Source organism: Glycine max, chromosome 7 (assembly GCF_000004515.6).
Source record: "Glycine max cultivar Williams 82 chromosome 7, Glycine_max_v4.0, whole genome shotgun sequence".
NCBI lineage: Eukaryota > Viridiplantae > Streptophyta > Magnoliopsida > Fabales > Fabaceae > Glycine > Glycine max.
This window is the reverse complement of record NC_038243.2, coordinates 13,361,896-13,419,711: the sequence shown is the minus strand read 5'-3', so window position 1 is coordinate 13,419,711 and position 57,816 is coordinate 13,361,896. Positions and strand designations below refer to the sequence as shown.

Here is a 57,816-nt window from a genome sequence, read left to right as displayed (position 1 = left end):
TCAACGAGACAAAATTATTTTGAGAACAATTGAGGAGTCGTGTGTTTTGTACAATTCATAGATAGAGTCTGTGTGTTAAAATGTTTTCTGGGTTAGACCTGAATCAGGAGGGAAAGACCCTGACGGACTCTTCGAAGTGTAAGCCTTAGGGGTAAATACACTCGATTTGAATGTTCCTTAAAGCTTATGTTGATCCCATACGGTTGGAGCGTTCTTGCAAAATAGAGTGACCTTGACTGGTCTCCCTATGATTTTACCTAGTAAGAGTGACCTGACTTACCAGTGTGTAGTTTGTCTTGTCATGTACTCCTAGGCGCCCGATGAGGTTTTTCATTAACATGATACCACATTGCATATAAGATTGAGTCTTAGTGTATCTATTGCATAACACATGTGTAATGATATTTGTGACTTGTTATGTGATGATGTGTAATGAATTGTGTGAGCGTGAGATGTTGTGTTGTACTTGAGATGTGTTGTTTTTAACACATGATTAATGTGAAGGTGTGGAATGTAATTTTGTGATTAAATCCTTAGGACAATTGATGTTGTGAAATAAATGGTAAAATGATGTGAATTGTGTTAAGTTAAGCTTGTTAAGCTTGTTATACTTATATTCTCTCTGTGTGTGTTCATTTATATTTACTTGTTTATGAGTGTGATAACTCACTCTTTGTGTGTTGCTTGCTTTTTGAATCCTGTAATAATCTCAAATCTTGTGTTTGTGTGAGCAGATGATTAGGTGAATAACTTTAAAGAATCACACTGAGACATAATGCTCTGATAGAATGTAACATTGGGACATGAGTTTTTATTTCAATTAATGATTTTATTTTATTTTATTTTATTTCATTGCTCAACATGAGTTCTTTTGTTAATTTTGATGGCCTTGTTTTGAGTCAAATATGTTTTTAATAAGTTTTATTTGGTAATAATGAAGCGAATGTGATCCTTTTACCCAGTGAATTGGTGTACATGATTTAAATAAAGTTGGTTCAATTAAATTTCGTATTTTTATATATTTTTTATTTATATGTATGTCGGGATATAGGGTGTCACAAAAACTATATCTTCTACTCAAATCAAGTTATTATTTTATGTCATTAATATGTATAGAATGTTAGATTAATTAATTAATTAGTTTATTTTATAGAATAATGTTAGTGACAAAATAATCGTTAAAAAAACTTGACAATCACAAAAGCAAGAAAAATAAAACTGATAGAACCATTTTCTTATGTATCATTTCAATGGGGCAAATGTGTCTTGTCCTTATTTTTTTCAATCTTTGTCGTTTTTACATCGTGTTCAATGGTTACAATCCATTATAAGTTAAAAATATAAACCACTCATTATATTCTCAATGAAAAATGTAGTTGTCACCTGTCATGTTAGATTATATGATATATACGATCTACAAAATTGAGTATAAAATATAATTAGCTCATTATATTAGTCATGCTAGAATATGTAAAATAAAATAAAATACAATAAAAGGTGAAAACTCAAAATATCTAATTTCGTCTTAAATTTTGATCAGATAAATAATTCATTTTGTAACTCTTTACTTTTAATGTCTTCCTTAATTAAATAAATATATTAACTTTTAAAAAAAATTATTTGTTAGCTAGTATTTATATATTTACATGATATATATTTTTAATTTAATTTTTATATGTTTATTCATTTTCAATTTTGTTATATCATTGTTTGTCACTGTTATAATATTATTTGTTACAATTTCAACTTAATAAAATATAATAAATAAATTTATAGTGATTTCAAATATAAAATATAATATTTTTTATTTCTATATTTTATAATTATTTTTTATTCAATTTTCATCTTCATAAATAATTGTTATCACGATAAATAAATGTCATTTGTTATTACTATGCTAATAATTTAAATGTAGTACTCTTAGGAAACAAAATGACACTATGTAATTAAGTTTACAAATTAAAACAACACTAAATTGTTAAGTTGAGAGACCAAATAAAAAAATCAACTTTTTGATATGTGACAAACACTTAGATTGACATATGATAATCATCAATTGTCATCTTATTATCAAAAGTCACACTTTTTACAAATTTGAAAATAAAATTTTGATTTTCCATCTTTTAGAAACCTAACTATCAATATTTAACAAATTTAAGAATGAAAGTGAATATTTACTTATAAAATATTGATTTAATTTAACATTTTAAATTTGTATTCTTTCCAAATCTACCCATTTCTCATATGTATCCAATGATTTGATATATTGTTATTAGGCACAATTGGTTCTTGCTTGGTAGAGAAAAATTTAGGAAGGATGGTACCCCAATCTGAAGTAGGAAAAGTCTTTTGGCTCAAAAAATACTTACTAGATTTGTCTTAATCCTTTGAGATTTTGGATAAAATTAGTTCAATTTTATTTATTGACTTAATATTATTTTTTATCCATTATGTTCTAAATTAACTTTTAAAAATCTCATTTTAATCCTTGTATATCCTTGTGGTCATTTTTTCAATTTTGTGTTTTGCGTATGAAACATTATTTTCCCGTTAACATTTGAATTTTTTCAATTTGCCCCCGGCTAAAAATCGCCGCTTAAAAACTCACCTTCCCCGTTCATCTTCTTCTTCAACCACATCCAGATTTGAGTTTTCCAGATCTGCAATAAACTTAACTTACCATTATCAATGGATGAACAAACCAAGCAAGCAAAAATGAGTCAAGCCGGTGCAGAAGAAACACAAAGGGACAGGTCCAAATGTTGATTCCAAAGTAAAGTTATTAATAAGATAAAACAAAAGGAACAAGTTAGATAAAAAGGGAGAGAGCTTCACGAAGCTTCCCTCATTTTCTTCATATGCGAAACAAAATGGCACTCTGAGAGAGAAGAGAAACCACATCCGCACCAACGGTAGCAACAAAGCCGTCAAGAAACCGTGCAGGCTTTGACGATGACGGCACAACGAAGTGCGACGCAATTACAGCGGTTCTGGTTTTTGGGTTGGGCTACGGACTTGACGGTGAGATATGCTTACTACTTTATTTTTAAAGGTCTTCCCCAAGATTGTCGACATTGATTGTGCAGTGATGCTTCTACAACAGTTGGCATGGACAGTGATGACTTCCCTAACATCTTTGCTATTTTGACAAAACCCACTAAAATAATAAAGGGTGTCCAAAAACCTAACCCTAAGTCCCAAGTGTTTAATTATACCACTTTTAATGAGGTAAAAAAGAATATCTTTGCTCTTTTTTTTCCTATGGCTAGCTTTGTCCTTTTGGCCATACCATGTTTCAAATAGGGAGATAGTCTTGTTGTTTGAACTGACAAAGTAAAACCCGGTGTTGATTGGATGTTTTTCTAACCAATGATCACCAAGATATGCATATGTGCTAATTTGGAGGTCTTCTGTCTCATTCTTACTCAACCTTATAAATGAGTTTCTTAACCACATTACATCAGTGTCCTATGAAAAATATGTTGCATGTGAATTAGAGGGGACAAAAGTTGTAAAATTAAATTGGTGATATACTTTTATATTCAACTATTCAATTTTATCTCATACGCAGTTGAACTTTTTGTTTTTTTAGAGGAAGAGAAGTTGAAAATACAGTTTTTTTCGTAATTTGTTGGATCATATCAATAGATTATGCAAATTCATAATATGAAGTGATAAGAGCATGATATAAACTCGTATATTATCTAATTTGGGATATATATATATATATATATATATATATATATATATATATATATATATATATATATATATATATATATTTTGTAGTAATTTGTTAACGTATGTTTACTTGTTTGTTAGGAGAAATGCATTCACAAGTTACACATAAGTTTATTTTAAGAAAATAAAAAATTATAAACTTACTAAAGTATTCCTTCGAAAAATAAATGAGAATATATTTGCAAATTCTTGTAAAAATTAAGAATTTACATTCACTTACTTTTAGAAGTAATATATGAACCAATGACATCTTAAGTTATATGTAGTCATGATTTAATAAACATACTCCTTTTAATAAACTAAGTATTCTCTTTTTTTGGAACATTTATGAGAATGTTACGTGTCCTATAGGGGGACATGCTTTACCAACTTAATTGGTTGGTAATAAATCAAACCTCGCTTACCATATGAATCAGGTAATACCTAACGAAAAATAAATGAATATTGACAAGGGGTTTAGCCAATATAAATGCTAATAAAGGTCTTCCTTTACATTAAAGTAACTTTTTTTAAGCATAAGAATTTATAATAATTTGTATATTTTATTTAACCAAGCGAGATAGATTCTTTTGATATTAACGTTTGACTCATATCATTAATTTTTTTTCAATTAAATTCAAGACATTTTGTACTTCTTAGTAAAAAAAAAAAAATTGTTCTTAAAACGTTTAGCTTTTTATTTTGAGGAAATAAAACGTTTAGTTTGATCCTATGTTTAATAAAATGGAAAGAAAATGAGGAAGGGAGAATATATTTTAAATTTGATTTGAAGAAAATATAAAAAAGAAAGAAAAGTTAAATTTTTGTTTTTGAAAATTAACTTTCTTTTTCATTCTGTTTTCAACCAAATAAAGAAAAATGTATCCTTATTCATTTTCTAAAAAAGAGGAGTTTCAAATTGAGGGTTTTTTTTTTTGCTGTAAAAAAAATTGAGGTATTTTTTATTTAAAAATTTGACAATATTAGAGCCTGCTTAGAACTGACCCCTGTAACCTCTGGATTTAGGTCTTCCTTGTCAATTAAGTTAGTTGGGTATGCTAAAATGCCCACTCTCACATCCCCAACACCTTTCTTCCCAATGTTGGAAAGAATTTGGTTTTGATCTTCTATTGACCCTTTTGCTACTTCTCCAAACTCCACCAACAATGGGCATATACTATGAGATTCGGAATAATGTGAGCCCAAAATAAGCGGGCCATTATGCAATTTGATACACCTGAATTTAATTGTATTTTGATGTAAGCTTTCATGTCATATTCATGCACTTTGATATATTTTATTTGACTAAACTTATGATTTAATGTAAGTTTTCATGTGAAAAAAGGTAAATATCATTAACTTTTGGAGTTAATCAGAAGACCATGGTCGCGGTAATTTTGTACGCGTGTAGTAATTTTGCACATTCGTGGTCTGCCTACGTCACCTGTCACTTAAAGATTGTAAGGACCACCTACTAGATTTAAATCTTAAATGATAATACTCTTTAATTAAGAAAAGATATAAGGAGAACCTCCACTGAATATTATAAATAAGAAATGAGGTCTCTCTCTTTTGAGAAAAAAAATGTTCACTTTTATCTTTTTACAAATTTGAGATACCTTGAGGACTTTTGAGAGTTGAAGCGTGGACAACACCATTAGGACAAATTGTGATCATCACTCCTACCTATCGGTATGTTTATGTTTATCTCATATAGAATTGCTAGTTTTGCTTTGATCATGAGCGACTAGTCCCCTTAATTCGGGGATTATGATGTAACTGCCTAATGTACTCCTTGATTTATTCTAAAAGGAATTTCTCATTGTTTTATGTTAATTAATTCTCTTCGTTTTCTACTATTTATTTGGAACCAGTCATTCTAATACTTAATTAATTGCATAGTAGTGATCATCTGCATGTAATTGGTAGATCTAGGTAAGAATGTTTTTCCCCAAATTGCATGTTCAAACTATTTGTGTAATCTCCAATAGATTAGTTAATCTTTAATTAATCATCCCTATAATTGATTTTATCCTTTGACTTAATTAATCATCCTTAGAATTTAAGTAGGACTAGGATTGAGAAAAAAATGGTACAAATGAATCATAACCCCTGATCATTCTTATCATCACTCAACCTCTCTTTACATTCGTTTATTTACTTATAAAAATCAAAACCATAAAAATATTTAAATTTAATCATCTCTACTGTTAGTTGAATAAACTTGTCTATATTGTTAGTTGAATAAACTTGTCTATATTGGAAATATAATTGGTCCTTTGGATTTGATATATGAACTTTCAAGTCTATTGTTATTATTGTGTAAAATACTCTTGTCCTTATATGAGTCTAACATATTTTATGCATCATAGCCCTCACGTAGAACCTTCCCCAATCACTTTAGGCTTCTCTCTTTTCCTTACAGCACATATTTTATGCATCATAACCCACATATTTTATGCATCATATTCCAAGTGTTAATTCCTCATCCTCAATTGTCACACTCATGCTATCCGCTCTTGACAAAGTTTTTTCATGCCTCTCCTAGCTTTTTCTTTAGGCCTGATTGTCGTTGGATTTTCAGGATTTTGTTGCTTCTCAATGACTTCATCTCCTCCCTTGGTTTCCTAAACTAGCGAGTTTGAAAAGCTTATGTGCTTCCTTGTGTCATAGGACATTTCACTCCTGTAATAACCTTCCCCTGTCCTTCCACATTAACATTAAATGCATTTTGTCCTACTTGTCTTTTCCCTTTAGCACAAAAAAAAAACCTTATTGACCCTAGAACTGCTCCCATAGCTATTGTTGGTGCCGGTGTCGGTGAATCAACTCCAAGTGAGGTTTATGCATCCTTCTCCCTCTGTTGCCTTCTTCTCCACCCACCTCACCTTCTAGCCATTCCATTGCTTTTGAGCCACCCCCCTCTACAGTGTCGTCTGACAACTGCTTTGATGCTTCCTCATAATCCTTAAAACAACATCTTGCATCCCATGTCTATGGTTCTTCTTACACCATGGTTACCCCAAAAAGCCTCCCTTCAACACTGACTCTTTGAAATGAAACTACTTGTGTAAGTGTCGATGTCCTTGCATAATCCATATTCTCTAGCTTCTTTGTTTCTTTAGCCATCACGAGAAAAGTTTCCACAAGACTCACAAAAGTAGAAAATCCCTCCTTATTCCAGAAACACAATGGGGAACTAGAAATATGAGCCTACACTTGATTATTTTTTTATACGAATTGCACCTGCCAAGGTGAAAAGGAACCAAACCACTTGCTCAGCCAATATTTGTTGACGTTAATGATTTCCATCACTTCATCTTCCTTATTCCCAGAAATAAGAGTTAGGTTGTTACCCATATGTATGATTCTTGTAGAGGAAAAATCGTTCAAGAAAAAAAGCTTCCTGCACATTCATCGCTGATGATTCCTTTGTTAGGTATCCCACAACACAATGCTTCAGCCAACTTTCATTTGTTTTCCTAATCCTGATCTTCATCCTTCCAAGTTTCGCCTTTCCCAGTCTCTATTGATTTTTCTCCACCCACACCTGATTCTTAGTATTCGTCGCCTAGGCATGTGGGAGCTCTCTCTCCTCAAGGCAGTTAAGATGGATTTCCTATTAGAAATTGGTTCCTTATGAATATGTTTCACATGTTGTCTTGTTTTGTTGTTTCCCGTTTCTTGGTTTGTTCACGAACATCATTGTATCCCTAATGTAGATGTATTCAATTCATACTCCAGCACACTCTCATCCTCCACCTCGCTGAATCGAACAAAGCCAAATCTTCTCCCACTCTTGTTCCTTCTTGATGAGATGAAAGCATCAATAACTTTACCCCACCTCCTAAATATTCCCCACAAATAGGAGACAATGAAATCTCCAGGGAAATGCGTGAAATAGAATGCAAATGTTCTCCTCATTAAGTTTTTCATCTTCTTGCTTGTGGAACCCTCCAAGTAAGAGAGCTTACTACATTCTTTAAAGGGTTAAAGTAAAAAAAAATAAAAAAATCCCTAATTTATAACAACCAAAAGTTTATTTAAGCCTTAAGTATTAGTATACACATTATTTGGGGGTTGTTGCATAATTTAGGAAATAAAACTACTATCTTAATATTTTAATATTTAACTCCATCCTATAAAATTTTTAAGCCATTTATTTTTCTCTCTTTTGGGTTTAAAAAAATGATGATATTTGTTAATAATGTATCAACATATACCATTTTCTCAAAGATATACTACAATAGATCCTTGCTTCATTTCCAACCTATAAACCAAAATATAGGCTTGTCATAACCTTGTAAATTAGACGAGCAGCTATTACTTATAAAGGATGATCAAATTATGGTTATGAGATTATGAGTCATGTTTTAGCCATTAAAATCAAATTATATTTCAAATCCTTCGATGTCTAAAATATGATAGAGTAATTTTATTAGCAAAAATGTATAATTCTCACAACACATCAACATAAATATTTTTCTATTCATTTATTAATCTCTTCACAATAGTGCACAAAAAAAAAAAGCTCAAATGTTCACATTTCAAAATTAAAGCAAATGCCCGTCTAGACTACATAAAAAATGTGGGTCATATTGGATATCATCGTTCAACTAGATATGATGCTTAGTTGTTTGTTTTGATAGGTCTTCCCCAAGATTGCCAACACCAATTATGCTTAGTCCACTGGGGTTTTACTGTGGAGTTAGCCTCCAACCTCTTAAATTTCTTCCAATCACGGAGGGCCACCTTCATATCTGCCACCTTTGCAGTGATGCTCCTACAACAGTTGGCATGGATTGTGGCGACTGCCCTAAAATCCTTGCTATCTTGGCAAAATCCACTAAAATAAAGGGTGTCCAAAAACCTAACCCTAAGTCCCAAGTGTTCAATTATGCCACTTCTAATGAGGTGAAGAAGCACATCTTGCTCTTTTTTTCCTGTGGCATTGTCCTTTTGGCCATACCATGTTTCAAATAAAGAGATGGTCTTGTTGTTTGACCTAACAAAGTAAAATCCAGTGTTGATAAGATGTTTTTCTGACCAAGGATCACCAAGATACGTGTCTGTGCTAATTTGGAAGTCTTCTGTCTCATTCTTGCTCAATCTTGTAAATGGATTTCTTAGCCACATTACATCAGTGTCCTGTGAAACAAGATGTTGCATATGAATTAGAGATAATGAAAAGGTTTGAGAAGTGAAATTGATATAATTTTTCATTCAACTATTTTATATGATAAGTGGAAGTAAAATTTGTGCAAGAATACCTTTTTTTCACTATTAACATATATTTTGCGAGTTACAATCAAAAAGAATTTTAAGGATTTAGGACCTTTCTTATTTATTAAATAATACATACACATAAAGTAAAGACATAAATCTTATGAAATATAATTAGTGCTTAATGAGACTTACATCAATCATAATGTGTCTTATTTGATAAAAAAAATATTGTGTCTTTAGTATGAGTGTCACCAAACAATGTTTAGGTCAATGGAGAAGAAGGAGCATTCGACATCCAATAGGGAACGTCTCTTTATATGATGAAGTGAAGGAAACTAAAAGAAAGAAACTATGGTTCCCTATTGCAATTTTTTTATGAAGTACAGTTATCGTTTCTGAATTCAAAAAAAGACGTTTTTAATACCTAGACATTTTGCACATATTTGAATAATGGGATGATTATAAATTAAAAGGTCAACTTTGAATAAAAGCTAAACTGATGGTTAGTACCCAAAACTAAGCAATGTATACCATAGAACACGACAGTTTTTGTTTTTTCATATTTCACGTCATTGACAAATCATTTTATAAATTTAAAGCACATGTTTGTATGCAGAAACTATCTCATTTTCTGGCCACCATTTCTGAATTCTGCTTTACCCTTAAAAGAAAAACTACACCCATTACCCTTCTTGGCTGCTAACACTCTGTATGTTGTCTACTATATACGTTACCCACAAATGCTACGAAATAATTGAAATAAGAAACGTAGCATGACCTAGAGCTTCAACCTCAAGGCACACAACTTTCCAAGTGAAGTTTGACAAGTTAAGAATGCAATTTAGAACTATATTTTTTTATAAGTTTCCCATGTTAACTGTGGAAAATGTTTCAAAGCTTATATTTAAAAAAACAACAGTGCATGATTAAATTAGTTAATTAAATGAGTAAAATTGACTTTAAATAGTTTATTTTAAAATTAAATGATTTAAAATACTAATTTAAAAGCTGTCAATGACACAATGACAGCTTTTAAATTAGTATAATTAAACATGCCTAAAAATCGAGATTAGGTTATTTTATAAATTAGAAGAATTTCAGATATTATCTTACCACACAATGACACAAGTAACCTTGAATTTACTTTACAAATAATATAAAGAGAATGAAAAAGAGGGGGAAAAACAATTGAAATCCTCTTTAGTTTGCAAAAAAATCCAACAATTACAAAATTAAATGAACGTCAAATTATTTTAACTTTGTTTTCTATTTTCAAGATTTTGTTGTTTCAATTTATCATACAATTCTTTCAACAACAAAAAAGATAAGCTTTATCTTTTTTATTAAAATATTAAACAAATAAGAAGCACTTTATCAAATTAAACACTTTGTATATCTTAAACCCAACTCCATTGTACATTTGTATCTAGTTTTGAGAAATTGGCAAGCTGATAAACACTCTTAATCTATAAGAATTATAATAATTAAAAAAAATTAAATAATTTGTAATTAAAAAATTGAAAAAAAAAATCAGTAGTATCCTTATCTTTTCATTTAGCTAGATTTAATTTCATTATTTAACGATAATCCATTCTCCTAATTAATTGATTCTTATCTCTTTACCACTCTACCAGATCAGATATCCTAGCTGCATGTCTGTAAATCTGGATAATTAGCAAATAACAATCAGAGAAACTACGAACATATTGCTCAAAGCTGAAAGTCCGTTTCTCAATAGAGTACAATAAATTCCCTTTTCGGCACATTTGTGAGAATGTTACTTGCACCAAAACTTTATACGAAAAGGTGTGACGTGTATCGACTTATTTGGTAACAAACCAAATCTTGCTTAATGGATGAATTAGGTGAATAATTAATGCAAAAACAACCAAATATTGACATGGGGTTTAGCATATAAATGTTATTCAATTTCTAATGATCTTTCAAGGTACGTCACCCTTTAAATTTAAAAAGTTTAAGTATATTTTTTTTATCTTTGTAATTTAACATTTTTTTTCATTTTTGTTTTTGTATTTTTTTTAGTTTTTATTAAATGTGTTTTTCATTTTTATTGTCTTTAAAGCGCTTTATATATATTATTCATTGTTCAAAATATTTTTTTTATTATTTAAAATGTTATCTAAAATACTTTAAGGATAAAAAACAATAGAAAGACATTTTACACTTATTAAAACAAAAAAATTACAGAAATGAAAATTAAAAAAAATGTTAAATTACAAAAATGAAAAAAAAAATATTTAAACCAATTTAAAATAAAGTAGTAGTTTTTTTGGACGCATAATTAAGGTAGTAGTATTTGACTTAAATAAAACTAGAGAAATAAGAAAAAAGAATATTGAGAATGTGAGCTAGTTTTAGACCAACACAAATTCTATGCACCAATGAGAAAGACCAATCAATACAAAACAAGTCAAAGATGGGAACGAAGGGAATTACGTACCGTGAAAACGAAGTTGTAGCCACGTTTGAGAACTTCCAAGAGGAATCGAGTCCTTCTCCACATCATCTTGATGAAATCTTGAGACATGTATATTTTCTCACCTTCAAAATCAACACCATCCGTTTCTAATCTGAAGCAATTCAACCTCAAAAATTGGCATCGATCATAGGCCGTTCGATCAACCGTAACTATGAGGAGGTGATCAATGAGAGACCTTGTTCCCTCACCAAGCCAAAAACTACCAAGAAATATGTCAAGCATGGTGGTGTCACTCTCTACATCTTGCTCTACATAGGCCTTATTTACTATAGCAATTATCACCGTTTTATTTTCCATTGAGGTTTTGGCCAAAGCAGTGTCAAGGCCATCTCCATATGCTTCAACATTGGTAGTGGTCTACAATGTATATATGCACAAATTAAAGGAAAATTAAAACGATGAAAAATCATAGCTTAAATAAAAAAGAACCATTTATATACTTGATGCTAAATAAAACAAAAAACATCTATGGCATTAATGCAACATTACTATAGAATTGAAATTAAATTTCAGCCGGATTACAAAGAACAACATAATGACATAGATGATTTGTTTTGATACAAAAAAACATAGAATATGGGTGATTGAACTTACAAAATTTGATTGCTCGCATAGTGGTTCTTTCTGGGATAGCACTAATTCGTTGGAGAAAGAGGAGGACCAGTTGTACAGCAAAAGAACCCCAGCAAAGAGTAATGTTACAACTGTGAAACTCCCTAGTGCTTGTTTAGGGTTATCCATGATTCTCTATCTCTCTATGCCTTTTTGTGAGGACACAAAACCAAAATTGAGAGTCCTATAATTTATATATTGGTGTTTTCTTGGAAGGAGGTTAAAGGTGTATGGCTATGGTAGAATGATCATATTATACTAGTGAGGTAGAGAGAAGTATTATTATTATTGTTTTTTTTCCATGGTTTGAGAATGGTCATTGACTCAAATGAAGATAAAAGAAATATATCGTGTGCATTGTGGTTCAGTTACACAGTTTAAAAATGCGATTTCCGTGGTGATAGGGATATTCTTTGCTGTTTATCGAAAATGGATCAATGCTTATCTTTTTGTTAAATGAATTAATCTTTCAATTTTTTTTAGGTACTTAATTATTATTTTCCTAAGAACTTATTGTCAATTATATTCTACTAATATTATATTACTAATTTTAATTTTACCATTTATTTAAAATAAAAACATAATGTGCATAGACTCATAAATAGTGATATAAATATGAGAAAAATGTTATACAAAGTAAAAAGTTTTACAAAATCATGTAATAACAATTTAATATAGATGATAAATTTTTTAAATTTTAAAATAATTATCTTAAACTAATTTAAATAATAATTATATGATAATATAAAATTATTTTATATTTTCAATACGTAATTATTAAACTTTACATATGCATCTGTGTATACTTATAACACTTGACAAATAAAAATAATTTCATGCAAATATTATGATTAAAAAAAACCTTAAATTTCAACTAACATTATGTTTATATAACCAAGTTCTATAAAGTACTTAACTATATAAGATATTAATTATCAGATTTATATATGAAAAAACTAAATATGATTAGAAGGAAACATCTACTAAAAATTATTAGTCAAATTATTTATTGATAAACTATATGTTTAAATTAAAGTTAGAAGTACTAAAAAAACACTTTTACTTTCAAATCAACAAATTTTTTCTTCTCATTTTATGTATTGAAACTCGTAATTTAACATTAGAATTTGCAAAAATACTTTTAAAACTCCAAACCAAACATAACTAATAAAATTAGTTAATACTAAATACTTCGCATTTATAACATTTTAATTTAAAAAAAAGCTATATTTTGTGTGCAGTGCTTAAAATCTCGCATCAATTTACAACATGTCATGTAGGAAATTGTTTCTCATCTTGGTGTAGATGCATTTTCCCATCTCTAACTCTACCGTCTTCGACTGTGTGGTTATGACCTTTACAGTATGGAGCAGAACACCAGAGTCTCGCATCTTTGGATGAAGGTGGAGGATATCATCTAATGTCTCAACAATAAATTTTAACCCTAAATCCATATGTTGAGTGCCTTCCAAGTTAGCTTCCGTGTAATTGGACATGTGGCCTCATTAATCTAACATGGTGTGGCTTAAGTGTTACTCTCTTAACCATGTTAGTAGCAATAAACTAATGGAAGTTGACATTATAAGAACTAAAAGGGAACATTAACAAAATGTTATAGATCTAAATGTAAAAAAAAAAATGCCATTAAATCCATGGACTTGAAATATATTTAATTAGGTTATGATTGTTAAAACTATTTTATTAATTGAAGTAATTTTGTTTCCCCCCCCCCCCCCCAAATTTAAAGCTTTTTGTATTGTATTTTTTATGTTTTAGTTTATACTTCATATTATCAATATAATTATGATTCATCAATTAAAATAATATTTTGATTATATATGTATATACTTCAGCTGTATTTACAAGTAGTTTAAGTAACGGGAGAGAATTTAACTTTATTACATTATTCGTTACTTACAAAAAATATTATTAAGTTATATATTAGAAACATATTGATAGAACCTTATTTTGGTAAGACTTAAAAATATAACACATTGATATAATTTATGTATTATTCAATCATGTAATGTTATTTGGTTTATATAATTATATTAGACAATTTATTTAATTAAATTTAATAAAATATTATCTAATTAATTTTAAATTAATAAATTATAATTAAATATTATCTAATAAAATAATACTATCTCATTATATCTAATAAATTGATCTTATAACTATCATTTATTCAATATTAGAATAAGTATATATTTTATCAAGATTACAACAAGTACATCTAATAAAATTGTGATATATATATATATATATATATATATATATATATATATATATATATATATATATATTATTTTTTTATAATATACAAGTTAGAAAATAAAATATTATGTATTTGATGGAAAATTGAAAATATTCTTTTTTCTATTTTTTTAGTTCATAAAAATCATTTAAATATAATTAAGGTAATTAAAACAAATATATCTTCATATTTAAAATTTAAATAAATTAATTATTATCACGCATGTATGTCTTTTAATTAAGGTAATTACAAATATTTTAAATTTTTATTATAATAAAAGGAAATAAATATGGGAAACAAATCTTATATAATTTATGCAAATGTATTTATGTATAAAAATTAATTACAATAAATTTATTCACATTGATTTTTTTATTAGATATTACTGTTCTATTCTTAATAAAAAGATATATTTATTCTAATGTTGGATAAAAAATAATTACGAGATTAATTTATTAGATATAATTAAATCATATTATTTTATTAGATAAATTTAAAATTTATTAGATAATATTTAATTATAATCAATTAATTTAAAATTAATCAGATAATATTTTATTAAATTTTATTAAATATATTATCTGGTGTGATGATATACATCACATCATTAAATAATATATAAGTAATAAGGTGAGACCTATTTTCAAGTCACGCGAAACAATCTTTACGCATTACAAAAACATACAAACATGCAAAGTGACTACTATAACATTATCATATCTATATTATATACATATGTAAATGTTTTTTTAAAAAAAAATTGACACCTGGCTTTCTCAAAATTTTTATAAAATAAATTGTTTTGAAATGAAAAATTACATGTAACATTTTAAAAATATATAATTAATTTACTTAATGCCCAAATGTAGCTACATTACTATTTTTAAATGTGATTAATAAGAATTACCTTAAATTCTTAAGGTAATTTATTTTATCTTTAAAAGATAATATATTTTAAAATTAAATGATACTTTGGACATTACGTTAAAAGTAATTGATATGTAAAAATTATTATTATTATTATTATTAAAGGAATATACATTATCCAAAAATGTCCAAAAATCCCCCCCGCCAAAAAAAACTGTAAAGGATCCATAGGTATTTTTAATGGCATAAAAAACAGCAACTAATTAAAATCTAAAATTTAATATTTAAATTACAATTAAAAAGTAAAAGTAAAAAAAATTATAATGCAATTAATTAGTTACCTTTTTAATTGATTCCTTAATTGAATCTTAATCTTTTTTTTTTATCACTTTTACTTTTTTTATTTTTTCTTATAAATTTACTATACATCTCAATCAACTCTTATTGTTTCATTAATTCTCTTTTCACATTTTTCTTCCACTTTGAACTTTAATACTGATTTAATTTCCGGTCTCTTCAAACCATATTTAGAAAATAAATCGATTAAAATGTTTCTCACCTTCTATTCTACATTTGAAGTGGAAAAAAATCAAGAAAAATTTAATATTGACTGAATCCAACTTGAGGATTGAAATCATCGTTGCCAGTCATCATAATATGATATATAGGTTCTTTTTCTAACTCATTCCTTCTTTTCTCTATCTTTTTATTATCTTATTTTGTTACTATTAATTTTGCGCTACTTTCAATTTAAAAACAAAATCTTGATTAGGTGGTTTTAGGACTTGATTGCACACATCTAACGATGGTAGGCACCGTCACACTTCCACCAAAGGAATAACTTTTTATATATTATATTTGGATTCTCTTGATCTCTATTAAAATATAATTTTATTTATTTTGAGTAATTAAATTATGTTTCTTTGTTTTAATTTTTATGTTTTTTATTATTAAAAAATCGTCAATGAAGAAACTCAAAAGAAACAAGTTAGCTTGCTAGAAAATATTTTCTCTGTTTTAATTCAAAATTCTTCCACGAACTTTCATACAAAATATTTTTTAATTATTCTAAAACTTTATCACAATTTAAAAGATTATGCATTTTCAAAGATCTTTAAATGAGATTTTAATTTAATAACTATCGTATTTTTAATTAATATTATTTATTTATCAATTTTTAAATTAATTAAAATATGAATAACGAATACGGGTATGGAAAATTGCGTATCCAACAGGAAGTGATATGAATATTAAAGTTAATTTTTATATGGGTATGGATTTGAATATACGGAATTTTTTTCAAAAGTGTAAGTTTGGGGGTGAGTACTGCAATACATTACTCATACCTTACCTATTATTATCCTTATTTATAGAATATAAAATTTGATATTATAATATATTATAAATTTGAAATGTTAGTAATAATTTCAATTCTTATTTTTATTTTTCCTCATATTTTATTTTAAATATAATAAGTAATCAGATTTTTTTTACCTATTTATATTGGACAATAATAATTAACAATTTAAAACTTATTATACTTTATAATACATGATTGATATATAACACGAAATTCTTATTATTTTATTATTTTTAGTTCATAACTTCTAATTTAAATTTATAAAAAATTTTAAATAATTAAAATGTCATATATTTTTAGCATTTTTACAATATATTCATGCATGACAAGCAAAGCTTGAATTTAAATTTTAATTTAAAAGTATATAATTAAAAATATCATTTCATAAAAATAGTTTGTTTTATTCTAATAATAATTTTTATTTTAGATTGTTTGAAATTTTTTTTACGATAATTTATTTAAATTACTCTTATATAATCCAACTAATTTTTACTTCTCTTGTTCATTGTATTTTAAAAATCATAATCAACAATATATTACTGATAATGGACAACAATAATTAATAATTAGAAATATTATACTTTAATTGTAAATAGTTATTAATAAAAATTTTAAAAAATATTTATATATTTAAAATATTTTATAAAAATATTCATAATTTTGTTTTTATTCCAGTGCATGGCCCACGGATCACGCAATCTAGTTACTAACTTACTGTTAGTGTATATAAAACCCTTTCAAGACTTCTGCTACTATTATAAACAATGTCTTCGTCATTAAATCGATGTGTTGTCTTTTTTGGATTAGGCTAAGAGTTTGGAACACCAACTATATTAGGCGTAAAGATTTTTCTTTAAAGAAAAATAATTATCATCCTACCATAATTTTTTTCTTTCTTAATTAATAACTACCTTATTTATTTCCATCTTTTTAGTTTTTATATATATATATATATATATATATATATATATATATATATATATATATATATATATATATATATATATATATATATATATTCTATTGTTTCATATTATACAAGTACGTTGAAATAAATAGAAGTAATCAAAATATTCACTACCATAAATGTTAATTATCTACTAAAGTTTTCAAATATTGTAATAATTCTTCTTTTTTTTAAATTTCATTACTTTTTATAATTAAAGTTTTACAAAAATTAAAATTGATAAATAAAAGAACTGATGCTTAGTATGTGGAAGTTCATTATTTATTTATTCCAAGTTGTTATTTGATATTATTTTTTCATAACAATAATTTCATGTAACACCAACTTCTTTTAAGGGGATATTATTATTCGCAAAGTCTATATTAATAAACATAATAAAACAAATTTCGGAAACATAGTATATATTACCCAAAGAAACAATCAATGTAATGATTAAGAGAGTCTAACTTAGTAATTATGATTAAGAGAGTTTAACTTAGTTGATTAATAACATACGTAAATTATTATAAACTCCATTATGCATAACAATATGGATCAATAAAATGATTAGAAATATTAGTCTATTTCCGAGAGCTTGTGAAAATAACTTATTCTACAAAGCTATACTGGGTTTAGGAAAAATAATGCATACTAAGTACTAACCAATAGTTTTAGACTGAGTCGCAAAAATATTATGATAAAATTCCTCATAGCAAAATAACTATAATTAAGGAAGCTTTTAAAAATATATATCATATTTTTAAGCCCTAAAACATATCAAATATTGAATGGAAGTCTAACTTTTCATCCTTTTTTTACGATGATATCCTGTCAAACCTGCAAAATTATAAGGCTTTGGGTCCCGAGAATGATTTCATTCAATGGTTAAGTCCCTCGTCAATTTTTTATTTTATTTTTTAGAATTAAGTCCCTCTTCTATAATCAATATACCGTCGTTATTTTATTATAGAATAGCTTTCTTATCCTTAATTTAACTCTTCCTTGCGTGTGGATAAAATTTATCCTTAATTTAGTGAGTAATAATTTTGAGCAAATCAAATGGACTTTTTTTAAAAATTAATATGAAATTAAATGAAAATTTTGTTGAAAATCCCTTCAAAATTTGATGGAGAGTTACGATTTATTTCTTGTGTCCTATTATAATTATCATATAAAAATATTCTAAAATAATTGTCATTTTAATTTATTAATATATTAATGATTACTTTTTTCACTTATATCCCTTATATATTAGTAATGAACTATAAAATTTAAAAATAAATTAATAATGTAAGGTTAATTTTATAAAATTATTATATTTTTATTTATTTATTACTTTTTTATGTAAATAACTTAAAATGACAATTATTTTAAGATTGAAAGAGTAATAATTTCAGTGCCTGAAAAAAAGGGAAGAACTTTTCAAAGTCCTAAAATTCATTCTTTAACCTTGACACTTTCATATAACTTATCAAAAATAAATTTGAAATTTTAAAAGTATTTGAAAATACAAAAATTAACATCCATCAATCATTCTTGAAAGAAGTCATACTCCTTTCTATAAACATGAAAATAAAATTTGAACACGTGTATCCATCCGTTTCTAACCCAACTTTGATAGTAAAAGCTCATTTTGACTAGGTGGAGTTTAAGTTTTTCCCACTTTGTAATCAATAATGTGGTATATGGTTTATTTAAAATTACATAAATGAATTACTTTTTCTAAAAAAAAAAAGGTAGGTGAATTCCTTAATCCTACCAATAGGACCAAGATTAAGTTTTACTTTTTAATACCCACCTTTTAAACTCGCCCTACCCTTAGTAAGGGCAAAACATGGATTGGGATAGTAGTGAAACTCTCGGGGAGAGACTTGTGAAGGGTCAAGACATCCACCTACAAACCAAGTTTATCTCTTAGAGTGATAAAATGAATGAATTTTAGTTATCCACTTTAAGAGAGTTGTATTTTTAACATATTTGATAAAATTTGTAGATTATATACACCATTCTAGTTGGGTTAGATTAAGAGAATTTCTCTTATACCAAAAGAGTTATTTTTGTTGAACTAGGTCTCATGTTGAAAGTTGATTATGAAAAGATCTTTTGTATTGTTAGGACTTATATGAGGCAATTACCTAAGAGCATCTCCAACGATAATTCCTTGGAGAGTTTCTTAAGTGAAGACATTGTATCTTACAATTCCTTCACCATTGGAGCAAATCTACGTGGAAACCAAAATTTCTTCCGCTTAAGATTCATTGCTTATATAAGAAATGGTTTCTTAGCATTAAAAAAACTATATTTTACACCAATAACCCAAAATTAGAGGGGAAATGGAAATTGAAGGAGAAGAAGAACATGAAAAGCATCAACAACAAATGAAAAGAACCAATATCCAGAACCAATATTGGGATTGAGATCTTCAGATTTGGGAGAAAAAATGGAAATGTGGAAGTCGGGAAGAGAGTGTGGAAATTTTTTAAAGCAAAATTTACCTTTTGTAAAAGTAAAAATAAATTAAATGATTTTTTAATTTAATTAAATTGAAAGCAATAATATAAAAAATTTGTCGTTGGAGCAAAAATAAATTAAATGAAAATTTATTTGAACCATAATTAAGTGAAAATAAAAAAAATATAAAAGTGAGTTTCTTGAAGTTTTTCTTATCATTGGAGCAAAATTGTGTAGAGTTTCTTAGGAATAACCTGACACTATGGGAACCACCAAAAATTACTTTTTATGTACTTAAGTAACCCAATATGAGTTGCTTAAAAAACTCCTATTATAGATGCTCCAAGAGAACAAACAAGCTAATGGGGAAGACCAACAAAGACCAGAACTTCTAAATCAAAAGGCAATAACTATGATTTGAAAACACATTGATCAAAGCTTGTTTAGGCACACATTTACCAACACCAGTGCATATAAATTGTGGACAAAAATTAAGTCCATGATTCAACAGAAGTTTCCTTAAAACTAAGTTCACCTTGTGAGACAATAACAATAACCGTAGCCTTAATATGCAGTGGCAAATTATGGGGAGTAAGAAGCGGAGATAGAGGGGAGAGAATGAGGATGGAATATCAACATTTTTCTTTACTCAACAACATTTAGAAGGGAGGGATTTTCCTATTCACAAGAAACAAAACCCCCAAAAAAATACGTGGATGGAAAAAAAAAGAGTGAACAAGGAGATTGCATAAAAGGAGCGATAAAAGTGTGAATTAAAACAACAAATAAGGAATGGTTGAAGAAATGTGATGTTAGGTATTTGGTGAATGAGGACTTTGTGCTATCATTATAGGAAGTCTTCTTGCAAGGGTTCTTCTTTATCCGGATTCGACCTATGGGGGATAACTTAACCCTTATATCTAGTGATGGGGAGGACGATTTGCAAGAAATCCTCAACAAAAAGATTGACTGGCTAGGAAAGTGATTTGAATTGTTCAAGTTGTGGCAAGCACACACCTTAGCAGGAAGTCATTTGTCGTGGATTCATGTATCCAACACTCCCCTAAACTTCTAGAATGATGAAGGGTTTTGCGTCTTTGTGGGTATTGTCATATCTTACATTATGATGGTGGAGGAAACTAAATCGATGGAAAGACTGGAAGCAGGTAGGGTTCCAATACATACCTCAACAATGACACTGGATGGTAGGATTTTCGGCATTAGCATTTTGGAAGAAATCCCTAAGGAGATCGCGAATTTTTGTTGCAGTAGTATCCATGATGAGGAAGATGAACACTCATCTGAGGACATCGTTGAGGGAGATTTCTTGGTGGTGTCCAAGGTGGTCGAGTAGTCATTGGATGCAGGAAGTGAAGATGGTGGGCGTCGATCTACGAACATCGATAAATTGGAGATGAACCCCACCTTGCCAATGATGGCAAAAAAACAGTCATAGGAGGACAACAACTAACTCTGGCGTGGAGGGGTTGGGACAAGTAGGACAAAAAACATTAATTGTCGAAGGGGAAGTTTCTTTGGGAGGCAAAAACAAGGGTCTTTGTCTACTAACACAAGGAAGTTATTATGAGCCAAATTCCTTTCCATAAAAGCAAAGGTCAAATAAGGTCAAAGGACAAACAAAGGGGACCATGTGCTCATCAACACCGATGGAAGACACACTTACGACTATTGCAGGGTGCAGGTCAGATGAAGGGATGTTAGATCTAGTTATAGGCAAGAGGAAGGGTTGGCAATAAGGGATAACAGTGAGAAAGACTAAGGAGACTTAGGAAAGGGTGAGATTATTGTCATTACTAACAAGAAGTAGGTTACCAGAGGTGGGCCTTCATCAAGTGGGCCTAAGGAAAAAACAAAACGGAAAGAATAGTTGAGAAAAAAGGTGGCTAATGTACGATATGATATGGGAAAAGGAAGTGTGGGTGCTTTAAGTGGGCCAAAATGTGGTCCTCCTAAAAGGGATGATGTCTATGGCATGAGTTCTAAAATAAAAGTTGAAGGTGGTCTATATCAACAAAATGAGGGTGTTTGTGGGCCTTCAATAGTCAAGGATAAGCCTATTTTGGTGACTAATATCCCACAAAGTCAAGAAGAGGTTACGTTGCTTGACTTTAGTAGTTGTGGAACAGATAGTTCAAAACGTGTAAATGGTAAGGAAGCTTATTGGAGGTGGATGACGTGTGGTGTGACAAACCATTGAGGATTAAGAGTGTGGCTGTGAAGTATTTCCGGGACTAATTCATAGAGGATTGTGGTATGGATGCAATGTTGGATGGGTGAGATTTAATACTATGAAGGAGGAGGACAATATTATGCCCAATGATGTGTTTTTGCAAATATTTTAACAAATATGATGAAAAAAGTAATGAGCCAAATCATTGATACTAGACAATGGGTCTTTCTTGGAGGAAGAAATATTTTGGATGGGGGTGATGATAGCAAATGAAGTTGCACATGAAGCAAAAGTTAAGAAGAAAAGTTGTCTAAATTTTAAAGCCGATTTCAAAAGGCTTAAGACTCGGTGAGGTGAAATTTCTTGGCATATATGTTGTATAGGTGTGGATGACCCCATTTTATTCTTTAGAGACGAGATGAGAGATGCCTTGACTTTGAAGGCAATTCTTAGAAGCTTCGAAATGGCATATGGGCTAAAGATCAATTTCCACTAAAGCAACTTGACGGATATTCATGTGAATGAAAGGAAGATTAATAACATTTCCAGACTTATGAATTGTATACAATGACTATTCTTTTTGTATACTTGGGTTTGCCAGTGGGGGTGAATGCAAGGAAGATGGGTAATGGCAACCGGTGATTGATAGAATGAGAAGGAAGTTGGCACCATGGAGAAGAATACATTTGTCCTTTGGAGGAAGATTTTGCTTGATTAAATCGATACTTTAATCTTTGTCCCTGTAACACCTCAAATGAATCATACTAGAATGAGAGGGATCCAGAGGTTGTGCAAGTATGGAACTGTACATTTGAGGAAGACTTAAACGAATTAATTGGTATTACCTATACCAACAAAATGAATCTATTTTTCGGTAGCTCATCACTTAAAAACTTCATAGTTAAGCATGTTTGACTCAAAGCAATTACGGGATGGGTGAACTTTTGGGAAGTTTTCCAGGAAGCATGTGAGTAAGGACAAAGTACACTTAAAAGTCTTTTGTTGGCTTGTAGGGACAATCAATGATCTTGATAGAAGTCGAGCGGTGTCAGAGCTAGTTGTTCTTGGAAAGGGCTACTTATGAAGGGTTTTAACCGATTGAGGGTTTTGACCAACAAGGAGTTGAGTGAAGTGTCATTGTGTGAAGTGTCTTAGTTGATATGAGGTTGTTACAAATGGTATCATAGTAGACCTTTTTCCTAGTACGGTGTGGTTCGAAGGCGAACTAGGTAGAAGTTAGTAGGTATGTAACACCCTAACCGAATCACACTGAAATGAAAGGGATCCAGAGGCTGTGCAGGTATGGGACACACAATTGAGGATGACTTAAAGAAATTAATTGGTACAACCTATACCAACAAGATGCATATAATTTTCGATAGCCTATCACTTAAGAACTCCACAGCTAAACGTGCTTGATTTGTAGTTATGGGATGGGAATTATTCTGGGAAGTTTACCAGAAAGCGTGTGACTTAAGACAAAGCATGCTGAAAAGTCTCATGTTTATTTATGGGGCAATGAATGATCTTGAGAGTAGTCAACCGGTGTCAGAGCTAGTTGTTGAGGTCTTGAAAATGGCTACCTATGAAGGGTTTTGAGCAACAAGTATGTTGAGTGAAATGTCACCTTGTGAAGTGTCGTAGTGTGAGAGCCGTCGAGAAGTCGACTATCAGAGACATTACAAATGGTATCAGAGCAAACCTCTCTCCTAGTACGGTGTGATTCAAAGACAAACCAAGCAAAAATTGGTGGGCATGTAACACCCTGAATGAATCACATCGGAATAAGAAGGATCTAGAGGTTGTGCAAGTATGGGACTGTATAGTTGAAGAAGACTTAAAAGAATTAATTGCTATTACCTATACTAACAAGATGCATATACTTTTCAGTAGCTCATCAGTTAAGAACTCCACAGTTAAGTGTGTTTGGCTCGGAGCAATTATGGGATGAATGACCTTTTGAGAAGTTTTTCAAGAAGCGTGTGAGTGAAGACAAAGCACGCCTAAAAGTCTCATGTTGGTTTATGAGGACAATCAATGATCTTAATAGAAGTCGAGCAGTGTCAAAGTTGGTTGTTCTTAAAAAGGCTATCTACAGAAGGTTCTAACCGGTGGAGGATTCTAATCAACGAGAAGTTGAGTGAAGTATTGTCGTATGAGAGTATTAAAGTAAGAAACTAAAAACTGAACATGAGTGAAGTGGGAGAAGAAAGCATAAAAGAAAGATCACAACCAGAAGAAAATGGAGAAATATAGAATTGTATTTTCGTTCTGGTTTTTCCAGCATACATAAGTGACTTGTAGTTAGTGAAAATACAAAGTTACAAGCAACACAACACACCCCCATATTGACTTAGCTTACCCATTAAGTTCTTTCATTCAATTTCACCTACTACATGTTGACTAATACTAACTTATATCAGAAAACATGACAAAACCATATTTTAATACCAAAGTAACAAGAAAAGTCTCATTTTTAACAGAGTCATTGAGAAGTTGACAACAAGGGTGTTAGAGTCCCTATACTTTCTATCCTTCTTTAAGATTCTCAAAAAAGTGTTTTGTATCCTTAATAGGATTCAAATGAATTTTTCGTGAGGAGAAAAAGATACCTTGGGTTAAGTGGGAGGTAGTCCACCCTCCTATTAAGAGTGGTGGGTTGGGAATAAAAAATTTTAAGTTTTTTTAATAAGGCCCTCTTAGGAAAATGGGTTTAGAGGTTGTTAAGCGATAAAAAAATATAAAAAAAAAACTTTGGAGAGATGTTTTAGTGGCAAAATATGGTTTGGTGAGCTTGGAAAGTGTTGTCGAGGGATCCTTTGCTAACAAAAGATCTCAATGGTGGAGGGATACTTTGAATTGTTGTGAGGTGTTTGAGAACGGTCTAGGGTGGTTTCAAAATAATGTCTTGATAGATGGTAGTGAGGTTGACTTTTGGAGAGCCAAATGGATTGGGGAAAAGAGCTTGTGTACTAAATTTAATTGTACTTTTTGAACTCCAAACAAAAAATATGAAGATTGCACAGATGAGTGTGTGGGAAGGGCAAGAATGGAGGTGGCAGTTAACATGGAAGACGCCTTGGTTCTAATGGAAAAAAATAGCTTTGCAACAAATGTGAAAGATATAGGGGGTTCAACCAAAAAATGATGAGAGATAGGTGGATGTGGAAGTTAAATGCGAAGAAGAAATATGTTGTTGTCCATGGATCTGGCTTCTCTGTTGTCCCTTTTCCAACTGTCCTTGTGTTGCCCCTTGAAAACCACATAGTTTTAAAATTGAATCACAAAATTAAATATTAACACAACTACATGAACAACACAGGGACAGCTGGGAAAAGGACAGCAGAGAAGCCAATTTCGTTGTTCATGAGGTCTAGGATATGTTACTTGCGGATGGGGTCTTGGTAGTGGCTGAATTCTTCCAACTATTGACTCTAAGGTTAAGGGACTTGTGTGAAAGTTGGTGCATGACCGACTTCCAATGATGGATAACTTAAAGAGAAGGAACATTGTCTCGAGTATGTTTTTTTGTAAATCGGTGGAGGAAACATCAAAACACCTCTTTTTGAATGCAGGTTTGCTCATATTGTTTGGACATTATGCTACTCATGGCTTGGCGACACAAGAGTTCTTCCTATAGATTGTATTAGTCACTTTTGGCAACACAAAGGGGAGGTTAAAGGGAAAAATGCTATGCTGGCTTGGTGGAGATGGGCATCAATTGTCTAGGCAATATGGAAGCTCCGAAACGATATTAAGTTTAATGACAAGAGCTGTGAGCTTCGGGAATTAATGAATTCTGCCTAAGTATACTGTGTGGTCATGGTGTAAGGCAAATATAAGGGGCTTTGATTCATCCTTGTATGTGTGAAGACTTGATCCATTGAGCTGGTTGTTGTATGTGGTTTCTCCATCTTGGATTGTTTGCCAAATGGTTATGCTTGTGCGGTATACTTTTTAGTAGGTAGTGGGCGTGTATGTGCAGCGTAGACCAGTGTTGTGTTTGCTAGCCTTATGATGAAGCTTCTTTGTAAGGTTCTGATTGTGTTTGCATTTCTCGTGACAAACATAATCCTTCTATTAATAAAATCAAACCTTGTTGGCTGTGCAAAAAATTATAAAAAAAAATAGCCCTAATGTGCTAAAAAAAACCTTGTGAGACAATAGATAAAAGTGGAATATATATAATGATGGTCAAAGCATGATCAAGCACATAAAAATTTTCAAAGGGCTAATGAATCAATTAACAAAGACTGGGATGGGGATTGATGATGAATTACAAGTCCTTTAACCACATAGTTCCCTACCAAAGTTGGGACACACTGCTAACTACACTTCATAACTTGTCCCCTAAAGGAAAGCTTACCATGGTATTGTTGACAATTTGTTGAATGAAGAAGTCAGGAGGAAGGAACAAGGCATGCTTATCCAAGCAAGTAGATAATTGTGGGAGAAGTGAAACTTGTGAATGAAACCCAATACAAATTGCGATGAATCTCAAAAAACAATCTAATTATCTAAATCTCGCCCTTCCAAGATCACTTGTTACTATCGTCGTAAGCTAGGTCATAAGAAGTCTCAATGTTGGTATTCCAATGTAAAAGGTTACATGAGCAAGAAAAATTACAAATTCTAGCTAAACGTTACTTGGCTATATGAGCAAGAAAGATTACAAATTCTAGCTAAAAAAGTACCATCTCCGTAGTGTAAAAGGTTCGCCGTTGCTTGAATCTTGCACAAATTATCTAGCTGAAAATCATTTGATTTGATTTTGAACACGTTCATTAATTTAGAATGAATCAAATTGGGGAGGAACACTTCCGAAATATCTATAAATTTTAAAGATAGGTTTAGGGGCTTATTTTGTAAGTTCAAGTCATGACAAAATATGCGCATTTACCCCAGAAAAGAAAAGGGAGAGACATACACAGTAGAAATCTAATTTGATAAACGGGGCATTGTTACAAACTCTAGGCACACTTTACAAGTTTACATCAATACAGATTAGTTAAAGGTGGGCTGTGATTCACCTCGAGGCCAATAATGTAGTTAGAATGGGGATCTAATGGGAATGGCCATTAAATAGGAAATAAAAATTCATTAGTAGACAAGCACTAAATCAGCGTTCACAGTACTACTTCCTGATAAATGGCAGTAAAATAAACAGCAACTCATGGACACTTCCTTTGGATATATGAAGCTCCATGCTCTTCATACCTATCAGAAATGCATTAAAATGATTCAGTGTAAAATTATCCTTGATGAAAGCCCTATTTGGCAGTTTAGCTTTTATGATAAAGGGGGGAAACAAGATAGGCAAAGTGAAATATATATTAACATTAATGAACTAATAATCACAAGTTTGGTGAACAGTAGATAATTACTCGGATTTGGAGAACCACATTTGCTGGAAGGAGCCAAGAGATGCCAATATACTACCCCCGATCCAAACACTGCATATAAAGTCATTCATTGAGTTAGAAGACGCAGTATGTACAGTGCATCACCAATTAAAATGTTACTGAGTCTCCCCCTTATTTTGGAGAGAAATTGAAGCATAATCAGAGGTTGGGAAAGGAGAGAGCGAAGCTTAGCGGGTTTCCCAAAAACTAGTATTAAAAGAAAACTAAATCTACGTAAAGGCAGAAACAGACGACACTGGTCAAACAATTTAAGATGGTTTATACTTTATCCGGTACGAATTGCAAAACTGTGATCATTCACACATGAGTTCATGCAATTACAAAACTTCCATCAACAGGATCTCTATCATTTCATATTTATGATGCATTCTCTCTTGCTTCTGCCCAAATGGTTTCAGAACGAAAAAGGTCTAGAGTTGTAGCTTACAGAAATTCCAAGTTCAATAAACCATACCAGAGACACCAGAAAACAGACATAAGCAGACAAATCAGAGTTTTAAAGAGTTATCAATTGATAGAACAGAGAATTTAAAACAATTACACAAGCTTCTTGAGTTTCTCATTTTTCTTTAAAAGGCCAAAATTATATAACCATTATTGAAATTGAATTGTTGGCCATTTTTAAAATATTAAAAGTAAATTTGCATATAAAAATTGACATTCAGAAAAATACGTGTTCACATGAACTGTTTCCACAAATATATATCCAAATAGGTTATATGCTGATATGTGCAATTTCGAAGGCCTAAACATATATATATATATATACAGAGAGAGAGAGAGAGAGAGAGAGAAATGGTGAACTTATAATAAACCAGATTTGTCAATTGCAGGAAATAACCAGGAAAGAAAAGTAAAACAGCAACAATGGAAATGGCATCATCAAACACCAAAACCATAATAAGTGCATCGACATAAGATAGATAACGCACCTAAACCTTCTTTCAGTAGCATTCCCACTGGCCAATACTTTTACTCTGGCAGCTTGAGGGGATTCCTGCAATAGAAATGAAATTGTAGTCAATTTTTACAACTACAATTAACCTTTCCAGCTTCTTGAAGAACAAGGACAATCACATGCCACCTGATGATTTAATTCAAAAAAATCCAGTGTGTTGATCTTTATAATATTATAAACTCAAATTTGATTCCGGAGAGAGATTTTGATAAATGTTTTCAACTTAATTATCTTCTTGTATTAGAAGTGCCAGCCTGCAGAAGCTTTGGCTAAAGGCTTATGATCCATTTTGAGCACAATCATACAAACAGACCATTGTACTTTACAATTATATAACGTTTCGTTATTGTTAATGTAATTCACTAGAAAATTAACTTAAAAGATCACACGATTTCATCCCAAAAGCAACCAGAGAAATAAATATATATTAGCTCAAAAGATCTCTCCAATAACACTAGCACTGCTACACATAAGATAAGAAACAAGTCACAAGGCTGTATTAGTGGCAGTCAACACAGCAGGAATTAACCAAGCTACTCTGATATTTAGGATGAGACACCAACTAAATTCACTTGTAAGAAAAACCCTTGAAATTACAACACGTTAAAACAACAAAAGCTTCAAAGGTATTTGAAATCAGCACCAACAACCAAATTGTCATTCAGTGGATAAAATAGACAAGGGTTCATTTGTTAAACTATACCTCTAACAAGTCTTTCTCAAGGCGTTCCTTTAGTTGTTGCATTGAAGCTGTACCACCAGCAAGCTGCATGTGATAAATGAAATCAATTTTAACTTACCAGGTAATGATATATTGATATAAAATGCTTCAAAAACTATCAAGTGATCACAAACTAAACCTAAAAAATATGTACATATGGTTTCATCAATATCTGTTGGTTAAAGTTTTGGGAAAAAATGTCATTTGACTGAAAATACAACTCATACAATTCCAATCAAGATAATAATAAATAAAAAAATCAAATTCCGATATATGTAACATACTAACAACATGAAACTACAACTTTGGCACCACTCACCCCCCCCCCCCCCCCCCCCCCAACCCAATCTCAAAATAACTTCCAAGAGTCTACATAAAAAAGGATGCCCCAGTAAATTTTTCTTCTTTTACACCACAAAAGTCCATGGTAAACTAAATTAAGCTCTACATAAGAACTATTTGTGTGTGTATACAGTAAAAGAGAAAGAAGGCAAAAATAAATCAACTTTACCAGTATACTATTAAACAACTCTCTTCGAATGTCTACATCACACTTATTAATGCTTTCAATCACCTGCAAGAAGGTAAAACAATCAGAAACAGCAAGTCAGATGCCTAAAACAGATTCACATCAAATTAAATTACCATTTGGGGCAGGCCACGAACTGAAGGAGCAATTTCTGCAAAGCTCTCCATGCCAGGAATTGACTGTAATTATCATTGACACAAATAAGAAAATTAGTACACAGAAATAGAACAAATGAAATTTTGTCTCTCAAGTAATTTAAAGAACTACAGAATAAAATAGAAGCACAAAAAAAGATGGACCAGCCAGAAGTTGGATGTGCTGTAATAAACAAGTAATGCCCTATATGTTCTAACAGGAATATTGTTTTCTCAACCAATGTCCTATTATATTTAACTTATTATGACTTGAATCATGATTTACTTTAATGTTTATATTGCAGATTATAGTTATATACTGACTTATTTGACTTTTTTATTATGTGGGAAAAAAATTATGATGTTTCAAGTATTGATCAATAATCTTATTACTTGCCATATATTTAGATCAACAATTTGAAAAATATGCCTTTCATACAATTCAAATCCCAATTTGACAACCAAGATCCTTTTTCTAAACCAAACTCAACCTGATAGCAATACATATCAACTATATAATCCCTATAATCTTGGATTGCCCAGTGGAGTTAAAGCCTAAAAGGGCACCACAGACAAGGCAGGGTAAGAATCCAGTGCTTTTTGCTCTTTGTGGTGTGTACACTTTTCACACCTTCATGGTGCTTTTGAAAAGGGGTTCCATACAAGAACCTGACTAGTAATGAGCAGTGGAATTGACAAACCCCAGTCCATAAAAATTGACAGCTTTCAGAAAAAAGACTCCTATAAAGTGAGAGTGTATCTACTTTTAATTTTAGATTACATCATTGCCTTACCCACTAAAATCTAAAGGTGAATGCATCCTTGTGCACTTAAACGAAAAATTTTCTTTAGAGGAGCTTTTTCTAAATACAACAATTGTTGAAGTCATGCAACATGACGGTGAAATATATAAGCCAGTCAAATCAAACAACTGCCTTCATTTTTCATTTGTTCTTCTACTCTTTTAGAAGATTTGGCACTTTTGGTGATAATTTAATACTATTGAATTTATTAAGTTTGCACCACTGAATAATTCCTATTGTAAACACCATCTAAGCACCACTGAATAAGTTTTCTTTAGAAGATTTGGCACTTTTAATAATTCCTATTGTATACACCATCTAAGCACCAGCACTCCATCTGTCTGGTTTATTTGCTTTACTCCTATATTTGTTTTCAATTTTCGATTCCATGCCACATTTTGCAATTATACTTGTCAGCTTTATTTTTATTTTCTAGCTGGGCCGTTTTCTGTTTACTTGCTGCATGGTGTGTTTTGTATCAGGACATCCACTTGCCAACAAATGTTGTCACTGAAAACACTTCAATAGCTTTATTTGGTTTTTATTCTATATATCTATATCCTTTATACTTTTTTTCATATCACAACCTGCATGCTTTTTAACAGTTTTTATATTTATAATTAACATCACTAAAATTTATAATTTTTTACCAGAAACATCTTGAATGATAAAATTTGTATTGTTTTTTCTTCTTTCACGGTATAAAAGGGTGGAACACCAAGAATTTGGTTTGTCTGTTTATTAACACCAATCTTCAATGAGGCATATGTCTCTTGAGACCTCACCTCAATCAAGGCACTACAAGTCCCTACTAGTACATTAAGGGCACCTTTTTCCTTTTACTCTTGCAAGAAGCCTTGGTGTATTTCTAAGAACATGCAATATCAAAAATCTTTTATATTAAATGAACAAGATAAACTAATCACATCTTTGAATGCAAGTCCCACACCTGAACCAGGGATGGATTGAAAAGAACATCTGGTATCTTAAATCTGTCAGCTCCAATTTCAACTGTCCTGCATAATAAAAACAAACACATCATAAAACAACAGACAATAAATATATAAATATAAATTACAGAAAAACCAGAAGCTACAATTAGGCTATGAAGTGCATATAGTAGCAGATGAAATGAAAGAAGATATTTTGAAGATGAAACATTATTCATTCCATCCTCCTCCCTGTTTCAATGAACAAGAATAACATCAACTTACTGGCCATCAGGAAGCTCATATGAGGTCATTGGAATGTTTGAATACGCACTCTCTGTCAAATAAAGGGGAAAAAAATAAATTTAATATAGAGAAACTGCAATTTTATTGGAACCGAGAAGGTAAAACATCTTCTAGAGCTATAAAGAGCTAACTGAAGACTTGTACAAGTTTATCACTAAACCAGATGATTGAAAAACATCATTTATGACCTGAGTGAAAGCACAGAGATCAAGTTTAGTAAATCACATCACAAGACGGGTCACATATCTAGTTATCTAAGAAGTATACAGAGAGAACGGAGGACAACAGAAATAAAAGTATGCCACTATAAAAACTAGGACTTGAACAATAAGATTCAAACAAAAGCACAAGACCAGTAAGATTCAAAACATTATAGGAGGTGACAACAGGAGGTAAACAAACCATCATATGGAGTATCTGGAGCACGGCACACACATTCCTTGATATCACTAGCAATCACCCTCTGTCATGAAGAACAGTCATCAGATAAATGAAATGCAACAAATTGAGATATTGCATGGTCATTCACAAACCTGGGAAAAGAGTTTGTAGCTTTCAGTAGTATTGGGAAATTCAAGATCAACTGTCTGTAGGATTCAGAAGAAAAAAAATGATAATGAGAAATAATAATCATTTATGTGTAGAATTGCAGTTACAACCAAAATCATACAGAAAGGTACATGAAGAAACTAAACTTTGGCTCACTATCATTTGCCCCCAAGATTCTAAAAGTTATTTTAAATGTTAAATAAAGTAACAACGGATGCAAGGTTATATATGTAACTGAAAAAAAGTAAGATAACTACACCTCACTCTATCTTCGTTTTTTCAGATCCTGAATTATATACCTAACACGTTAATACCATTCTCTCTTTGATACCTTAAGTTTAAAATTAATTTGCTAACTTGCACAAGCATTTAGTACATATCATAATTCAAGTAGAACAAACACGACGTAAATTATTCAGCTTATTAGAGTATTGTACAGAGACTTGCAGTATTCAACTGCACTCTCAATCAAGTCAGTTAGTTAGGAGTTCGTTTTCTATTATGAGTCAGTTAGTAAGTTAGTTGGTGAGTTAGTTAGTCATAACTAATCACTCAGATCTATAAATACTGAGTTGTATCAGAATTAGAGAACAGAGAGAACAGAAAAAAAAGAAAAACTGATATTATTGATTCTGAAAAAGTTAACATTTAATGCAGTTACAAAGGAGGTATTTATAAACCTCTAGCCCTTGAAACTAATCACAAACTAACTAACAACTAATTAACAGAATTCTGTTAGTGAAAGAAAAGTAGTTAGCTGTCTAACTGTCCTGCAATAACTGTTTGTAATCAGTTATTTTTATACATTCATTCTAATACCCCCCACAAACTCAAGGGGAAGGTTTTTCTACAGAAAAATGCTTCACATCGAGTTTGTCCCTTAGTGCTTCAAATCTTATTGAGGAAAGTGGCTTGGTTAAGACAGCTGCCCATTGATCTAAGGCAGGAAGATGCACAACTGAGAGTTGTTTGGCCAAAACTTGTTCTCTTACAAAAAAGACACCAATTTCCATATGTTTTGTTCTACTATGGAACACTGGATTGTGAGCTATGGACACTGCACTTTGATTATCACAGTAAATCACAGGAGTTTGAAAAGAAACATGTAATTCTGTTAGAAGAGTTCGAATCCAGGTTAATTCAGTAGATGTTTGAGCCAAGCTTCGATTTTCAGCTTCAGTGCTGGACCTTGCCGTGACTTTTTGCTTCCTGGACCACCAGGATATCAAGTTTGAGCCAAGAAAGATAGCTGCTCCTGACGTGGAATGTCTGTCATCAATATCTGATGCCCAATCAGCATCACAGAAAGCATAGAGAGCCATAGGTTTTGAAACAAAAGTAGGTTGAAGGAATAAACCATGAAATATAGTACCCTTGAGATATCTTAATATCCTTTTGACCACAGCCCAATGAGAATCCAATGGATTAGCCATATACTGACAAACCTTATTAACAGCATAACTAATCTCAGGTCTAGTAAGGGTGGCATACTGTAGGGCACCCACTACTGACCTATAGAGAGTTGGATCATGAAATAGATCAGCTCCATGTTTGGACAGTTTGCAGTTTGTAACCATAGGAGTAGAGATAGAGTGTGCCTCAGCCATTTGAGTTTTATGAAGTAGATCTCTGACATACTTGCTTTGAGACATCAAAATAGACCTGTTAGGGGGATACTTAATCTCCAGTCCCAAGAAATAGTCCAAGTGACCTAGCTGTTTGAGAGAGAAGACTATATTCAATCTCGAGGTTAACTGTTGAATGAGAGAATTAGAACTTCCTGTGATGATGATATCATCTACATAAACTAGAATGTAGACAGTGTGTTGTTGATGTGTATAAATGAACAAAGAGGGATCACACTTGCTTCCTACAAACCCAATCTGTATTACTGTCAAGCCACTGCCTTGGAGCTTGCTTTAATCCATAGAGAGCCTTGTTAAGTTTACAAACCAAGGATTTTTCTTCAACTTCAAAACCTGCAGGTTGAGTCATATAGACAGTCTCCTCAAGTAATCCATTTAGAAAGGCATTGTTGACATCAAGCTGAAATAAGTCCCAGCCTTGTGAGAGAGCAAGAGTTAGAAATACTCTAATTGTAACTGGTTTTACAACAGGATAAAATATTTCATGAAAGTCAAAGCCATGAACTTGATGAAATCCCTTAGCAACTAGTCTAGCTTTGTACCTATTGATTGAACCGTCAGCATTTTCTTTTATTCTAAAGACCCACTTGCATCCAATAGCTTGTCTACCAGCTGGTAATGGAACTAATCCCAAGTTTTGTTTCTCATTAGAGCATTATACTCCTCCTGCATAGTTGCAAACCACTCTGAACTTTCCAAGGCCTGCTTTACACTTTTAGGTTCAGAATGAGTAAGAAATAATGAAGGATGCAGCCTAGGATTGTGTATTCCAGATTTAGACCTAGTTTGCATAGGGTGAGTGTTGATGGGAATGGGAGTTGATGCAGACACAGATTCATTATGAGACATAGTATTTGATGATTGAGGATGAGTGGGAGAGGGTGCAGTGGGTATAGATTCACTAGACGACATTATATTGGATGATTGAGAATGACTGGAAGTGGAATTGGAGGAAGGTATTGGGGAAAGTGAAGGTGTAGAGGCTGAAACAAGAGGAGATAGATCAGGATTGAGGCTGAAATAGGAAGTAATATTCCATGTTGAACTGGAACAAGTTTGAACCGCTTCCGATAGAGCAAGTTGAAGCTCTTCTTGCTCACAAAGCGCGTCTCAACAAATTCAGCAAACAGTTTCAGTCTGATTCACCTTTCATCAATTATTCACAAGCACATCATATGTCTTCTGCGATCAGCTCCGATGGTTTTTCTCTGCCAAACAAGACAAATCCGAAGAGTTTTCCCGCTTTTTGTGGTGGATCTGGCCGTGGTAGTGGTAGTTCTCACTGCCGTGGTGGTGGTGCTGGTCACGGCCGCAGCAGTGGTCATTTTGCCAACTTCCAGAGTCAGGTGTGTTTCAAATTTGGTCACACTGCTTCTGTTTGCAATTACCGCTATGATCAGTATTATCAACCAAACCTGTCCTTTGTTCTTCATGATCCTCTCAGTCCAAGTTATTCTCAGACCACTTCCACTCAAACTTCAAATAACTACACCAGTTATTCACAAAATAGTAACAGTTCTGGCCAAAACTCTGGTGATACTAGACCTGCTAATGTTTGGACTAATACCAATTACAAATCTGTCAGTAACAATCCTCAGTCCAATCATAGTGCTATTCACAAACACTCAACCTCAATCCAATTCTACCAATTGGATTCTAGATTCTGGTGCTTCATTCTATGTTACTGGTGAATCTCAAAACATTCAGCAACTAGAGCCTTTTGAAGGTCCTAATCAGATATTCATAGACAATGGTCAAGGTTTGCAAATCCACTCTTTGGAGAATTGGCATTCAACCATGCAATTGGAATATGAAACTTTAATAAAGAATCACACTTGAGATCTAGTACCTCTTCCATCAAACAGGAATGCTATTGGTTGTAATGGGTTTTTAGGGTCAAGGAAAATGCAGATGGCTCTATTAACATATTTAAAGCAAGACTGGTTGCCAAAGGTTATAATCAAGTACAAGGTTTTGATTTTTCAGAAACCTTTTCTCCAGTTGTGAAACCTGTCACTATTAGGCTTACTTTAACTATAGCAATCACAAATTAATGGATGCTGACTCAGCTAGATGTTCTAAGATAAATTGAGAGAAATTTTGTGTAACAGAAAGAGAGAATCTCATATTATTGAGTATCACAAAAGTTAGTCACAGAGTTAGTTACAAAGAGATATTTATAGGACTCTGAACTTAGAGAGTGCAGCTGTTAATAGCTAAGACGGAGGTGCTGTTAGCAAAAGCTAACAGCTCTTACTAAACTGTTTTAACAGTTGTACATATGTACACTCTAATAGATGTCAACAATGGCTTTCTTAATGGCTTGCTTAATGAGACTGTCTATATGACTCAACCTCCTGGTTTCCAACAATCCAATCCTTCTCTGATCTGCAAACTAAATAAAGCCTTGTATGGGCTCAAGCAAGCCCCAAGACCGTGGTTTGAGAGCCTGCAGTCTGCTTTTATTCAGTTTGGATTTGTTGCTAGTAAATGTGATCCATCTCTATTTGTTTACAAGACTTCCTCTCTGTTAGATCTCAAGATAGACCAGTTATCTGGAGGGTCTATTCTAGAAGGAAGAAAGCCCCTACACGGGAGATAGGATCAAATTAGTTATTAGTTTAATCTTTAGGGCCATCTATCTTTATTATTCTATCTTTATCTTTATTATTCTATCATCTAATCTTTATTATTCTATCTTTATCTTTATTATTCTATCTTTATCAATTAGTTGGATTAGGATATTATAAATAAGAGTATTCTCATTAGAGGAAGGGGTAGAGAAGAATAAGAAATTGTAAAGGGTTTTCCCTTGGAAGAAGGTTTCCTTCTTGAATAAATTTAGTTTGCCCCCAGTATTTTCCGTATATTCTTCTATTTTCTGTTTCTCTTGTTTTCTCTGCTGTTAGGGATATTCAATACCCTAACAATTGGTCCGACCTGCTCTTTCCTCTACCATTCCAGATGGATTCACGTATAGACACCTTAGACCGCACCTTGATGACCCATGGAGAAGACATAGCTGATCTCAGAGGCGGCATCCAGAGGGTAGAAGGCATCATGAATCACGTACTGCAGCAGCTGGAACGACTACAGAAAGACCCCTCCGATACCAAGTCGGAGAGCAATACCGAATCTGAGGTGGTTTTTGAACCACGCTTTTGGACCAAGAAGGTGGAACTACCGGTCTTCGATGGAACAGATCCTCTGTCTTGGATAGCTAGAGCTGAAATTTTTTTCGAAGTACATCAAGTGAAAGAAGAAGAGAAGATTCGATTGGCATTCATTAGCATGGAAGGGGAGGCGGTACACTGGTATCGTTTCATTCGAAAACGCAATCCATCTCTTTCTTGGCAATCTTTAACCCCACTCATGCTTCAGCGTTTTGGTGAAGGTAGTAAGGGCAATGTTTTCGAGCGTTTAAAAACTCTCAAACAGGAGGAGTCCGTGGACGTTTATTTGAGAGAATTCGAAATTTTGGTGGCTCAAATCCCTGATCCATCAGAAGAACAGATGCTGGGATACTTCTTGGGCGGTCTCCAGCCGGAGATTCGATGTAGGGTGCGATCTTTCCGGCCGACAGAGGTCTTGCGTGCCATGGAAATTGCAAGAGATGTGGATGAAGAACTCCGCCTTGCTCGTGGTCAGCCTCCTTCTCAAAGGGTTTTTTTTCCTCCGCGTTTTCAACATAAGGGAAGCGTCGTGATTAGCAACCCAGCGAGTTCAGCAGCCAATACAGCAGGCAATTATAGCGTATCCCAGGCACGCCCAGCTACTACTGGAGCACGGAACATCATGACAGCTCCAAAAGGGGTTTCTTCGTGTGGATCAAATAACCCGCATTTCGGCAGTGTTGGCACCTTTTCAAGAAACAAGGGAGCTAGACAATTGCCATACGCTGAATTTTTAAAACGAAAAGAGGAGGGCCGCTGTTTTAGATGTGGTTTAGCCTTTGGTTTTGGACATAAGTGTCCAGAAGGGAGTCTGCGGATCACTATCCTTGGGGAGGACGAAGGCGACAACATAGAAGAGAATGACAAACAGGAACCAGAGGAGACCAATGATGTAGTGGGGGATCAATACCACTGCCAATGGATGGAATTATCTCAACTGGTCCAGAGGAACATTACGCCTCCAAAAACCATGAAACTATGGGGAGAAATGGCTGGTGTTGGGGTTACCATTCTGATTGATAGCGGCGCTAGTCACAACTTTGTAGCAAGGGACCTAATCTCAAGGATGAACTGGCCGATTCAACCTACTAGAAGTTTTGGGGTTCAGCTGGGAAATGGACACCGACAGGAATCTCAGGGATATTGTCAGAATCTGATCCTAAAGATGCAGGGTTATGTTTACACTGGAGACTTTTTCTTGTTTGATCTTGGTGGTGTGGATGTCATCCTCGGGATGACCTGGTTGGCTTCATTAGGTGAGGTACAACACAATTGGAAGACTCTTACCATGTCTTTTCGCTATCAAGGGTCACCCACCCAAATCACGGGAGACTATAGCATGCAGAAGAAGGGATTTTCAGCGAAGGTCTTTGGGAGGGCTTCAGATGTTGAGGCTGCTGCCATGATACTTTTCTATTCAGACCTGCTCCGAGATCAAGAGGGAGCAACTCAAGGTGAGGAGCAAAAACTTGACCATCTTCAGTTGACCCAATTACAACATGTGACAGAGCGTTTTCAAGCGATTTTTTCCAAACCCATAGGCTTACCTCCAAACAGACTTGTAGATCACAAGATTGTCCTCCAAGATGGGACGGGTCCTATAAATGTCTGTCCTTATCGATATCCACACTTACAGAAGAATGAGATCGAGAAACAGGTTGCAGAAATGTTACAGGAAGGCATAATCCGGCCCAGCAATAGCCCGTATTCTAGCCCGGTAATTTTAGCAAAAAAGAAAGATGGCAGTTGGCGGTTTTGTATTGACTATAGAGCACTGAATAAAGCGACAATTCCGGACAAGTTTCCCATTCCTGTGATCGAAGAATTACTGGACGAACTATTTGGGGCTGCATACTTTTCCAAAATCAATTTGAAGTCGGGCTATCACCAAATTCGAATGAGTGAAGAAGACGTTCCCAAAACAGCCTTTCGGACTCATCAAGGTCATTATGAGTCCCTTGTGATGCCTTTTGGCCTCACCAACGCCCCTACCACTCTCCAACGAGCTATGAATTCTGTGTTGCAGCCCTTTCTACGGAAATTTGTGTTGGTCTTCTTTGATGACATCTTAGTATATAGCAGCGATTGGGAGAGCCATCTACAGCACTTGAGTGAGGTCCTACACACTCTCTTTCATCATAATTTCTTTGCAAACAGCAAGAAATGCAGTTTGGGCAGGACCACCATCGATTATTTAGGGCATCTGATTTCGAGAGAGGGAGTCTCTATGGATCCAAAAAAAGTAGATGCAGTCCTTCATTGGCCTATACCAAAATCCATTAAAGCTTTGAGGGGATTTTTGGGCTTAACTGGTTACTACAGGAAATTTGTGAAAGATTATGGGAAGATTGCTAAACCACTCAGTGATTTGTTGAAGAAAGGAGCTTTTAATTGGAGTGCAGCGGCAACTGAGTCCTTTAATGCACTTAAGGACGCATTAACCCACTCTCCAGTTTTGACTTTACCAAACTTTAAGGAACCTTTTTCCATTGAATGTGATGCTTGCGGAACAGGGATCGGAGCTGTGTTAACACAAGGGAAACGTCCAGTTGCATATTTCAGCAAAGGGTTAGCTACTTCAGTTTTAAGTAAATCTGTGTGGGAGAATGTGGATGTGATTCAGAATCTATTTCCTGAATTTAACCTTGAGGACAAGGTTCATTCTTTGGAGGGGAGTATTGTTAGATCTCAAGATAGACCAGTTATCTGGAGGGTCTATTCTAGAAGGAAGAAAGCCCCTACACGGGAGATAGGATCGAATTAGTTATTAGTTTAATCTTTAGGGCCATCTATCTTTATTATTCTATCTTTATCTTTATTATTCTATCATCTAATCTTTATTATTCTATCTTTATCAATTAGTTGGATTAGGATATTATAAATAAGAGTATTCTCATTAGAGGAAGGGGTAGAGAAGAATTAGAAATTGTAAAGGGTTTTCCTTGGAAGAAGGTTTCCTTCTTGAATAAATTCAGTTTGCCCCCAGTATTTTCTGTATATTCTTCTATTTTCTGTTTCTCTTGTTTTCTCTGCTGTTAGGGATATTCAATACCCTAACACTCTCACACTGTATCTTTTGGTTTATGTGGATGATATTATAATAACTGGCAGTCCCACTAACTTGGTTCACCATCTGACTTCACAACTTAATTCAAAGTTTTCTCTCAAACAACTTGGTCTGCTAGACTATTTTTTGGGGATTGAGGTTAAGACTCTTCGTGACAGATCATTACTTCTCACTCAAAGGAAATACATCAGAGATTTGTTGCAGAAAACTTCTATGTCAGAAGCTCAACCTATTTCCTCCCCTATTGCTTCCAGCTGCAAACTTACTAAAACAGGTTCAGACCTCTTTTCTGATCCTACTCTATATAGATCTGTAGAGGGTGCCCTACAGTACTCAACTATTACTAGACCTGAGATCAGCTACTCAGTTAAAAGAGTTTGTCAGTTTATGGCCAATCCTTTAGACCCTCCTTGGACTGCAGTAAAAAGAATCCTAAGATACTTGAAAGGTACAATGTTGCATGGATTACACCTTAGACCTGCTGCTCTGGGGAAACCTTATCCTCTTCGTGCTCTCTGTGATGCTGATTGGGCTTCTGATAGTGAAGACAGAAGATCCACGTCTGGTTCAGCCATCTACTTTGGTCCTAATCTCATTTCTTGGTGGTCCCAAAAGAAGCAAGTTGTTGCAAGGTCCAGTACAGAGGCAGAATATCAAAGTTTGGCTCAAACTACTGCTGAATTATCTTGGATTCAGACCCTTTTAACTGAGCCACAAGTTCCTTTCATCACTCCCATTATCTTCTGTCATAATCAGAGAGCAGTTGCTATAGCCAATAATCCTGTTCTTCATGCTCGGACCAAGCACATGGACATTGACATCTTCTTTGTTAGAGAAAAAGTCTTGTCCAAGCAGCTGGTTGTTCATCATATTCTGGCTCTTGATCAGTGGGCAGATGCTCTCACCAAGCCCCTCTCTCCAACCAGATTTTTATTTCTAAGGACCAAACTCAATGTGCTTGAGACTCCTTCAAAGTCTCATCCACCTTGAAGGGGGGTATTAGAGTATTGTACAAAGAGTTGCAGTGTTCAACTACACTCTCAATTAAGCCAGTTAGTTAGGAGTTAGTTTTCTGTTATGAGTGTTAGTAAGTTAGTTGGTGAATTAGTTGGTCATAACTAATCACTCAGATCTATAAATACTGAGTTGTAACTCAGTTCAGAGGCTAATACTCATTTTTCACTTCTTCATTCTAAACTTTTCTCTCAAAATATCTCACTTCTATGATCTGTTAGAACTCTTTTACAACTTATGTCATTCTAGTAGAATAAACACGAGCTAAATTGTTCAGCTCATGTCACTAGCAGCAGTATAATGGCACATGCAAATTTTATCGAATTTGATCCATAACTGAAAACAATTCAAGAAGGACACTCAATTAAAAGAGATGAGACAAATGAAGAAGTTCTGGAGGCACAGACAGTACATATACACATGGGATGGAACCTCAACCAGCCCAAGTTCAAATTTTAAAGAAAACAACAGGAAAAAAAAAACAAGTATGATTCCTCACACTTTAATGATTGCAAGAAAATGGAAATAAAAATACTAGTCACAGATCATTAAAATGAAAACAAATTATACCTGAAACTCTCCAGGGCGTATTTCCTTTCTCCTGAAGGAATACCGAGGTTTTATCTGTGACAAGTAAAAGGGGGGAAATCTCAGGCACATAAAATCACAGCACCTTTGCTTCAGATGATTATTGAAAAATAAAATAGCTAATGTTTGTCACCCACCATAATACCCTTGCTTTCCAAACTTTTCATCAAGCAGTCTGTAAGAAATTCTCCTCCAATTGGAGAGGTTGCCACAGCCTTGTGTTGTAAACATAGTAGAAGATATGAGCAGACAGAAAGACCCATACTATTAGTCAAATCTCTAATATAAATGCTGAGTACAATGAGATCTTAAATTATTAATTTGACATGTGTGTGCATGTATGCGGCATGCACATATATAGAAAATGGAATGGCAGACATTATGAAAATGCAGAGCATACATGATGAAATATTAGTTTGTAAATACCTAGCCAAGCAGTAGTGCCTAAAATATACATAGCCACTCATACAATTTTGAATTATTAGATGTATTTTAGTAAAACACAATTTAATGAATGAATAAAAATATATAGATGATGGCCTATATACAATTGCATAACCAAAAATCTATTTATTACAAAGACAAAATAGCAATTACATAAACGGAAGACTTTAACACCAAGTTATTTTTCAAGATGTCCTTTCATACAATTAAATTTTTAATAATTAATGTATATATTTCCCATAGTTAATCAAATCATCACACCATTTCAAGTTTATCTATCATCAGAGAGGTGCATACAAGAAATCAGATCAATGCATGGTCCTATCAACTGCAGTAAAACCAAATATATTAAATTGGATAACAAAACTATATTGAAATTTCAATCAAAATATGGATCAATTTCATTACATGAACAACAAGTGAATTTTATTTGATACGTTAATAAGGAATACCTTTTGAAGAACATAACCATCATGTACCGGTGCAACTGTAGTTGAGCCTCCACCACTGAAAACAATGGAATAATGAAGAAAACATCAGCAATGCTTCTGGCATATTATCGGGACATATTAGTAGTAATAAATATAGAACAAATATTGAACTTTAAAAGTTGTACTATTTCTCCCTACCCTTTTCAATTTTCTCAATTGAATTCTCAATCTCATGCTTAAAACTTCCTTATCCTTTTACTAAAGCAAAGTCTAATGCCATCTACAAGGCTTTTTATGAGTATATGACTACTACTTTGAGGACAGTGTAAGGGGGCAGGGGTTGAAGAGGAAGAAGACAATACAACTTAGGTCTTCCATATATAATATCTTACGAGGTAAGCAATAGATATACACCAATAAAGAAATGAAGAAAAAATATCATTGTTATATTGATACTACCGTAGAATAAGAACAAAACTACCATTCAGTAACCTCATGATCTCTTACCCATCAACAACTACAGACGTAGCACGCCCTGATGCAAAAGAAGTCAGAACCTGTATCTCAGCACAAGGAATAAACTTTCAATAGTTTTATTCTCACTCCATAACATATATTATTTTTAGAGGTATAGGTCAGTGAAGGACTAACAGCATTTTTTGCCAAAAATAATGCAGGTGCTTTGTACTTCTCAAACATATGCTCCACTGTCCTGCAAAAATAAAATAAAAAATAAAAAAAGCAAATCATGCATACTGATGCTTTAAACTGAACTCTATTAGTTATAGACTACAAATTATAACAAGAATACCTTTCTCTCTGTTGTTGAGAGTTAGAAGAGGGCTCTGCAAGGAGCATAGGATGCTCTTTAGGATCAATCAATAGGCACTCCCTACCAAAAAAAAAAAAAAAAACAAGAAAGCATGCCCAATAATCAATAGGCATTCCCTACCAAAAAAAAATAATGTGTGCCCAGTGACAAATAAAATAATTCTCAAGGTATATGAGTTAAAAAAAATTAAAAATTGAAAAATGGTCAAAACCAGAATAGGAAAAGAACCACCACCACTAACATACAGGCTTATTGGAGTATTGTAAGAGAGCTGCAGTTATTCAACTGCAGTCTCGGGTAGTTAAGTCTTAGTGACTTAGTTCACTAAGATACTTAGTTGGTTAGTGACAATTCACTAAGATAGTTATTCAACATACAGGCTTAGTAACACAAACAGCTTTTTTTCTATCAATCAGATTATGATCTTCAAAATAATTCCATCCAAACATACACTTATTCCACTAGGTAGGATTAGTTACATGGATAAAAAATAGAGAGATATATCAAAAAAAATTTCAACAAATCCATTTAGTGTAAGGTATTTTTATTGGCTCCTCTACCCTTTCATTGCACTATCTTCAATTTGATCCAGTTTTCTTGCTGGAGCCGTTGTTGATCTTCTCACATGACAAACCACTCTAAGTGAGTTTTTGTTATCTTCTCCTTAGTGGTGCTACTCCAACTCTTTCCTATATTCTTGATCTTATCTTTCCTTTCTTTGCATATCCACTCGTCCACCTTGACATTATCATCTCTGATATACCTATTAATTCTCTTTTGCACTTTGTTATCCAGCATTCACTACCATACAAAGCATCATTGATCTTATAGCTATTTAGTAGAATTTTCTTATAAGCTCAAATGTGTATCTTTTTTTTTATAGATACAGTCGAATGTGTATCTATGTGTTTGGTTCACTCAGTTTAATCCATATGCATTCAGGGGAGGGGTGGTTTATAATCATGTAATAGCTACAGGGGTAATAGCTTGGGCCTGTGTATTCACCGCAACCAGCTACATACTCACTTCAATAGTTGTATCTCTAGTACCTCTGGTACTATTTCACTTTAATATATATCTATTTTTGCTGAGAAAAAAAAAAATCCATATGCATTCATACCTCTCAATCTCCCACATTATTTTGTAAGACAGATCCAAAATACCTAAAATGTGCAACACTGCAACGTTGGTATGATGTGATCCCCAATTTTCACCTCCAAAATGTTGCTACTGGACACTTGCTAACAATCCATGTGTTCAAGCAACGGCTCGAATCCTTACTTGAAAGAGCAGGGTTGAGAGAGGCCTTGAAAAGCCAAAGTAAAAGTAAAGATATGTTTATGGTATGGACCATGGATGTTTGGAAAAGTGTGTTCATTAACATCAAGCATTAATTAGCCACCATTAATACCAGAATTTCTCATGTATCTGAGTTTTAGATACAGGTAACAGGTCAACTATTCTTTGGACCATTGCTTTCGAGAAGAATCATCAATCATCAAGGGATTTTAATCAAAAAAGGAACCACGTGAACTTTATCAAATGCCAACCATATGACATAAAATAAACAAACGGTAAAAGGAAAACAACAATCCTACAATACATATAACAGACAGATTAGGAATTCAATATTGACCTGAAGGCATGATCCCATATGCTGTCAACAATATCCCAGTCAGCAACAACTCCATCCTTAAATGGAGACAGCACCTGACAGCACAGAAGAAGAAAATAGAAACACCTATTCATTATTTTCAAAAAAATCTGTAAATTACTACTCCAAGTCCAATCACGAAAACCCTTACAAAAGAGTTACCTCCATATGGTCTCTGCGGTACCCCAAGGACTGGGATCCTACATACAATTTCCTCTTTCCCTTGGCCTTGTCAGAATCAGCATTTCTAACATTATTATTATTTGATTCCGGAGCAGAGCCAGGGTTCTTTTCACCATTATCTGCTTCATCAACATCCATTTGATCAATTGCTCCAACAACCTAAGTTCGCATATGCCAAAACAACCACCAATTCATTATCAACAATCAAACTACCCATACATTTTCTCCAGATATTATTCTAATCAACTAAAATTTATACAAGCACCTAATTACACTATCAAGCAGTACTAGCCTATCACCACAGCAAAATGCCAGTGTCTTCTTTACCATTAACTGAGAGCATAACAACATTTCTTACTCTATAGCCCCATAAATAGTAAAACAATATCAGAAAAACAATAAACACAACAACAAATCCAAAACTTTAGAAAGGTAAAAAGAGTAGAGAAAACACTTACAGAGGGAAACACAGCCTTGGGAGCATCTTCACCGGCATAACCAGCTTTACAAGTGTGTGAACCCAAGTCAATTACTATAGCTGATACTTCATCTGTGGATTCAACCAAAGGGAGAAAATTGAGCTCACATCTCAGAAGCAGAAGAAATAGAAGGAGAATTGGTTTTGATACTCACCACCGCCATACATGGCTGTGACTGTGCTACGAGCTTGACAGGGGAATTAGGGTTTATGATTTTCTCTCTCTAGGGCTTCAGTAGAGAGAGAAGCTGCGGAGACAAGGAGCGCCGCCGCGGGAATTCCCGGCGAGGTGGTCGGAGGAGGAAAGTCGAACACTCGAAGTGAGGAGCGCGCGAGATTTGAAGAAAGAAAATTAGGGTAAGGTAAGGGCTAGGTTACTTGGATAAGCCCACAAAAAGAATTCACGAGGGTTTCACCGTTATACCCACGTTAGAAGTCTAACTTTTTCTTTTTAATGTTAAAGTATATTTTGCTGTAAAATATCCGAAGTATGTTTTTCTTCTTGGCAATTTCATAATGTGATCCTTGGGCTTGAAATAAGGCTTGGTAAAGTCCAAACCTATAAATCACATTATCAATTCATTTTATTTCTTTACACGTGTGTATTTTTTTCCACGTCATTATTGTTGAACCCTAAAACGTGTGTTCCATTTTGTTCATCTTCTCCACCTCCCTCCTTTCGTGTTTGCCATCGTTTTCCAACAATTGTGTGTGGTTTCGGTGTGCTAATGGAGGGATCTAGAAACTTTGAAGATCGTCGAAGGTCTGATTATGGAAGATCATCTTCAACCCATCAAGGATTTGCAAACTCTATCTCGTGCTCTTTTCCCTCTCTCCAAAACACCAATGACGACTTTGACAATGATCACGTTGGAGCTCCATTGCGGCCACTTCGCGCTCCCACCAGCATTCGGTGGAAAATCAACCAATGCTTCATGTTCCAATCTCTCACTTTGAAGGTGCTCTTCTTTCTCTTACATGTACGATGGTTCAAAGTGTCTCTCATCTTTGGGATTCAGGTGTCTGATTTTGGGGTTGGAGGTGGTGGTTGTGTTTGATTCGAGGTATAGTGGTGATGGTGGTTCGAGGTGTTTAGGGGTTGGAGGTGGTGGTTGTTTTGGTTCAAGGTGTGGTGATGATGGTTGTTTAAGGTGTCGTGGTTATGGTTTATTCTAGCATTTTTGTTTAATTTTTTCTGTAATTGTATTCTTATTTTTTTTTTGAAAAAAAAAATCTGCATTTTGTGGCATTTTTTAGTCCTAGAAATTGCATTTTAAAATTTAATTTTAAAAAAATGTCACATAGGTGTAAATTTGTCCAAACCTAACTCTAGGTAAAAAAGTCACACATTTTAATTTTGTGGTAATGAAAAACAAAAAAAAATTACAAGGACTAAAAATAAACTTTTAGTATTTTACAGGAATGAAAAACATATTTTAGTATTTTTTTATCGAGAGCAAATTATAGTGTCACTCCTTATATTTTATTCGAATTATACAAAGACTCTTTTTTTTCAACTCACATAATTCCTCTAACTTTTGCTTTCCCACAATGGCACTTATTGTGCTCCAAACTTCGCTAAGTTCGTCTGATCACGTGATTGACACATCATTTGTAAGCAATTTTTTCCTAAACCACCATCATCTCGACAATCATGTTAAACAAGTGGTCTCAATAACTTAAGAGAGGGTGAATTAAGTTTAAAAATTTCCCCTAACAAGTGTAGAAGCAAAGCTTCATGGTGAATCAAAGGTGATTCAAAGGTGTTTTGATGATAACAATAATGATAAAAGATGATGACAAAGGTGATGACAAAAAGCTCAAAGATCAATCAAAGAACAACTCAAGTGAATCAAGAACAATTCAAGAGTTCAAGATAGAATCAAGAAGAATTCAAGACTCAAGAGGAAAGTTAAGAGTCAAGAATCAAGATTCAAGGTTCAAAATCTCAAGAATCAAGAATCAAGAGAAGGCTCAATCAAGATAAGTATGAAAAGTTTTTTTTTTCAAAAAATTGAGTAACACATGATTTTTCTCAAAACATGTTTACCAAAGAGTTTTTACTCTCTGGTAATCGATTACCAGATTGTTGTAATCGATTACCAGTAGCAAAATTGTTTTGAAAAAGTTTTCAAATTGAATTTACAACGTTCCAATTAATTTCAAAAAGTTGTAATCGATTACAATGTTTTGGTAATCGATTACCAATGCCTTTGAACATTGAAATTCAAATTCAAAAGTGAAGAGTCACATCCTTTCACATAAAAGCTTTGTGTAATCGATTACACTAATTTGGTAATCGATTACTAGTGATTGTTTCTGAATAAAATCAAAAGATGTAACTCTTCAAATAGTTTTTGACTTTTTCAAATTGGTTTTTAAGTTTTTCTAAAAGTCATAACTCTTCTAATGGTTGTCTTGACCAGACGTGAAGAGTCTATAAAAGCAAGGCTTTGTTTTGCATTTCAAGTATCTTGAACACTTATTCATACAATCTTTTACAAGCCTTGAATCTCTTTGAACTTCTTCTTCTTCTTTGTACCAAAAGCTTTCCAAAGTTTTCTGGTTTTCTAAACCTTGAAAACTTGTGCTATTCATTCTTTTCATCTCTTCTCCCTTTGCCAAAAAGAATTCGCCAAGGACTAACCGCCTAAATTCTTTTTGTGTCTCTCTTCTCCCTTTTCCAAAAGAACGAAGGACTAACCGCCTGAATTCTTTTGTGTCTCCCTTCTCCCTTGTCAAAGAATTCAAAACAACACAGTTTGAGAATTCTTTTGATTCTTCTCATTCCCTTATACAAAAGTGTTCAAAGGACTAACCGCCTGAGAATTCTTTTGTATCCCCATTCACAAAGTATCAAAGGTTTAACCGCCTAAGATCTTTGTCTTAACACATTGGAGGGTACATCCTTTGTGGTACAAGTAGAGGGTACATCTACTTGGGTTTTATTGAGAACAAGAGAGGGTACATCTCTTGTGGATCAGTTCTAGTGGAGGGTACATCCACTAGGTTCAAAGAGAACAAGAGAGAGTACATCCCTTGTGGATCTTTGCTTGTGAAAGGATTTTTACAAGGTTGAAAGAAATCTCAAGGACCGCAGGTCGCTTGGGGACTGGATGTAGGCACGGGTTGTTGTCGAACCAGTATAAAAACTCTTGTGTGTTTGTCTCCTTCTTCCCTACTCTTTTAATTTCCGTTGTACATTTAATTTTCGCTTTTACTTTCTGTTAAGTTTCTCTTTTACTCCTTATTCTCTTAACAACATAGTAAAAGCCTTAGAAGAGTAAATTTTTTAATTAGTAAAGGTTTAGGAATAATTAATTCAACCCCCCTTCTTAATTATTCTGAGGTCACTCGATCCAACAACACGTTTTAATTCTCTCTCTTTAAAAGAAATATGCAGACTTAATATGCAGAAAAAGAAGTAATGAACAATTTACTTATTGCTTCTTTAAATATGCAAAGTAAAAATTAAATTGCAATAAAGTAAAAGAGTTTAAGGAAGACAGAATTGCAAACTCAGTTTTACACTGGTTCGGTCACGCCTTGTGCCTATGTTTAGTCCTCAAGCAAACCACTTGAGATTTTCACTATACTTGTAAATTCCTTTACAACTTTTGAACTATCACGGGATACCTTTCCCTTGTGTTCAAAAAACTTACAAATCAAGAGACCCACTGCCTCTTGATTACAACAACAAATTGCTTTTGAAGTATAAAAGATGTTTTTCTCTCTTTAAGAGAAGAATGATACAACTTGAAAAACTTATAAGAATTCTTAATGATTTTGCAAGTGTTTGGTCAAAGGTTTTCTTGTGAGAGGATAGGACAATGAATGTTCTGAAAAACTCTAAAGAATTTTGAACACAAGTCACATATTTATAGGCCTTTGGTGACCTTTCAAAAAAAATTGTGAAGAGTTGTGACTTTTCAGAGTTATTTTTGAAATTTCCTCACTAGTAATCGATTACAGATATGTGGTAATCGATTACACAATTAATTTTGAGGAGTCATGACTTTTCAGTTTAAATTTCAAAAACTTCCGTGACTGGTAATTGATTATACAATAGTGGTAGTCGATTATAACTTTTAAATTTCAAATTCAAACTTTTCTAAAAGTTGTTTAAAATCATTTTTGCTTCTGGTAATCGATTACAGTATTTACTTAAAAACTTTATAAGATATTTGAAAAATTAAGTCTTTTAAGGCCCAACCTTTGCAACCTGTTTTAAGAGATTCTTTTAACATATAAAGGATTATTGTAAATCGTTTCTCCTGATTTCTTGATCTTGACTTGAATCAATGTTGAATAGCTTCAATCTTTTGGCATCATCAAAATCTTCATACAGCATATGCACTTACAATCTCCTCCTTTTGATGATGACAACAATATGAAAACAAGATAAACGATATCCAATTTGCAAGGCGAGCACTCACCCTTACTCTCCCTTAATTTTGCAATTTATTGCCTATATTTTTTTAGAAAAGATCTACACTTAGTTTCTCTCCCCCTTTGGCAACATCAAAAAGCCAAAAAGACTAGAGAAAATAGCAAAGCCACAATATATCACAACATAACCAAAAACTAATCAGTCATAGCAAATAGAAAATAGAACCAAGAGCGAAATATCCATCCAAAGCAAAGCACAAACCAACCAAATGCTAAATATTCAAATCAAAGCACAAACCAAACAAATGTTCAATGTCTAAAGCAAAGCACAAACATAACCAAATGCTAAATATCCAAAGCCAAATACAAGGCAGAAATAGTAAAATGTCTAGAAAAATTAAGGACTTATAAGACTAGAAAAGTCTAAGAATCCGCAAGAGGATCAAAGCAACGGCGAATGAAGCTCATGTCGTCTTCAAGATGCGTGATATATGAGTCTATTGCACCAAAGCGATTGCCGACAAAAGCCCGAAGATCCCGTAGCTCAGTGAGGATGTCATTCAATAAGGAAGAAGAGGTATCTCATTGCGGTGGTGGAGAGGGTGTGTGTTCACCGAGAATGGGAGGTGACAGGTCTTGTTTACGCACCCATTGGTCATCTATATCCTTCCGGTATCTGAAGGAGGTAATAGCACTAGCACCAATAGCAAAGGATTTCTTAACCTTAATAAAAGGTTCATCTTCTAAATGAACATTGAAATGTTGAAGAAACAAAGTGGTAAGATGAGGATACGGAAGAGGTGCATTGGCCCGTAATGCCTTATGCATTCGATACCTAACAAGATGAGCCCAGTCAATTTGGCGACTGATTTGAAGAGCCCAGAGCAAGATTAAATCCTTCTCAGAGGCCTGAGCAAGATTGGTGGACCTAGGAAGCAAGACTCGACAAAGGATATAACGCATGATGCGACACTCAAAGGTAAATGAGCCAGCAAGCAATATGCCGGTCATATCATCATGGTCATTACAGACCATTTTACGAGCATCATGACTAGAATAGACATGCTTCCAATCATAAACTAGAATGCCCTCAAAAGGAACACCTTGACTACTCAGTTTAGTCAGAGAATAAAATAAAGATTGATCAACAACAATAGGTATTTAATGCACCTAAAAAAAATGACTCCATCCTGAATTTTCAGATTATTGTAAAAGACTGTAACTAATTCAGGATAATATGGCAATTTCATAGACATAAACTCAACTAATTCAGAATTTTGAAACACTTGATAGCAATCAAAGGTTTCCCCATAAAAGAATTCTACATCTAAATACTTAGGATCTATAATGACACGATTGGAGAATTGGGAATAGTACCTTTGATGCTGGTCATGAGAAGAAAATAGAGTTAATGACATTGGAGAAGAAAAAGAAGGAGGATTTGGTGCTGGTGGGTCACTGGATGTGTCGTGGCGGTGTTGGCCTGCAGCGGTGGTGGTGGAGGATGAGCCCTTTCTCTTCTTTAAGGGTTCTACCATTTGAGCTTGTTTCTACAAATTCTTATCAGTGGAGTTTGTAGAGAATTGAAAAAGAAGAAATTTGAGTTTTGTTTGAAGTGATTTGGACAAGAAACGAGAAAGTTATGGAGATTGGAAGTTTTTAGAGAGAAGGGCACCGTCAAGGAGAGTGAGGAAGAAGAGGGCTACACAAGGAGAGAGAAAAATGCAATTTTTATAGATAGGGACAAGTTGTAATTGATTACAGCTCATGGTAATCGATTACAACCTATTATAATCGATTACAAGGCCTATTCTATGGTAATCGATTATAGGGAGTGGTAATCGATTACCAGACACTAAAAACATAGATTTTTCATTAAAACTAACTATTTTTTACTCACAAAACATACACACTCAGTATAACAATCATCAACAACAATCAACAATCAAAATATACAATCAAAACAAGCATCAAAACTCTCAAAACACATTCATCAAAGACAATCAAAATTTTAAGAACAATCATCGACAACAATCAACAATCAAAACTCAAGCAAAAACTATCATTAAACCTCAATCAACAATAATTATTAAAAAGCAAACACAATCATCAAGGACAATCATAAAAAAATAATAAACAAACAAATTAACTATTTATCTAAGCCATTGATATCTAGAAGTCCTAATTCTCTTCTAATAGCAAAGAAGGTTTCTTTGGAGAAAGGCTTGGTAAAGATATCAGCTAACTGGTTCTTTGTGTCAACGAATTCTAGAGTACAATCCCCTTTTTGAACATGATCTCTCAAGAAATGATGCATAATCTCAATATGCTTGGTTCTTGAGTGCAGAATAGGATTTTTAGATAGGTTTATTGCACTAGTGTTATCACATCGAATGGGAATATGATCAAGAATTAATCCATAGTCAAAAAGTTGTTGTTTCATCCAAAGTATCTGTGCACAACAACTGCCAGTAGAAATATATTCCTCCTCAATAGTGGATAAAGAAACACTATTCTATTTTTTACTATGCCATGAAACTAGAGCAGAGCCAGTGAAATGATAGGTTCCACTAGTGCTTTTTCTATCAGTTTTACATCCGACAAAATCAGAATCAGAGTATCCTATTAGATTACAAGTGGAATTTTTAGGATACCATAATCCTAGATTGATAGTTCCTAATAGGTATCTCATGATTCTCTTAACGAAACTAAGGTGAGATTCTTTGGGATTTGCTTGAAATCTTGCACACATACACACACTAAACATTATATTTGGTCTACTTGCAGATAAATAAAGAAGAGATCCGATCATACCTCTATATTTCTTTATGTCTATTGACTGACCAGTTTCATTTTTATCCAGATAGCAAGCAATACTCATAGGAGTAGCCATGTGTTTAGCATTTTCCATCCCAAACCTGTGAATAAGGTCTTTGCCATATTTTGATTGACTGATAAATATTTCATTCTTTGTTTGCTTAATTTTTAGACCAAGAAAAAATTTTAACTCACCCATCATTGATATTTCAAATTCATTTTGCATATTTTGAGAGAATTCTTTGCAAAGAGAATCATTAGTTGACCCAAAAATGATATCATCAACATATATCTGTACTAAGAGTATATCATTCAATTTTCTTTTAATAAAAAGGGAAGTATCAACCTTGCCTCTTGAAAAACCTTTTTCTAAAATAAATTTACTCAAACGTTCATACCAAGCCCTAGGGGCTTGTTTTAAACCATATAAAGCCTTTTTCAGTTTAAAGACATGATTAGGCTTTTCTGAGTTTTCAAAGCCAAGAGGTTTATCCACATATACTTCTTCTTGGACAAAACCATTTAAAAAGGCACTTTTCACATTCATTTGATAGAGTTTAAAGTTCATTATGGATGCAAAAGCTAATAACATTCTAATGGCTTCTAATCTGGCTACTGGAGCATATGATTCCTCATAATCTATTCCTTCTTGATTATATCCTTTGGCTACTAGCCTAGCCTTATTTCTAATTACTATTCCATGTTCATCTAATTTGTTTTTGAATACCCATTTAGTTCCTATAACTGGATGATTATCAGGTTTGTCAACTAATTCCTAAACTTTATTTCTTTCAAACTGATTTAACTCTTCTTGCATTGCTATAATTCAATTTTCATCAATTATGGTTTCTTTTAAATTTTTAGGTTCAAACAAAGAATCAAAAGCCATATTATTGTAAATATCTTTTAGAGAGTGTCTAGTTGTTACCCCTTTAGATATGTCACTGATGATGTTATCAAGAGGAAGGTATCTAAAAGTTCTCCACTCTCTTGGAAGATCTGTACTTGTTTTTGTTTCATCAATTTGAAAGTCTTCATCATTTCCCTTTCCTTTGCCTTTGTGCTCTTCACCATGAATATGCATACCTTCTAAAGAATCTGAAATATCATCTAGAGTATCCTTTCTTGGCAAAATTGGGTTAGTTTCATCAAAAGCAACATGGATAGATTCTTCAATGGTCATAGTTCTTTTGTTATAAATTTTAAATGTTTTACCGTGCAAGGAATAGCCAAGGAATATACCTTCATCAGATTTTGCATCAAACTTACCTAAATTGTCTTTGCCATTGTTTAGCACAAAACATTTACATCCAAACACATGAAGATGAGAAATGTTCGGTTTTCTTCCGTTATACAATTCATATTAAGTTTTCTTCAAGATTGGTCTAATTAAAGCTATATTCATTATATAGCATGCATTATTTACATCTTCAGCCCATAAATATTTATGAAGGATTGTATCATCAAGCAAAGTTCTGGCTATCTCTTCTAAAGATCTATTTTTCCTCTCAACTACTCCATTTTGTTGAAGGGTTCTAGGTACAAATGAATAATTTTAGCAAGTTTCTTGAAAGTATGAAAAAAATCTCTTTTATGAGTGAGAAATAATGTCCATGTTAATCTTGAGTAGTCATCAACTATAACAAGAGCATAGTAGTTTCCTCCAAAACTCATAGTTCTAGAGGGGCCAAAAAGATCCATATGCAAAAGTTGTAAGGGTTGAGTTGTAGACACAATATTCTTTGATTTGAAGGAAACCCTTACTTGTTTCCCTTTTTGACAAGCATCACATAATCTATCCTTTTCAAATTTAAGTTTTGGTAAACCAACAACTAAATACTTAGAAATTAGTTTATTTAAATGTTCCATGTTTATATGGACAATTCTTCTATGCCATAACCAAGGATCATAATCTTTACTAAGAAAACATTGATCATGATTTGATGTTTTATCTAAATTTATCATGTAAACATTATTTGATCTATAGCCTATATGTTTTATATTTCTATCATGTTTGTTTTTAGTCACACAATTATGAGAGTCAAATGATATTGTCATACCCTAATTTCGTCCGAGGACCATCCGTTGTTGGGATGCGACCCTCGTTTGACCACTTCGAGGTATTTGGCACCCATCGTTAGGCAATTTGTGAAGTTTCGAGACATGCCGGAAGCCAAAAGAAAAGCGTTGTAGCACAATTCGTGAAGTTCCGTGACATGCCGAAAATTAAAAGGAAGTGTTAGTGCGCAATCCGTAAAGTTCCGTAACGTTTTGGAAGGCAAAAAAGGGATGATTACGTAATCTGTAAGGTTCCGCAACATTACGGAAAGAAAACAAGTATCGTTATGAAATTCGTAAGTTTCCGTAACTTTACGGAAAAAGAATCATCAAAAAAAGGCAAGGGTGTATTTAGTAAAAATGGGGGTTCAAATAGCAACCAGGCCCACTTGGGCCTTTCAGGATGTCCCTCCAGAAGGCGGTTGCTTCTGGAGGAAGCAACCTAGCTTGCCTGGGTGAGCTGGGTGGCAAGCATCTCCTTCCTTTTCCTACAAATAGGGGAAGGAGGGAAGAAAATGTTCAACCCTCCTGGTATCCGAGATTCACTTAAAATTAGTGAGAAAAATTGTTTCTGTGAAGAAAATCCTAGCCGAGGCGCTTCCGTAACGTTTTCGTGTGTGATTTCGCGAAGATTTTCAACCGTTCTTTGACGTTCTTCGTTCGTTCTTCGTCGTTCTTCGGTCTTCAACCAGTAAGTTCCCGAAATCGAACTTTTCAAATCATTCTATGTACCCTTAGTGGTCCTCATTTGTTTCGCGTGCTTTTATTTTCATTTCATTTACTTTTCGTACCCCCTTTTGATGTGCTTTAGTCATTTATTTAAGTCATTTTCCCGTCTAATCAAAAAATAAAATATATTTCCACCGATCATTCATATTGTAACATCCGTTAATTTCTATTAAAATGAAATCCGATCGTTCGGTCATGCCGTAACCACGTTGGAAACTAAAAGAGGTAAAATAATAATATAATATAATAGTATCTTTTAGTAAAATAAATAAAAAATAAATCAATCGGACATTTATTTGGGATTTTCCTTTCTTAATCGAATTGACTAATAACCAAAGTGAAACTAAGGATAAAATCAATTCATAAACCAAAATTTTTTTGTCATCGCCTAAAAATGTCATTTTTAAGGTCCAACGCCTTGAAATGGTCTTTTTCGCTTTCATTGGTTAAATATAGATTTCTAAAGGTCTAAAATCAACATGTAACTTTATTACCTCTCCCAAAAATAAAGAGATCATTAGTGGTCCAATACCTTAATGTTTTCTCTCTTCTCAAAAGAATCGAAAGATTGTTTAAATGATCCAACGCCTTAAATGACCTTTCATTCAATAAAAACATATCTTGCAAAAAAGGATAAAAAATAACATAACCAAACGCTTTGTTCACAAAGAACTACGTAGGTTTGATTTCCTTATCACAATTGAGGAATACGTAGGAGCAAAGGGAAACACCCTTGTCGACCACAAAAAGATAAAAAATAAAAAGACATAAGAACGTAAAAAAGGGAAAATAATATAAATTGAAGTCACATTTGCACATTGGATTAAAGGATGCCGTCTCTTGTGACGGATATGTGGGGTGCTAATACCTTCCCCGTGCGTAAATACAACTCCCGAACCTTTCACTTAAAATTCGTAGACCACGTCTTTTCCATTTTTTCCGACGTTTTCCTCAAATAAACGTTGGTGGCGACTCCGCGCGCATTCCTTTCTTGGAAGACGCAGCCGCGAGTCACGCGTCGCCCTCCCGCCGAAGGGTAGGTTGCGACAGATACAAGATAGCCTTTATCACATAATTGACTAACACTTAGTAGACTGTGCTTAAGACCATCAACAAGTAGAACATTTTCAATGGAGGTAGATGAATTTGTACCTATTTTTTCGACTCCAAGGATTCTACCTTTATTGTTGTCGCCATAAGTCACATGTCCACTATTCTTGAGAGAAATATGAGTGAACTTTGATGCATCTCCCATCATGTGTTTAGAGCATCCACTATCAATGTACCAACTCTTCTTCAAAGAAACCTATATGATAATGTTTATGACTTAGGTACCCAAACTTTCTCGGGTCCTTGAATGTCAGCTTTGATAAAAGATCCTTTTGGAGCCCATATCAATTTAATATTATTACTATTTTTCCTAAAATAGCATGTAGATGCACCATGTCCTTTCTTTCCATAGTAAAAACAAGTTAAGAAAGGAGAACTATTCTTTTGAGTGGATGCAAAGAAATTTTTATATAATTTTTGTTGTTTATCGGGTGTATATCCTAATCTATCCTTATCAAACACACATCTTTGCTTTCCTAATATAATATCTAGATTATTTTTGCCAATAATAAATTTGGAAATAGAATTTTTTAGATCCTTGATTTCTTCTATAAACTTGCTACAACAATTACATGAATTAGATGCTTCTTTACTATCATTTATTACTTTTATGGTGGAAGATTGATTTGTGTCAATTAGTTTTAAAGTTTTGACTTCGGTTCTAAGATTTTCTAATTCTTCATTTAATTTTAAAAATTCCTTTTCTAAGTTTGAAATAGTT

The 57,816-nt window shown here is 33.1% G+C and overlaps 3 protein-coding genes across 4 annotated transcripts; 1 reads left to right on the top strand and 2 right to left on the bottom strand.

Annotated features, from left to right (window-relative positions):
• Nucleotides 1-8,191: 8,191 nt before the first annotated feature.
• Nucleotides 8,192-12,302, bottom strand: LOC100778192 (uncharacterized protein At1g28695). Its single transcript, XM_006583449.3, has 3 exons — nucleotides 12,041-12,302; nucleotides 11,408-11,803; nucleotides 8,192-8,868 (listed from the first exon to the last, which is right to left on the bottom strand). The coding sequence occupies exons 1-3, from the start codon at nucleotides 12,185-12,187 to the stop codon at nucleotides 8,350-8,352; spliced, it is 1,062 nt and encodes a 353-aa protein (XP_006583512.1). The 5' UTR covers nucleotides 12,188-12,302; the 3' UTR covers nucleotides 8,192-8,349.
• Nucleotides 12,303-27,054: 14,752 nt separating this feature from the next.
• On the bottom strand, nucleotides 27,055-46,422 carry LOC100795390 (actin-related protein 4). The gene is made up of 20 exons (XM_003528969.5): nucleotides 46,148-46,422; nucleotides 45,973-46,064; nucleotides 45,494-45,673; nucleotides 45,314-45,387; nucleotides 43,657-43,737; nucleotides 43,497-43,557; nucleotides 43,353-43,402; nucleotides 42,867-42,921; nucleotides 42,108-42,185; nucleotides 41,953-42,006; nucleotides 32,467-32,520; nucleotides 32,336-32,396; nucleotides 31,913-31,964; nucleotides 31,648-31,714; nucleotides 29,878-29,940; nucleotides 29,744-29,806; nucleotides 29,215-29,277; nucleotides 28,486-28,550; nucleotides 27,515-27,583; nucleotides 27,055-27,347 (listed from the first exon to the last, which is right to left on the bottom strand). Exons 1-20 carry the CDS (start codon nucleotides 46,158-46,160, stop codon nucleotides 27,302-27,304), a joined length of 1,341 nt encoding a protein of 446 aa, XP_003529017.1. The 5' UTR covers nucleotides 46,161-46,422; the 3' UTR covers nucleotides 27,055-27,301.
• Nucleotides 36,529-41,706, top strand: LOC121175125 (uncharacterized mitochondrial protein AtMg00810-like). 2 transcript variants are annotated; one of them, XM_041017070.1, is made up of 2 exons: nucleotides 36,529-36,656; nucleotides 40,366-41,706. In XM_041017070.1, exons 1-2 carry the CDS (start codon nucleotides 36,540-36,542, stop codon nucleotides 41,356-41,358), a joined length of 1,110 nt encoding a protein of 369 aa, XP_040873004.1. In that variant the 5' UTR covers nucleotides 36,529-36,539; the 3' UTR covers nucleotides 41,359-41,706. The 2 variants fall into 2 exon arrangements, with proteins under 2 accessions (XP_040873004.1, XP_040873003.1); XM_041017069.1 differs by having other exon boundaries at nucleotides 36,530-36,651; nucleotides 40,361-41,706.
• Nucleotides 46,423-57,816: the final 11,394 nt, after the last annotated feature.

Coding starts and splice junctions, on each gene's coding strand:
- LOC121175125 (XM_041017070.1), top strand. CDS start 36,540: ATGGGCTCAAGCAAGCCCCAAGACCGTGGTTTGAGAGCCTGCAGTCTG. Junction 36,657..40,365: donor TGTTTACAAGACTTCCTCTC/TGTTAGATCTCA, acceptor CCTAACACTCTC/ACACTGTATCTTTTGGTTTA.
- LOC100795390 (XM_003528969.5), bottom strand. Junction 42,186..42,866: donor ATGGTTATGTTCTTCAAAAG/GTATTCCTTATT, acceptor TTACAACACAAG/GCTGTGGCAACCTCTCCAAT. Junction 42,007..42,107: donor TGGAAAGCAAGGGTATTATG/GTGGGTGACAAA, acceptor TACTTGTCACAG/ATAAAACCTCGGTATTCCTT.
- LOC100778192 (XM_006583449.3), bottom strand. CDS start 12,187: ATGGATAACCCTAAACAAGCACTAGGGAGTTTCACAGTTGTAACATTA. Junction 11,804..12,040: donor TATGCGAGCAATCAAATTTT/GTAAGTTCAATC, acceptor TATACATTGTAG/ACCACTACCAATGTTGAAGC. Junction 8,869..11,407: donor GCTACAACTTCGTTTTCACG/GTACGTAATTCC, acceptor CTTGTTTCACAG/GACACTGATGTAATGTGGCT.